The following is a 71,500-nucleotide window of genomic DNA, read 5'->3' as shown; positions in this document are numbered from 1 at the left end:
AAACCTATACAACTAAAGCCACAGTTCCGACGTGGGACTACTGCGGCAAGAAAAACTACAATCTATGCGTTTTATACAAGATACTTGGCGATCAAAAAGGGTAGGAGGGCCGAGAGGGGGTCATAAATACAGGATATCGGAAACTCTTCTCTTCATATCTTTACAAACCGGATGTCATTTTGACCAAACGGAGTTCCACAGGCAGGACACTTTCGATGTCGTATCTCTAGATTTTTTTGAACGCAGTAATTGCAAAATAGATGATAACACTTAACGATTACCACCTGCCAATCAAATAATTAGAGCCAACATCATCAGTTCACCGGAAGATTTAGGAGATGGTAACAAATTTGTATCTGAAACACTGGTTAGACAATGGTATATGCGGCAAATATCTTCCTTACCTCCTTCGGCCTATCAGTACAAACGCTGCACTGCAAAATATTTTTGCAGAATTTTATTTCAGTTTGGAGTTTCTGTATTGCAGCCTCTCCGGTTTCAGAACTCATCTCAGCAACTATGCCGTTCAATTCCCCGAGTTGTTCCTCAAGGTTCTTCCTTGAGCTTCTGCACAACAAGAATCCAACTTCTCAGAGCTACATTTATGACCAAGTATTACAACGAATAGCTGCACAAACACATCCTGCATAAAGAATTTCCATACTTGCAAAATCTGATCAAGCAGGGAATATTATAAAGGCTCATGAATTCCTGAGCCTTTCTATCATAAAATTACCCGAGGCATGTAATTCTAGTGTACATATAAAGTATGCAAAACCAGGATGGCACCTTACATGCCAAAACTGTATCAGCATACAGTTGAACTAGCCTTCTGGCTTGCATAAGATTGTAGCCATAGAATAAGAAATGCCATGAAATCCATTGTAATTAAAACGAACAAACATTACCTTTCATTGTCTAATTCCAATCGGATGTCATCAATATCCTTTTCAGTATGCACATGTTCCTTCTCAGAAGATGCAAAGGCAGATTTCAACCACTGCAACTCCTTCTCAGAATCAGCCAATTCCCACTTGACAGTTTCCACGTTGACTGCGAGTTGCCTATCTTCCTCAGCAGTTTTTATGGCATCTATCGGGAGAGCCATCATCTGCAAGATTAAAGTACACGCTTGATAAAGGTTAACAGATGGAAAAAGATTCTGCATAGGAGTCACCATACCTGCTCTTCACCATGGGAAACTCTAATTTTTAGAGATTCTAATGATGTGTTTACTTGTTGAAGTTGCTTCGCCAATGCCTGCTTATCGGAGACTACAAAGCTCTGTGCTTGCTTTGCCTTCACACTCTCAGAAACGAGCTGCACCACCAAAGAAACCATTTAAAAACCAAGGACAATGAGCCACCATTCCACTGCACCAATAAACAATGTGGTGGGAAAGAAGGCAACAAAAATCTTAACAGAGACCTTGATATTGTAGTCATCCCTCTCAGTCACCTGCTGCAACAGATGCTGATTTTGCATCTGCATATCTTCATATGCCTGACCAATGGTCTATGGGGAAACAATAAATTTATCAGAAAGATAGAGTAGGTGAAGCAGGAAAGTGAGCCAACATCATCGTATAAATTATCAAGGAAGAAAAACTCCAGACATGAATAGGATATAAGCATAAATACGCACCTCAATTTCAGATATATAAGCCTCTGCCTCCTTGTCTTTAATTCCAATAGCCTCAGTAAGCTCCATAACATCCCTGCAGATAAAGGTGACGCATAGCATTACAGGTTTTATTTTAGTGAAAGAAAACGAACTGATTATCTAACAGAATAGTAATGTACTTTAATCAAAAGAAACAAATATTACAAAGCGAAATTGAATGCGATCCGTGTGCTACCAAAGAGAGGAAACATGTCCATAATGTTTGTTGGTAACAGGGGGCAAGAAGGACACTGAATATAAATATAGAATAACATAATCCTACCTCTATTGTGTCATCTACTACAGGCCTGTTTGCTTTTTTGATAAAAATTTCGACATGCTTCTAATAAAAGCTCTTCTTGCAAAAGCACTTATGAGCAAAAGTCCTTCCTACAAAAACAGTCCCATATGGACCCTAAATTTCAAAACCAAAAGCACCCAAGTTTGCCTTGATTAACCAATTTCATCTTCAGTGGTAGTTAAATACATACACTGTTCAACTGAGCTCAGTGTGTCATCTCAACATTCCTACGCTACATATATCGGCTAACAAAAGCCCATCTAATTTACACATGGCAAGAAATTACTGGTCGTTTAGATTAATTAACCTACAGACAAATTTTTAGTAATGTTTTCCAAATTATGCCAAATGTCCGGTGAAAACACTGCATCTAGAAATAGAATAACATACTACTACCCTTCTTTTTGTAAGGGAGACGATAGCGTTGAAGAGCAAAGAAAAGACACAGAGGTTGCCCGAGCCAACAAGACACAAGAAAGCTCAAAAAAATAAAATAATAATAATAATAAACCACCAGTATGCTACTATATTCCAAACTAAAATGGAACCAAGAAAACTAACCGCTCTGATGCATCAAGTTTGGCACTTAATTCAGTTATTTCAGCTTCGGTAGCAGAAAGCCTTTGCTGACAAGCAGCTTCTGCTTCATTGGCTGCTTTCACCCTCAACTCTAGACTATGTTCATCCAATGCATTCTTGAGCATTTCAGCTTGAGAGTAAGCTCTGCGTTCTGATTCTTTGATTTCCATCAAGTCTCTGAAATTTAAATTTCAAATCTTAAATGTACTGATAGAAAATAACCTAGATCCATTTACGTGGAATAGAGAATGTGAGAAGCACATAAGGAAACGTAAAGATGTTTATAATAGATAACCGAAAGCCAAAATAGTTCCAAATAAAACTGTGAAACGAATTAGTCGAATCCACGAATCATATAATGAAGAAATTACTGCATTCTATGTCTACCCCAAAAGAAAGCAATACAAACCCTCCAAAATGTATGAGAACAAGAAAAACAAATAAATGTACATATACAAGCTTATGCTTTTATACAAAATCCCTACATTGCCCCCACGTAGCATGCAGGAAAAAATGTTTACCTGTTTTCATAGCTTTCCTGTGCATACATGTCTAAGAAGATCTGCAGTTCCAGTTTTTCTTTCTGAAACTTCTCAATCTGCAATAAGTACATCTTCATCAATTACTGACATGAGCTCGGTTATAGTACAGCCCATGTGTCTTCGAAGTTAAATGTTATTAAATGGTTAACGATATCTACATATTTTCTCTGCTAACTATTTTCTCGTTAGGTCATAAGTACATACATTTTTGTTTATAACATTTATGACCTTTAAAATAAGTAATCCATTGATAGAACTGAAAAAAAAACAGTAATTCCAAAAACAAATTGGACAACACTACCACAAGGATATAAACAAATAATTCCACCACAGCATTATTGCCTTAAAGATCAAACTGAAGAATTAAATTGAAAGTTTCAAAAACATTCATGAGGCAAAAAATAAATAAAAATTCTTAACCGCCAAAAATTAATAAACAAACTTTATTTGACTGAGAAACACAGTTTAGAGGGTAATTTATCAGGTTCATACAGTCAAAGTGAATCTTAAATTCTCAAATTGGATAGAATTAAAAACAAACATCAGGCACAGATATACAAAGGACCTACATGTAGAGGAGTTGATATAAACTGAAACACAGAAAGGTATATATCAAAAACATTGATGAAGCTGAAAAAAGAAAATCCTATATTTAAAATGGTCAAAAAATCAAATAACATGGATCCAATAGAAGTGAAGGCAACGGTAATCAAGACTAATGGAGAATCTCACCAATGCCTTAAGGGACTTTATCTCTATCACCTGTTCACCACACTTGTCCACAAGGATCTTTTGCTCATTTGTCTTCCAAAAAACAAAGAATTCGAGAAATTCAGAGAATATTCCACAATTAAATACTAATCAACATTAACAACTAAAAAGTAAAAGTTGTAAAACTATTAGAAACCCATTCAGATAGCATTAATAAGAAATCTTTTACTTTAAGATCAGAAAGGAGTTCTCCCAAAAAACCAACTTGCAGAAAGAAAAAAAAAATGATTACATTGTTTGTGTATATATACATGTGTGTGCAATTTGATTCAAGCAACATAATCATGAAGATCATTATATCCCTTTCTTTCTGGATTGCACGAGTACACTTGATCTTTATTCATCACCTCCAAGAAAATAAATAGAAAAAAGAGCAGTGCAACTGATATGAGTATGAGAGAGTTAACTGGGAATGGAAGTAGACCTTTGTACTTAATGAAGCTTTCAATGATTGGGCTTTGTCACGTAAAGAAACAGTTTCATGAGCTGTTTCCTTCCACCGCTTCAACTGAGTTTCCACCATTCCCATTTCTTTACACAAAGATGAGGCCATCACACGAAACTCTGCTATAATGTCCTTTCTTCCTGCAGCAAAGCGCATTTTCAGTGCCACAAGCGGGTAAATTAACAGTTAATATCAACAATATCAAACTTATAACACTTTTACCTGAATCCTGGACAGCTTCTTCCATGTTTATCTCAAAGTCATTTTTTGCAATTATACACTTCTGCAGCTGAAGTTCTAGTTCTTCAATCCTAGAATCAGAATTGTCAATGGCATTCCTAACTGCATCTGCTGACTCTAATTTGACATTTAGGTCCTTCTCCCTTCTCACAACAAGGGTCCTGTCAGCCTGAAATTAAACTTTTAAAACATAAAAAAATATAGGGCAAGCATTCCAAACATCTGCACATAAGCCAAGCATTTTAACCTGCAAAGAATCAGTCAATGTTTTGTATCGGTCCAATTCTGCATTCCAATGTTGGAGTTGATCGTTTAGCATAGAGTACAGTCTTGATGAAAGTACGTATTTGTCATCCTTCATTTCGTCCTGGGACAACATATAGCTTTTTTCATCAAAGAAGTAGACAATGAAATCTTTGAAAATATGAAATAACAACCATCAAAACTTGAATTTAAAATTAGAAACCTGAAATTCTTGCAATTGTTTTGACAGTGCTAAATTTTCTTCATTTGCCTCTTGATACTCAGAAAGGCGGTCGGCTTCTAGTATCTGCAACAAATGCTCAAACACATCAAGATGAATGAGAGAGAGAGAGAGAGAGAGAGAGAGGAGAAAGGAAGACAGTGCAATAGAGGTTTGGAAGCACGTCTATACCCTTGTTTCCTCAATTGAATTTCTAAGTTCTTGCAAGCTGATTGTCCTTTCTGTTGATTTTTCAGGGGACAGGGTTCCATTAAGTGCACTAGAAGTATGGTTCTGCACCCCAGGTCCAACATCCTTTTGCATTTTCAGATTAATTAGTTTCCTTCTCTTCAACTCTAGGTCAGCCATTTTGTCATCCAGCTCACCTGTCACCCATAACAAAAAATTTACGCATTCAACAGACACTCAAAAGGCAGCATACCAAAATTTGGTAAAATTTGATACTTGCTCTGTCACAAATTGAACATAGATCCTAAAATATATAGGTGTCAAATATTATGAAGTTTTGCCCAAAAAATAAAAAATAAAAAAATAAATATATATATATGATGATGATGATGATGATGATGATGATGCAGCTCTACATGTGCTGCCATGAGCCTTACTTCAAGTGACATGTGCATAAAAAACAGAGGCTTGTCGTAATAACAATCTCAGAAACCTGTGATGCGCCTAATTTCAGACTGATCTCTTGAATGGCTGCTGAGGTAAGTCCGAATTACGTCAGCATACTCTTTATGCTTCAGATGAAGAAAATCAATCCCTTCGTGTAGATTTTTAACCTCCCTTTCCATCATATCATCAATTTTAGAAAACTGGATGATAGCATCTGAGAATAGCATGAAAGAAAAGACAATCTATATTCAATACATATTCCCTGGTGCACTTACTCCCTCAAAACATGTTAGAAAATGCAAATGTGATCTTACGAAATTAGTTTGTACAACTATGAATATAAAATTGAACCTCTGACCTTCTGAAGATATCTTTCCATCCAAAGTATGAGATATGTTCATTGTTTTTTCCCTATGAGCATGAATGGCATGTTCTAAGAGTTCTAACAAGTTCATAGTAGACGTATGCCGCAAAGCGAGAGTTTCTTCAACATATTTAACAATTTCATCATTGCCATTAGCTTCTAGAGAATCTTGTTGTAGGAGTCTAAAAAGAAACATCTCTTCCGCAGAACATGATGGAATTGAACCTACAAATAACTTCAGGTTAATCCAATTATACGATAAAGGTCGTACCCAGTGCACAAGGCTCCCGCTTTACGCAGTGTCTGGGAGAGGTGAATGTCGGCTAGCCTTACCCCCATTTATGGAGAGACTGCTCCCAAGTCTCGAACCCGAGACCTACCGCTCATGGGCGAAGGCACTTGCCATCGCACCAAGTGCGACCTCTAATCCAATTATACGATGAGACAAAAAAATTAAAACTTGGGTCTAGTAACAGAAATTTGGACATGCTTGAAAATACCACGAGAATAATCAGCACCATCTAAAATTTCTAAAGCATTTTGGTCTCCTCCAGCACATAGTCCAAGAAGAATTAGATCATCAACCAACTAAAGAGCAAAATAATGAAACCGCCGTCAGCAAAAAGTGCATGTCATCCTGGTATACCTAATAGAGACTATGAAAAGGAAGGAAACCAATCAAACATACGAGATAACCTGATTCCATAGTTGATTCATTGTGATTAAGAAATCATCATAAGAACCTTGCTTATCCTTTAATTCCTGCATTTTTGCTTCAAGATCTTGCAAGTCAAGCTTCTGTTTGTCTACCTGCTGATTAAGTTGCTGGTTCTGGAGCTGGAGAGCTGCTGCATCGACCTGGACGGACATACATACACAAACCGCATACAAATATCTTCAATCTGCTTCCTATTTCAAATCAAAACTAATGTGTACTTGAGGCACATTGAACCATAAACGTACACTCATCTAACTGTGGGCATATTCATGGATTATCATACTATATCCAGAAAGGGCTGCATCAAAATTAGAAATTAACCGCGTAACTGTGCTCGTGCTGTTGTTACCCCAAATTACAACATTATTAAACAGAAACCCTTTTCTCTTAATCCAGAATTTCAATTGGATTCCCCTTTTCTTACACTTTCTCCACAACCAAACAGAGAATAGTAGAAATGACAATATTCTCAAACGCAAATCCAAAGCAGAAATTAAACACACCCAATGACTCTCATCAGTATCACCCTTCAATCACACTCCTTTGATCTCAAACCCAAAAATTTATTAGAAAAGCAACAAGCAGACAGTAGAGGGAGAGAGAGAGAGAGAGGGATTACGCTGTGGTTCTTGGGCGGAGAGGTGGAGGAGCTACGGGCCATGGTGGGGGAAAGAGAGTTCAAATGAGGCCTCTTCTTCTCTGGCTCGTCAGAGTCTGAGTTTTCCATTTACTGTAAATTATAGGAGCTCCTTACGGAATCCACCACACCATTACAAAACTCTCTCAGCTTCAGTTCAGAGCTTTTCTGTCTCAAAACCCTGGAAAAAAAAAAAGATTTCCGCTGATCCGCAGAGAGTACTTGGAGCTGGAGAGGGAGGGAGAGACCTCGATTACAGTCGGACGAGTAACGACGTTGCAGGAATATTTATCAAATATAACCAAAAATTAGCCTTAATTTCAAAAACCTCAGTTTTTATATAAAGGTTTATTATACAAAATAATCCATGATATTTACATGATCAATAGAAATTGTCACTGATTGTCACAATCTATGATTTTGGTCATTCCGTTAAAAACTCTTTAGGCAATTTTTAAAACTTCGTAAATCAATCGATAAGAAAGTGTAGAACAAGATTATACCTATTTGGAAGCTCAATGATTGCCCGATGGCCGGAAAATAGCTTGAAAGGTAACTGGAAAACTGGAAAACTCGCCGGAAACTGGGTAAACTTTAAACGTTCATAACTTCTTCAATACTTAATGAAATCGAGTGATTTAAAAACGAAAATCATACTTCTCGACGAGACAAAGAGAATGGCATCTTTCTTGACTGTTAACTCGCCGTAGTTTGGACAGAAAACTGCTCAAAAGTGACTAACTCGAAAATTGTTAGCCACTTTCGAGCTGTTATCCGACCAAACCATGGTAAGTTAGCCTTCGCAAAAGGTATAATTCTCTTCGTCCCGTCAAGAAGTATGAGTTTCGTTTTTTAGTCACTCAATTTCATTGAGTATTGAAGAAGTTACGAACGTTTAAAGTTTACCTAGTTTCCGGTGAGTTTTCCAGTTTTTCCGCCGACCAGTCCCTTTTCAGGCTATTTTCCGGCCATCTCCGACACTCATTGGGCTTCCAAATAGGTATAATTTTATTCTACACTTTTCTATTTTCATTTTGATATATTATGGGTCGAATTTGGTTAAGAAACAATTGGGTTACAAAGCTTTGAAAATTGCCCAAAGAGTTTTTAACGGAATTACCAAAATCATGGATGGTGGACAATCTCAGGGACTATTTTGTATAATAACCCTATATAAACATTCAAATATATCTAAAACCTTACTTTTTGGGAAGATATCCAAAACCTCACTTATATTGACACAAACACCCTAAAATTTCATGCAAAACCTCACTTTTTTTCCTTAAAATGTAACGACCGGTCCTCAAATATTTTGGTTTTTATAATTTTAAAGTGTGAATTTACTAAAATGCCTTTCAAGGCAAAAACGTTGATTTTTGTTGACCGCCTTGTCGTGTCATATGAGATTCGTTTCCTTGGCGTATTCTGGTATACTCGTCGTTACGAACGCGTGGGCGCAAACGGAATATAATTTGGAGTTATAAATGAACAAAGTTGAGGGCAAATGGTCATTTGACCATAAATCTAGAAGGCTCATCAAATCTAATGTGCCACGTGCATGGCTGTGAATGGAGAAGGAAGAGAGAAAGGAAAGAAAGAAGGGGATGTTGCCCAATTAGAAAAGAAAGAAATGAAGGGAAGGGAGAGAGAGGAGAAGCACAGGATTCCTAGACCTATTTCCCCTTGAGACCCGACCCGGCAAGAACCATGGAATCCGATGCTTTCTCCGGCCAAATTTCGGTGAATTACGCCTAGACACCACCTGAGAAATACTCCACGACCCTCACTCCACCAATTCCACCCCAAAATCGATGAAATGGGGCTCGGATTCAGGAAGAACCGCACCGGTGGGTGCGGTGGTTCCTCGATGACGATCCGTCAATCCTTAAGTTAACTTCGTCAATTACCACCATCAATCTTCTCCTCCTAACCTCATGAACAAAGCCGAAGCAGTGGTTGAGGCGTCGGAGTTCGTTTTGAGGTCGAATCGAGAATACCCATTTCTTGGGTTTCCAACGAATCGAAGTGGTTTTCAGGTGTTTCTCGGTCGAATTGGACTTTGGCCCAGGTAAGTCTGTTGGAAGTGACCCCGTCTTCCTTAGTTTGAACAGCTCTCTGACAACAAAATATATGTGAGTGGACCCCTTCTTTAATTGCATGTTTTTTTATTATAAAATATTAGGCTTGCATGCATTTCATATTTCATGAATTGAGTATGTTTTATATTATGTTTTACGGATTTCTATATTTTTGGCTTACAGAGAATTTATGATTTATTTAAATTGCTTTTACGAAATATTTATGATTGATCGAATTTATGTTTTACTAAAGGTTATGAATTATTGGATTTTCATATATGAAATTCTATGGATTTACGAATATGATTTATCATGGATTTATGAGATGAGGCTTTGAGATTTTGAGATCCGGTTTTGATATAAGATTTTTGAGATACATTTTTGGTGCTTATCTAGTGGGTTATCATACAACACATACACATAACCGAGTATGTAGACGTTTATGGCCATAGGACACAATTGATGATATTTATGATATACTCCCAACTTCACTACCCCGGGGCTAGTGTCGGTGTGTTATGTTATATGTATATGTTTCTTCTCTAGCGTAACCTAAAGTCGTACAGCTCCACCTTCGGGTGATAGACCATATATTTCTTCTCCTGTGTAACCCAGAGTCGTACAGCTCCACCTTCAGGTGATGGACCCACTACATATATATATATATATATATATATGTGTGTGTGTTTCTTCTCTGGCGTAACCCAGAGTTGTACAGCTTCACCTTCGGGTGATGGACCCTTATATTTCTTCACTGGCATAACCCATTGTCGTACAACTTCACCTTAGGGTGATTGTTATGCCTTCAGGGCCACTATGATACCCCTAGTTGAGTACGTCATTGATGAGATTTACGGATTTGCCTTCGGGCAACTGTATTATCATTACTGACCACTGGTTTACATGTACATAATTTTATGAACGTCTTCATGGCATGTTGGAGTTTTCAGAAAGCCTACTATGTAGTACTATATGAGTTTTCAAAATAAGGGGTTTGTCTGTTCATAAAGGAAATGGTTTTCTTATTATTAGTATTATTATTATAAACTTTGGTCCACTAACCCTTTGTTTTGCGCCCTTTTTAGGAGTTAGAATCGAGGCATCTGATCCCAGCGTCAGGGCACTTACGCATAGGTATCTTCGAGTCTTCTTTGTGTAGGACCCATTGATGCGAAAATAACTTAAGACACAAATTAAACCCTCTTGTTGTCAATTGTAGTAAAGAATGTAAGTAGGGATCGTTCTAGGCCGGAGATTAGGAGAGATTGCTAAAACACTTGAAACTGACTTAAAAATGTGCAAACAAACTTAAAAGTATGAAATTAAACTTACAAGACTCAAAACAAAGTCACAAGACTCAAAACAGATTATAGAGACTCAAAACTGCCTAAAAACAACTCTAAGGCAGTTTCTGCCACTAACATAAAGTTTGGACGAAAATTGATTTTATCTTGACTTAAAACACTTACAAACACAATCTAAAACAAGTACTAACTAATATGACTTAATAAAATAAAGGGGATTTTGGTTTTGGACGAAAATAAGGAAAACAAAGCAAGAACAATTTAAACAGATTCGTAGACAAATTTAGGTGAATTGATGGGTGATAGGTTAAACTATGGATGATGGGCTAGCTAGAAGGTTCTTTTCCACACATGACATACTTGCACATAAACCAATTTTCAGTTGTTCTTTCGATCAATCATGAAACTCAACACCCCAGGTTAATTAAGTCCGCTTAAATTAACCTTCAAGTTCTCCTTAAGTTATTGAATTGGATGGGAAATCGCATACAACATTTCAAGCATTCTTCAAAAGTCCTTTACGTGAACAGCACAATAAAGATACAATCAAAGATCATTAAGCATCATGAAAACTATAAGTATTGACGAGGCATTCGTTACTATGATGAGCATGAAACTCCTACCAAGAATTCATTTAACGCAATCGTTTATAAGCGACCTCCACTACTTGTGAATATAAATTTGTAACCATTAGGTGAAACTCCTTTAAACTCTAGCATCATATTCATGCATGCAAACTAAGTGTGCACTCTTAATAAACATACACGAATAAGTTATCAATCAAGCAATTAAACAAATTGAATTCACAACTTATGAAATCACAACTGAAGGTAATAAAATCATATTGCAAGTATGAACATGGTTTTGAATTCCCCCTAGCTAAGCGGGGTTTAGTTCCTCATACTTACAAAGCAAAGATAAACAAATTTAGACATTGAAAACAAAAGAAAGAAAATACCTAAACGCTCCAACGATCCAAGTTGGACAGCATGCAAGTCCAAACATTTTCCTTCCCTTCTTTTGCTACGGCACAAGGTGTTGGTGGATGTTTAAAGGTTTGGTTGTATGGAGGAATGGATGTGTAGATGAATGGATGTATTTGGATGATAGTTGTCTTGAATTGGGGATGAATTCTCAAGCAAAAACTCAATGTAATGGCTGCCACACACACTTCCTTTTATAGAGGAAGTGCACGGCATGGAGGGATGGATGGTGGTGTAAGCAATGATTCAAAGGTGAAAGTGAAGTAATGATGCAAAGCATGGGGGGTGAAATGGAGTGGTATTGTAGCTATGAATGCAAGTGGGGAACATGAATGATTGTGCACATGGTAGATAAAGGAATTGGAGGTGGAATGGTGCATAAATGAGTCATAGGTGCAGGTGGATTCATGATGCACGACATGGGCAAGGAAAGTGGAGGAGTGGTGCATCAATGAGTGCATGTAGTGGAGGTGAAAGTGAATGAAATCTGATAGGTGAAGGGGACAAGGGATGTGCACCACTTGAGTGCAATGATTAAATGTAATGGTGCATGAAAACAGAAATAATGAAGGGGACAAGGGTGAGTGTTGTGATAATGAGTGAATGTAGTGGTGTATTTTCTGCCCATGCCGTGCCTTTCCTTTGCCCATGTGTGTGTGTTTCCTTTGCCCATTTGTGAAGGAAATTTTGTGAAAAACATGTTCATTTGAGCAACATCTATTGCATGCAATTAACATTTAAAGGCGAAATCATGCTTGTATGCACTCAAAAACAAAACATTACCCATGAAATTCAAAGCCTAGTAGAAAGGTGAACCAAGACTCAACTCAAGAACATAGTGAGTTGAGATATTTTATACCTTTGTTGATTCCTCTTTGCATAAGCAAAGGCTAATCACCCAAGAAGAGGGCCTTCATTCCTTGCTTCTTAGTTCCATCGATTTCTTGGAGGAGGATGGTAGAAAGGATTCTCCAAGTTCCCAAAATTGAGAACCTCTAATTTTTCCACACCAAGGAGGGACTTGGAGAACAAATGAGTGACCTTGGAAGATGAAAGATTGCTAGCTAATCTCCTCCAAGGGGGTCGGCCTCTTTGAGAGAAAGGGAGAGACATGTTCTCTCCAATTTTCTCCAAAAGAAACCCTAGGGATGAAATGGCTATAAAGTTGCCTTTATACCACCTCACAATGGAATGGCAAACTTGCAATTAAGCCAAGTTCACTACCCCTCTCTATATGGCCGGTTTTCCCAAGCCTTTGGGCTGTTTTGGGCTTATTGAATTTTATTTGTTAAGTTGTCATACAACTTAAGCTAATGGGCTTGACGATTCGAAGCCCAATTTGGGCTTTAAGGCCCAAAACTAACTCAAGGTTTAAAACGAACTTATTCGTTTGATTAATTAACATATTAATTAATTATTGCCATAAACAATTAAACTATTTAATTGTCCTTACTCATCTCCGTTGTTTCTTCAATCTCTACCTTACACGGTGTACGATCCATTAGGTTCCTTTTAGCGAGGCAGTGGGCGACTATAACTCTTTCAAATCGATTGTGAATTGAAACTTACTTCCAATTCTCCCTTTAGTGATTATACACGTTTAGGGTTTCCACAAACCATGAGTGACACCTAGCAGTATGTCATGGTTACCCAAGCTAATCAGAAGAGGTGGAGAACCTATTCAGTTTAGGATTACAATGCAATACGGTCTTTCTCTAATACAATACTCTTGACCACATTGTTTGGTTTGATAGTTTATTCATGTCTTATATCCAATGTGATTTTCTTACTTATATGATTACCTTGAATGTGATTTGGAACGACTTCTTAAATCTTATTCATACTCTAGCCAGAGATTCTTAATCATATCATAGAGTATTCTCCCTCAAACAGTTTGAAGGTTAGAGATCCCTTGTTGCGCATTCACTTGCCTTCATGGCTAAGTGGCTTAACCCCAACTTTGCCGTGGACACCCTCTGACGGAGTGACTTTGACATAGTTAAAGAACAAGGACCTAACCACAAGACAACTATGATGCCTCAGGTCAAATGACTACTTTGCATTATCCCAACCATGAGTTCTCATGTGACATGAGTATGAGAACTCCTTGTTGATCGTGTTCAGTGGACTCATTCTCTATTGAGCACCTACATGCTTGTCTTGGTGTCAGTCACACCAATGACTCAAGACCAATCACTCTCCCTGAGATAAGACACAACACGTACTGATCTTAACAGACTGTCAATGCCCAATTGGCAATCCTATGATTAGGAACGTTTAAGATATGTATACGAAAGAGAATGGTCTCATGAATCTAACTTGTTTCGATTACATTCTCCTACTTACATATTCTTTGGACTTATCATTTAAGCATATAACATTTATATGAGACGCTTAAAACAATAATCTTTGCCCTTGATATTAAACTAGATTAGTTTAACATATGAAATGTCCGTAAAGTATCATCATATGATTGGTTTTAGGGCACATTTCCAACAATCTCCCACTTGCACTAGAGCCAATCAGCTTGGTCACCAGTGATGATACCTCTTCTATAGTCATTTCAAAAATGGCTGAGTAGTAGGCCTAGACAATGGATATCTATATGTTATCCATAGAAGCAACCTTGAGAATAACGACGTCACCATTATACATGATTCTTAATCATGTGGTTTAGTCTCTCATTTGAGTTCGGATCTTGATGAGACCTTGATTCCCTGGCTTGAGCTATCGCCTCATTAGTGTCGTAGTGTCAGTACACTAGAGACACTTTCTAGTTGGAACCGAATAGAGAGTTCATAAATGAACTTTCTCATCCAAACAACATTGTTGTAAGCTTCTTTATGGAAATATATTTTGCATGCATAATAGAACACACTAAAGTCATTATTTTTAATGTTTCCATCGAAATATCTCTTTAGTCATAATAAAGAGATATCTAATTATCTCTTCATTCATAATGAAGAAACATCCAATGATGGATTAGATTCATAATCTAATACATTTACGTTTCCATTACGTTACTCTAATTCTTCCTCATTCTTGAGGAATCCATCCTTTATTATTTCTCAAATACTTAAGGATTCACTTGACAGTTGCCATGGTTCTGATCCTGGGTTTGCATTGATATCGTCTTGTACCGATCTTGGTACAACTCATATCAACGTTTTTCATACAATATGAAATACATAAATTACCTTTCTGCGTATGCATAAAGGATTCTATTTACGCATTATTTCTTTGGGAGTCAAAGGGTACGTTCCCTTTGAGAAGAGCTATCTCCTAGTCTCACTTGAGTTGTTCTTCTGATTGAAGTTTATCATCATATGGGAAACTTCCTAGCATCTTTTGTCTATTATTAGGGATTGATATAATCCAATTATATCTTGAAATCTATCATTGTAGATTCCTATCCCATGTATATAGACTATGTCTCCCATATCCATTCTATCGTTATAGAATGTTTAAAGTCATAACTTTAACGAAGAAGTATTCTTTTCATTTCCAAAATTAATATATCATATATATGTTAAATTTTTAGGAACATGATTAACTCCCACTAATCTTTTGTAAACCTAATAAACAAAAGAGTCATTTACATCAATGAGAAATCAATTGATTTGATCTTTCTCTCATAAGACGCTTATAGCTCCCACTAGCTTGTTAAGATCTCTACAACTTACATGTCTTGTGATTCATAGTTTTAAACATATATTATCAAGACTATCTTAATAATGGTTTCGGAAACCCATATTATGTCCAAACATTGAATTACCATTTAGTTGTAACTAGCAATCTTCGAATTAATTGAAACCAAGACTACGTCAAAGATGGTTTCTTCCAAGTCAACCATTCTCTTTGATTGTAGTCACCTTAAGCTAACAATTAGCTATGAAGGTTTCATTATTTCGGGTCAAATTGTACTTTACCATTTCCTTGAGTATATGTCGTATATACACTCAATGTAGTCATAAGGATTTTCATTCTTATTTCTTTCGAATTAAGAGGTGCAACTCTATGACATAGTCATAAAATTCAAACCATTCAACTGAGACAGTTTATAAATCATTCTCGACTACCTTGGAGCTTGTGGTGTAGGAATTAGGTTGTTATATTTGTTGATTATCATCTTGTCTCTCACCCATTCTTTGAGTTCTATCTCTCGTTCATTTGCGCTTAGGCAAATCATATTGTAGGATTACAATGAACTACCCAACAAAACAACATTTGTTAGTTGGTTTATAGAAGTGATACCCAAAGGTTAATTTAAGGATATCCACAAGATAATTCTCAAACAAATATTGCTTATTAGCATACAACCCCAAATCTTAACATGATTAAGATTTGTCTTTTTTTCCAACTACATCATATGGAGTCATGAAAATTTTGGAAGATCTTCTAATTGACAATCATATTGTCTTAGAAGTATATATCCTATATATATGGGTAATTGATAACATTTAACGAACTAAATCTTATTCGATTTCGTTCTTCTCTTAATGGAGAAATCCATTATCATATGATGCTTCTTTCCTTGATATCTTTCAAGGAAACTATTCTAAAGTGTTACCTTTCCTTGGATCAAATCTAAGGAGGTAAATACTTTAGACATCTTACTCATCAACTTACATTTCTTGAATTCTTTGAAACCTTTTGCAAAGTATTCGGACTTGTGTTTATTCAAAATAAATGATAGTCCAACCAAGAGCGATCTTCGGTGAATGTCATACAACATGAGTAGTATTATGTTGTGGACAAGTGCCACTAACATCTAAGTGAATTAACCTCAACAACTTTGTGATTCTTTCTTCTTTTCCAAAAGAATAAAGATTCAAACATTTTGCCTCTATACAATTTTAACAAGAAGGCATTGGATCCGGATCTAACGATCCAAAGCATCCATCTATGACCAACTCGTAATTTATGTTTTAGAGGTATCACAACTCAGTTGGGATTAGTCACTACCTTGCAACCTTTTGGGTTTCAAGCATCGTTATATTCTAAACAGTTAACACTACCATATCATCTCTACTATAGAGATAATCAATTAGATTACAATAATCTAATAATTCATTAATAAAGAACAATGTTTTGTCAAACAAAACATTCATCCATCTCTCATAGTGACAGAATTAAGTTCCTTAAAATTGGAATGTAAAGACAATCTTTGGTTTTTCCAATTTCTTTGGTAGTTCATATGAGGAAGTAAGTACGATCTGCTTTCACAGAGATCTACATTTGATTCACGTTCCGAATGTGAAGTACTTTCTCTTCTCTCATTAATCTTCTACTTCTTATTAGCCACACTTTTACAACGATTGTAAAACATAGTTACTAATACGGAATCAAGCATTTAAGTAGAAGAACCAACTGTTTTGAACTTTTCAAGAACAATTTACAACACTTTCGAAATGTGTGTTCTTGACACTTGCAAGACATTTCTTGCAAATACCCCTTCCAATGTCCATCCTTTCATAAAGAAAGTTTGTTCCCTTGGAGTTATTTCCCCTTCTTCATTTGACTTCTCCTTTGACTACAATAGTCATGGTCCTTAAACTCCCACTATCTCTCTTGAAACTTATTTCAATTGTGTTATATACATCAAACTATTTGGAGAGCGTGTGGTTATTGTTCACTATATAGTTTACAATAAACTTAGTGAACCATTTGGATAGGGATACAAAGGTGAAGTCCTTGCCTAGTTTCCATCTCTAGAAGTGGTTTAACACTTCAACACTCAATGATTCAAAATCATCATAAGTCCATGTTGATGGACTATTTTTGTCAACCAACCATTATGTTCTAAACATAATTACAAACTTTCAAGAGTTGTTCAAGGCAACTCTCATTTCTTCATACAACAATTTGTAAGTGAAGAATCATGGCACATAAAGTGTCCATGCCCTTGTGCTTACTTCTCAAGTTCCTTGTTCATGTAACAAAGAAACAAGCACTAATGTTTGCGTTAGCTAAGGGTTGTTCAAAGCAACTCTTATTTCTTCATACAACAATTTGTAATTGAAGAATTATGACATTAAAAGTGTTGTCCTCTTTATGATAGACTTTTCTAACATTTTCTTCCAATGATACATTATCAATAGGAAGATTGTGAGGATGAGACTACTTAGGTACATATACAAGCCATTATAGACAATCTATGGGATTGTAGTACCAAGTCCGGAAACTAAAGCTTTCGGCTTTTTCTTTATCAAGTTTTGGATAGCGTTTGCAAATATATTGGTAAATAAATACATAACGAATATAAATTGATTGATTTTAAGCCATTTGATCCGGGTCTTTAAATCAAATAGCACCACCCACTATTTTTGGTAAATTCCATATCCCTCATCGGAATTCGAGAGTTTTGGAGGAAACTCTTAGTAGGGTATGGGAGACTCATCATTACCAAGCCCACCTCACAATGATATGATGTTGGCTAGCATCAATAATAATGAGAGAGTACGTTTACTCATTTGCATCTCTTGCAAGTACCCATCTTATTTGGCCTCTAGAGAATGAAGCCTCACAATGATATGATGTTGGCTCCATTGCACTTAGTTAAGTCATTCCCACCATGCAAGTTCGAGTAAGGGTTCAAGAACAACCTTACAATGATATGATGTTAATCATTCTCGTTGCCTACCTTCACAACATCATGTATGCATATAGAACTTTTCCTGAGTGTAAGCACACACTTTGTACTCCCCCATGATAGGGTGAAGTCGATGTACGAGTCACAAACGATCGGAGCCTACCACGGTGGAAGGCCACGAAAGAGTGTTCAAAGTACTTTCACGCTTATCAACTTAATAATGGTTTGGTTGAGGGTTTTAGGTCTCAGCACATATAAGCATGCATTTTAATCTTATTAAAACAATTTGGTCCTATTACAACTATTGGTCCATGTGATTGATTTAGTTGTATATAATACTCCTACTATGCTTGTAAAACGGTTTTTAAAGCAAAAGTATATGGTACTACTAACATAAGGTTTGCATTCATTGATGGACTATATAGTTGCCTTAGGGCCTTAGGATGACTATGAACCTTTGATTCGATCCAACACGAGCCTAGTGTTGAATCTTGGTCTAGGGATGGTGATTGATTTTAGTTACGCGTTTAATCATATTAAGACGTGTTTTTCCTATTGGGCGTTGGACCTAACTACTCCAATTTCATGCATATCAAATAAAACAAGAAATGAGTACTTCAAAGTAAAGAAGAGCTTATGCTCTTTTACAACATGTGATCAAAACAAATTACTTTAAAGTAAAGAAGAGCTTATGCTCTTTTACAACGTAAAGAAGAGCTTATGCTCTTTTACAACATTTGATCAAAACAAATTACTTTAAAGTAAAGAAGAGCTTATGCTCTTTTACAACATTTGATCATTTCAAATTACAACCAAAATCTAATCTACACATTCCCATGGTTCAAACAAATTTGAGACAGCCTTTCACATAGCTCAATTATCAGAGGCTTAGGTTCATAATCACCATTTCTTTAATTAATTAACGCTTTAACTAATTAAACTTGGATGCAACATTTTCATTTGGTTTTTATTTCCATAGAATTGATTTAAATAGAGCTAAATGAAATGAAAATCCAATTCTCATTTAAAGATACGAAACTATTTTGTTCTCAACTAATTTGGGCCAAATGCAATAACCTCAACTTTTTGGGCTATGTTGCAAAACACAAACTTTTAAGGTCACTTTGTAAGAACATAAAAGTCCACTATTTCATGTAATTACAACTAGAACCCAAAAATTTCAACAAATATAAAAACTTCATTAAAGGAGCAAAACAATTTGTCCTTTAGTGATTTTGGGCCTTTACGTAAAACCGTAAACTTTCAGGTCAAAGTACAAATACACAAAAGTATCAAAACTTTATGTAATTGCATAAAAGCCCCAAAAGTACCCTACTTGTAGGGTTGGCCGGTTTTGGTAGGTGAGAGGTGTCATAAAACTTTTGAATTTTTCAACAAAAGTTAAAGGTGATGGGTTGAAAAGGTGATGGGTTGGTTTGAAAAATTAGGTTTCCATAAAACATGGTTCCTTGAAACAAGGAAAAGGTGTAAGTGTTTGGTATGGGTATTTATTGAAAATTCAAACAATCCATCACAAACAAAAACTTTATGTAAACAACCAAAAATTTGAATCAAAATACCCAACCTTTTTGTTCTTGCCAAAAACATAACAAGAACAATGAAGAACATCCATGAAAACCCATAAGAGCTCCATGTACATTTTTCACCCAAAGACACCCCAAAAACTCTCAAACTTAAAGGAAAAAACATATTACCACATTAGGGTACTTAGGGGTTCCTAATGTCACTTTAAAACACTTTTAACAAGACAAACATGAACCCAAAGATCCACCCTTTGGATTTGGCCGAATTTCCCCTAAAACATGGCACCAAATTTTAGCTCCAAAATTCATGCTCATATGAACTATATCTACAACATTTGAGATGGCAAATTTTCTAACAAAATTTACATTCAAAGAAGCAAGAATAAAGCTTGTAACAATTACAACATTCAAATCATAAACTATGAAAATACAAAACCCAAAAGGATTCACCAACTACTAGACCTAGGCTCTTGATACCACTTGAAGGAAATTTTGTGAAAAACATGTTCATTTGAGCAACATCTATTGCATGCAAATAACATTTAAAGGCGGAATCATGCTTGTATGCACTCAAAAACAAAACATTACCCATGAAATTCAAAGCCTAGTAGAAAAGTGAACCAAGACTCAACTCAAGAACATAGTGGGTTGAGATATTTTATACCTTTGTTGATTCCTCTTTGCATAAGCAAAGGCTAATCACCCAAGGAGAGGGCCTTCATTCCTTGCTTCTTAGTTCCATCGATTTCTTGGAGGAGGATGGTAGAAAGGATTCTCCAAGTTCCCAAAATTGAGAACCTCTAATTTTTCCACACCAAGGAGGGACTTGAAGAAGAAATGAGTGACCTTGGAGGATGAAAGATTGCTAGCTAATCCCCTCCAAGGGGGCCGGCCTCTTTGAGAGAAAGGGAGAGACATGTTCTCTCCAATTTTCTCCAAAAGAAACCCTAGGGATGAAATGACTATAAAGTTGCCTTTATACCACCTCACAATGGAGTGGCAAACTTGCAATTAAGCCAAGTTCACTACCCCTCTCTATATGGCCGGTTTTCCCAAGCCTTTGGGCTGTTTTGGGCTTCTTGAATTTTGTTTGTTAAGTTGTCATACAACATAAGCTAATGGGCTTGACGATTCGAAGCCCAATTTGGGCTTTAAGGCCCAAAACTAACTCAAGGTTTAAAACAAACTTATTCGTTTGATTAATTAACATATTAATTAATTCTTGCCATAAACAATTAAACTATTTAATTGTCCTTACTCATCTCTGTTGTTTCTTCAATCTCTACCTTACACGGTATACGATCCATTAGGTTCCTTTTAGCGAGGCAGTGGGCGACTATAACTCTTTCAAATCGATTGTGAATTGAAACTTACTTTCAATTCTCCCTTTAGTGATTATACACGTTTAGGGCTTCCACAAACCATGAGTGACACCTAGCAATATGTCATGGTTACCCAAGCTAATCAGAAGAGGTGGAGAACCTATTCAGTTTAGGATTACAATGCAATACGGTCTTTCTCTAATACAATACTCTTGACCACATTGTTTGGTTTGATAGTTTATTCATGTCTTCTATCCAATTTGATTCTCTTACTTATATGATTACCTTGAATGTGATTTGGAACGACTTCCTAAATCTTATTCATACTCTGGCCAGAGATTCTTAATCATATCATAGAGTATTATCCCTCAAACAGTTTGAAGGTTAGAGATCCCTTGTTGCGCATTCACTTGCCTCCATGGCTAAGTGGCTTAACCCCAACTATGCCGTGGATACCCTCTGACGGAGTGACTTTGACATAGTCAAAGATCAAAGACCTAATCACAAGACAACTATGATGCCTCAGGTTAAAGGACTACTTTGCATTATCCCAACCATGAGTTCTCATGTGACATGAGTATGAGAACTCCTTGTTGATCGTGTTCAGTGGACTCATTCTCTATTGAGCACCTACATGCTTGTCTTGGTGTTAGTCACACTAATGACTCGAGACTAGTCACTCTCCCTGAGAGAAGACACAACACGTACTGATCTTAACGGACTGTCAAGCCCAATTGGCAATCCTATGATCAGGAATGTTTAGGATATGTATACGAAAGAGAATTGTCTCATGAATCTAACTTGTTTAAATTACATTCTCCTAATTACATATTCCTTGGACTTATCGTTTAAGCATATAACATTTATATGAGACGGCTTAAAACAATAATCTTTGCCCTTGATATTAAACTAGATTAGTTTAACATGTGAAATGTCCGTAAAGTATCATCATATGATTGGTTTTAGAGCACATTTCCAACAATTTGCACACACATGTTCCTCATCATTTCAACCATAAAACAAACACATTTTCTGCCCTACAACCTGTCCATGCCAAGCTGTTCATGTTTAGATCCCTTTTACATTTGCACCCACTTGCTTCAACAATTCAGCTACAAACCACTACACTTTCTCTCCATGCCGTGTGTGTTTCTTTGCACGTGCCTTGTATGATGTTGTCTCCATCACATGGCAGCTATGATGTTTGTTAGTTGCAGGTCACACACTTGCACACACATATGCTGAATTCTAATCTTCCCAAAACGTCCATCCTCATGTCTCCAAGTGCATGTAATCCATTTCAGCCCAAAATTGCTCCAAAATGCACCAAAATGCACTTTTCTTGCCAACTTTGTTATTAGGACCTACAAACATACGAAAATGATTTAAAACACTCTTATAAGCTATAACTAACTAAGTAAGTGCAAGAAAACATGTTAACTAAGTCGCAAAAATATGCTCTTATCAAATTCCCCCACACTTAACTTTTGCTAGTCCTCGAGCAAAATAAAGAAAACAAAACACAACCTAAACCTTCCAATGTTTGCCTCAGGGATTTCCAATGCACCTGACATGTTAAAAATCATTATTCCCACAGATTTTAGTTATCTTCACACTTGAGCACATACTTAATCACAGTCACTACTTACTAATTCACAATTAACCAATTAAAACAATATTTTGAATGTAGTAACATGCCTTAGAGAATTTGCTCAATTCCTTGCAAGATACTCTATATTTTCACACACATTTTCTGACTACACACCCTACACTAGTTATATGTGAGAAGATTGATGTAAACATGAAAGACTAGTACTCACATATGTTACAACAAGAAAGCAATTTTCTGGAGTTAATAAGCATGTTTAAATATGATCTCATGAATGGGATGCTACTACTTAGATACGAGAACCAGTGACACCATATGCTCATACAAATTTCAAACTCCACAAATTGAAACGCACAACACTCAAGATTGAAGTCAAGGGTTGTAACAGGGTTTATGGGTAATGGCTAACAAAGAAAGGATAGGGTAACAAACGTTCTTAAGGTGATAGTAAGCAAAGCAATGAAATCGACACTTGGAATTCACTTTAGAATGCAGAGTCAACTTTTAAATACAAAGGGAAGATTCATGCAACACTTAGGGCCGAATTCTATGTTTTTGGACCCTTTCTTCAACAAACACCACTTTAAAGCTCTTTTTCACAACTTTTCTTCTTTTCATTCTATTTTCCACGAATTTTTCTTTTTCTTTTTCTTTCCTACCCGTGCCTTATTAAGGATTTTGGCACACACACACAACAAGAATCACTTCCCCCACACTTGTTTTTTGCAATACATTAATAAAAAGAAATTCATTTTGAGTCATGCTTTACTATGCTTCAAGAACAAGGGTATGAATGGTTCAAATCTAGGCTAGGTGAGGACAGTGTGGGTTAACAAAGAACATAGGCTACACAAGGCTCAACGGGGTTAAACTTAAACATATAATGAAGTAGGATGCACATCAATTTGGCTTCGGTGGTGGTCACTACACAACTTCATCTTGAATATGTGTTATGCAAATCAATAGCATGCTTTGAATGAAATGGGCATGAGTTCTAGCATTTGGAACTAAATGATGAAACGCCTTCTAAGTAGTAACCAAGTAAAGAATAATGAGATCATGCAACGACTTTAGAAAACAAGAATGCACAGATTATTAACTCTCCAAATAAACGTTTTAGGCTCAAGTCTCACAAGGTTGTAGCGTTCATTTGAGTTCATTCCTTCAAGCATGTTACAAAACTAATTTTTCTTTTATGATTGCATGTGAATTCATAAATTTAAACCACAACCAAGCATACACCAAGGAGTAAATCAAATTTTCATCCATGTTTATAACTCTCTTTAACAGTCATGTAATTAAAAACCAAATCCTCATCATTGTGTTGGAAGGTACCCTAAGACAAAAACAAACACATAAAAACAACTCTTTTTGGGTTTTTCAAAACAATTTTTATTTTCAAATTTTTATGAGATTTTCAGATTTTTATGTCAAAACACTCCAAAACAGCTTAAAAACACTTAAAACAGCAAGGAACAACACTAGAAGTAATGGGTGATAAACTCCTACGAATTTCATGCAAAACAATGGTTACCCCCCATACTTAGATGAAACATTGTCCTCAATGTGTCAAGCATAAACGCACACAAAAACAAGCAACCAAACAAATAATGAATAAACATGACAAGTATAGCAAAGTAAAAACCAGACAGAGTAGTGTTTAAGAACGCAAATTTGGTTTTGGAGATAGGTGATCATGTTGTCTTTCCACAGCTTTGATCTCGAACTAGTTCGGAATTCTGAGCGAGAGTTCCTTGGTTTCAAATCAAACTCCTTCTGCTGGGTTGATTTGATTGTGCAGTCTGCATTATTCTCTGCTTGTTTCTTCTGCACGGCGGGCAGGCACGAGGTAGAGGTGTTGGTCTGTTTCTTTCTTCAATCTTTCCAAGTGCCCACCTCTTGCTTTCTTTCTCCTTGTCCCTAGCTGAGGATGAATTGGCAAATTGTCTCCACATGCTTCGAGGTATCATTTTCACTTCCCTTATCTGTTCCCCAGGCATATGTGGTAGACGAAGAAGAAGCATAAAATGATGAAGATGAGTACTCGAAAGCAAGGCTAGGTAAGCAATCAGGAAGGGGTTCTAGGCAGTCGGTTCCAGATCGGAAGATTGATACCAAGTGCTGGCTGATTGCTCTCTTTCTCATTGTCCCAAAAAAACGACAAGAAGAAGGACAGGGAGAAAGCATGATATGAGATACTCTTGCTTTCAACCTTCATGATATGAAATACTTTTGCTTTGGATGAGTTGTTTGCAGAGGTACCCCAAGGAATAAGGAACACTGAGTGACTCGAGAGGGTTTGTTGGAAAGGCATTCTCGGAGAAGAAGATGGGTTATGTGTGTCTGCCTTACAATGGAGGGTGAGGGGTGACATTTATAGGAATTAATAACCGGTACTATTCTTTCACTCTTGTTAGCAATCGTTGGATGATTTAATAGTAAACTTCACGTGCTTTCTACTTCACAAGAGATCTTCGACAGATTGCCCGTAATTTTCGCAAGGCTGAGTGTGCATGTGACATGCGCTGACACGTTTGGAAAAACAAGTGGCTATTCGATATCTGGAATCGGCGCTTCGAAAAACTGCCTGTGATTTCTGCAAAGCTGACTCTGCATGTGACAGATGCTAACACGTCTGGAAAAGCGCTTCGACAAACTGCCCGTGATTTCCGTAAAGCTGACTCTGCATGTGACAGATGCTGACACGTCTGGAAAAGCAGATGCCTCTCCGATATCTGAGCGTGCCTCTTCGAGTTCTGAGTTTGCCTCTTCGAGTTCTGAGCTCCGTCGAGTGTAGAGGTTGCATGTGACAAGTGCGGACAAATCTGGAAAAGAGGATGGCCCGTGGTTTCTGAGCAAGCACTTTTGAGAAAGTTAGCGTTTCTTCGATTTTTGAATTGGCCTCGTTGAATTCTGAGCTCACCTCTTCGATATCTGAAATCTCGTCGAGTGTTGATTTTTATAGAGGCACGCAGTTCATTTCAAAGCACACTTGAATTTACGCTTGTAGAAACCCCCTTCTTGTACTTCTAAGATCTTGACTTGTCCGACCTCTTCTTTCTTCAACACCTTTGAAAATGTCTGGCCCTTCCGACCGTCGTTTTGACTTGAACCTTGGTGAAGAGGCTGCCGTGCCTTCTCTAAACAACTTATGGCGCCCATCCTTCATATCCCCTACTGGTCCTCTTACCATTGGGGATTCGGTGATGAAGAATGACCTGACTGCTGCAGTGGTAGCCGGAAATCTTGTCATTCCTAAAGATAACAGAATGCTTTGCAAACGGTCTGATGAGTTGGCTGTTAAGGAGTCTCTGGCTCTTAGTGTGCAGTGTGCGGGTTCTGTGTCCAACATGGCCCAACGCTTATTTGCTCGAACCCGTCAAGTTGAATCATTAGCGGCTGAAGTGATGAGTCTCAAACAGGAGATTAGAGGGCTCAAGCATAAGAATAAACAGTTGCACAAGCTCGCACACAACTATGCCACAAACATGAAGAGGAAAATTAACCAGATGCAGGAATCTGATGGTCAGATTTTACTTGATCATCAGAGGTTTGTGGGTTTGTTCCAACAGCATTTGCCTTCGTCTTCTGGGGCTGTACCACGTAGTGAAGCTCCAAATGATCAACCTCCGATACCTCCTCCTTTGTAGCCCCGCCGACTGCTGAGGCTCCACCGACTACTGAGACTTTTCCTAAACAGCCTTTGTGAAGGCTCCCTCTTTTATTTTTCTGTCTCCTGTTTCTTTTCTACGAATTTTAATGTGAAAATACCTTGCATATCTGTCAATGTCTTAAAAATAAACCCAAACCCAAAAATAATTAAATAAGCAACAAACAAATAAATTAAAAAAAATGACAATTAGGCAAAATAAAAATGCAGAAAAGGAAAGGTTTTTAGAAACGCAAAACTTCTTCTGGAGCGATTCAAAAATCTTCCTCATTTGAATACATGGGTTGCCTCCCAAGAAGCGCTTGCTTTAACGTCTTCTAGCAGGACGATACCTCCATTTAAGCTTGAACAGGGCCCACGGTATGGAGGGGTACATTCTCCACGACTTGCTCCTCAAAGGCCTCATAATAGGGCTTCAAACGATGCCCATTTACCTTGAATTCTTGTTACGTCTTCAAACTTTGTATTTGGACTGCACCATGAGGAAAAACATTAGTAACGACAAAAGGACCAATCCACTTGGAATGCAACTTACCAAGGAACAAGCGAATGCGAGAATTAAATAGTAATACTTTCTGCCCAATGGAGAATGATTTGCCTCGAATCATCTTGTCATGGAAAGCCTTCGTCTTCTCCTTGTAAATTCGGGCGTTTTCATAAGCCTCATGCCTAATCTCTTCAAGTTCATTTAATTGGAGCTTTCTATGAATTCCAGCGGCGTCAAGGTCCATGTTGAATGTTTTGACAGCCCAATGCGCCTTGTGCTCCAATTCTACGGGAATATGGCATGGTTTGCCATAGATGAGCCGAAATGGGGACATGCCAATGGGTGTTTTATATGCCGTGCGATATGCCCACAACGTATACTTCAAACGCAAGCTCCAATCCTTTCTTGTTGGCCCAATGGTCTTCTCTGGAATCTGCTTGATCTCCTTATTAGACACCTCGGCTTGCCCATTGGTTTGAGGATGGTAAGGTGTAGAAACCTTATGGTTGATATTGTACTTCCTCAACAACGTCGCAATGGTTTGATTGCAAAAGTGAGACCCTCCATCACTGATGATTACTCGTGGCATTCCAAACCTTGCAAATAGGTTAGTTCTAATGAAATCTGCAACCACTCGAGAATCATTAGTTCGGGTGGCTTTTTCTTCCACCCATTTCGATACATAATCCACAGCAAGTAAAATATAAAGGAAACCATGTGAGGAAGGGAAAAGACCCATAAAATCAATACCCCAAACTTCAAAAACTTCAACATTAAGGATGGAAACCTGCAACATTTGATCCCTTGCACTTATATTTCCTGTTCTTTGGCATTTATCACATGTTAAGCAAAAAATTCTAGCATCCTTAAAGATACTAGGCCAATAGAACCCACATTGTAACATCTTAAGTGCTGTTCTTTGTGTGCTAAAGTGACCACCACATGCATATGTATGACAAAAGCTTAAAATGGAATGAAACTCAGAATCATGCACACATCGACGAATAATCTGATCCAGGTAATATTTCCACAAATATGGATCATCCCACACATAAAACCGTGCGTCATTTCTAAGCTTATCACGTTGGTGTCTAGTGAGAGTGCTCGGAATTTGTTTAGACACCAAAAAGTTTACCAAATTAGCATACCAAGGTTCACTTACTTTAATGGACATCAATTGTTCATCAGGAAACGTTTCAGCAATGGGTAGGGACTCCTCATTATGCATCATACGGCTTAGATGGTCAGCCACCACGTTTTCACTTCCCTTTTTGTCTCGAATCTCAATGTCGAACTCTTGGAGAAGCAATATCCATCGAATTAGCCTTGGCTTGGCCTTCTTCTTGCTGAGCAAATATTTTAAAGCTGCATGATCAGTGAAAACAATTACTTTAGTACCAATTAAATATGATCGAAATTTATCTAAAGCAAAGACAATGGCAAAAAGTTCTTTTTCCGTTGTGGAATAGTTTAATTGGGCATCATTCAACGTCCGTGAAGCATAGTAGATGACATGCGGCCTCTTATCCTTCCTTTGTCCTAAAACAGCCCCTAAAGCATAATCGGATGCGTCACACATGAGCTCAAAATGAGGGCTCCAATCTGGTTGAACAATAATGGGAGCCGTGGTCAGCAACTCCTTGAGTTGTTTGAAGGATGCCATGCATTCCTTATTGAAGTCAAACGCCACATCTTTTTTAAGGAGACGGCAAAGAGGTTGGGAAACCTTTGAGAAATCTTTGATAAATCTTTGATAGAAACCTGCTTGTCCAAGAAAAGAACGAACCTCTCTAACCGAAGTAGGAAAGGGTAAGTGACGTACAAGATCGATCTTTGATTTATCAACCTCCATTCCTTTTTCAGAGATGATATGTCCTAAAACTATGCCTTGTTTAACCATGAAATGACATTTTTCCCAATTGAGAACAAGGTTAGTTTCAACATATCGTTTTAAGATCAAACTGAGATTATGCAAACAACCATTAAATGAATCACCAAAAACGTTGAAATCATCCATTAAAACTTCAATAATTTTCTCAACATAATCAGAAAATATGCTCATCATGCATCTTTGAAATGTGGCAGGTGCATTACATAAACCAAATGGCATGCGGCGATAAGCAAATGTACCAATAGGGCATGTGAAAGTGGTTTTTTCTTAGTCCTCGGGTGTTATGACAATTTGATTATTACCAGAATAACCATCAAGAAAACAATAGAAAGCATAACCCGCTAACCTCTCAAGCATTTGATCAATGAATGGCAAAGGGAAGTGGTCCTTCCTAGTGGTGGCGTTTAGCTTCCTGTAATCGATGCACACCCTCCAACCTGTTTGGATTTGAGTAGGCACAAGCTCATTTTCGGCATTTGTCACCACAGTTACTCCGGATTTCTTTGGGACACATTGAACAGGCGAAACCCAACGACTATCGGAAATAGGATAGATCACTCCACAATCTAAAAGCTTGATTATTTCCTTCTTCACAACTTCCATCATCGGAGGGTTGAGTCGGCGTTGAGCTTCTCGAGATGTTTTAGACCCCTCATCCAAAAGTATGTGATGCATGCAAGTGGTGGGACTGATTCCTTTTATGTCGGCCAATGTCCACCCAATTGCTGTTTTGTACTCCCTTAGCACCCTTACCAACTTGTCCTCCTCTTGTGCCGTGAGTGTGCTTGAGATGATGACGGGCAACGTCTCATCATCGCCCAAGAAAATGTACTTTAAATGGCTTGGCAATGGCTTAAGTTCAAGTGTAGGTGGTTGCATAACTGAAGAAAGTAACTTATTAGTCAAAACTGAAATGGATATCGGGTCCAATAACTTACCAGATTGTAGTGGCAATGATTCGAGGGAAGCCACCATCTCAATCATGTTTCATTAGGGGGTACGGCAAGGGAACAATCATTCATGCCATGGGGAAGTATGGTTACTGCTTCATTGTTTTGAATGTCCATTCTTCGTGCAATGACCAATTCAAGTGCATCGTCATTCAATTGTTCAAAATGGTCCTGCGCCAAAGAAACAAATACATCAATAGAAAAACATAAGTGATCTTCACTAGGATACTTGATAGAATCAGAAAGATTGAAATTGATAACTTCCCCATCAAATTCCATCGTCAAAGTTCCATTAAACACATCAATCTTAGTACGGGCAATTTTCATGAATGGCAGTCCAAAGAAGATGGGTAATGTAGGGAAGTGGTCTGACTCGTCCATTTCAAGCATGTAGAAATCCGCCGGAAAGTTTAAGTGATTGACATGCACTAAAACATCTTCCAAAACTCCCTTTGGATAGGCATTAGATCTATCGGCCAATTGTATAATCACACCATCCTTTTTCAATTTGCTTAAGCGTATAGATGCATAGATTGAATAAGGCATAACATTTATAGATGCACCTAAGTCTAACATGGCAGATTCAAAACGAGTATTCCCAATTACACAAGGAATGGTAAAACTTCCCGGGTCCTTGCATTTAGTGGGCAGTTTACGCTGTAAAACAGCTGAGACATTTTCACTTACCTTGACAACCTCTTTGCTCGAAATTCTCTTCCTAGTTGTGCAAAGTTCTTTCAAAAACTTGGCATACCTTGGAACTTGCTTAATTGCATCCAAAAGTGGTATTGACTTGAACTTTTCTAAACGTTTCCAAAATATCCTTTTCAGCCTCCTCCTTCTTTGATTGCATAAACCTACGAGGAAAGGGTACATTTGGAGGAATAATGTTACAATTAATCAAAATTGGAACTTCCTTACCTTTGGTGGCCGACTTGGATGGTTTAGGGGCTTTTGTAGCCTGCGGCAAAGATGTTTCCACCCTTGCCATGGGGGTGCTTTGCTCCTCCTCTTCAATTATCAACTCTTCAACTTCGTTGGAATGTGAATTGGGCGGTTGGGGATCAGATCCAACTTGTTTTCCACTTCGCAAACTCATGGCTTTTGCAGATTCAAATCCTCCCTTCGGGTTGACAACGGTTGAACTAGGCAACTTACCTTGCTCTCTGAATTGTCCTACAAACTCCGCAATTTGCCCAATTTGCTTCTCCATTTGGTCCACCCTTTTGTCTTGGTTTATTTTCATGCATGCAAACTCTAGCATATATTCATGCATCATATTCATGATTTGATGCGAACTAAGTGTGCACTCTTAAACTCTAGCATCATATTCATGCATGCAAACTAAGTGTGCACTCTTAATAAACATACACGAATAAGTTATCAATCAAGCAATTAAACAAATTGAATTCACAACTTATGAAATCACAACTGAAGGTAATCAAATCATATTGCAAGTATGAACATGGTTTCGAATTCCCCCCTAGCTAAGGGGGGTTTAGTTCCTCATACTTACAAAGCAAAGATAAACAAATTTAGACATTGAAAACAAAAGAAAGAAAACACCTAAACGCTCCAACGATCCAAGTTGGACAGCATGCACGTCCAAACAATTTCCTTCCCTTCCTTTGCTATGGCATAAGGTGTTGGTGAGTGTTTGAAGGTTTGGTTGTATGGAGGAATGGATGTGTAGATGAATGGATGTGTTTGGATGATAGTTGTCTTGAATTGGGGATGAATTCTCAAGCAAAAACTCAATGTAATGGCTGCCACACACACTTCCTTTTATAAAGGAAGTGCACGGCATGGAGGGATGAATAGTGGTGTGAGCAATGATTCAAAGGTGAAAGTGAAGTAATGATGCAAAGCATGGGGGTGAGATGGAGTGGTATTGCAGCTATGAATGCAAGTGGGGAACATGAATGATTGTGCACATGGTAGATAAAGGAAATGGAGGTGGAATGGTGCAGAAATGAGTCATAGGTGCAGGTGGATTCATGAAGCACGGCATGGGAAAGGAAAGTGGAGGAGTGGTGCATCAATAAGTGCATTTAGTGGAGGTGAAAGTGAATGAAATCTGATGGGTGAAGGGGACAAGGGATGTGCACCACTTGAGTGCAATGATTAAATGTAATGGTGCATGAAAACAGAAATAATGAAGGGGACAAGGGTGAGTGTTGTGGTAATGAGTGAATGTAGTGGTGTATTTTCTGCCCATGCCGTGCCTTTCCTTTGCCCATGTGTGTGTGTTTCCTTTGCCCATTTGCACACACATGTTCCTCATCATTTCAACCACAAAACAAACACATTCTCTGCCCTCCAACCTGTCCATGCAAAGCTGTCCATGTTTAGATCCCCTTTACATTTACACCCACTTGATTCAACAATTCAGCTACAAACCACTACACTTTCTCTCCATGCCGTGTGTGTTTATTTGCATGTGCCTTGTATGATGTTGTCTCCATCACATGGCAGCTATGATGTTTGTTAGTTGCAGGTCACACACTTGCACACATATATGCTGAATTCTAATCTTCCCATAACGTCCATCCTCATGTCTCCAAGTGCATGCAATCCATTTCAGCCCAAAATTGCTCCAAATTGCACCAACATGCACTTTTCTTGCCAACTTTGTTATTAGGACCTACAAACATACGAAAATGATTTAAAACACTCTTATAAGCAATAACATGTTAACTAAGTCTCAAAAATATGCTCTTATCACCCATTCCTTTGTTTGTATCTTTTTAAAATAATTCTTTCACATTATTCTTGATTAGTTGTATGCTCTTAACACGTTTCCGCAATGGCTTATTTCTTTCTAATTATGTATTTTATTTGTATGCATGTTTAAAATGGCTTCGTCACCCTCGGGTGTCGGCCAGCACGTGCCTTCCCTAATATTTGAAGATATCGGGGTTGGGGCATGTCATAAAATTTAATAAAAAAAAAAAAAACAGGGTCGGGGCGTGTCATAAAATTTCATCAAAAAAAAAAAAAAAACCCTAAAATTTTAAAACCAAATAAACTAAAAACCTAAAAAATGGTGGAGACATAGTAAAGGAATCGGCTGGTGGTGGAAACTTGTGCAACCTTAAACAACAATGAGTGTAGATGGTTAAGTTTTTGCATTTTTCCTCATCTACCTTTTTTCTTTCTTTTTTAATTTCTTTCCATGTTTCAGTCAGTATCTTTTTTCTTTTCTTTTGTCTCACTGATTTTTGGGAAGGCTGGAGAAATAGATAATACTTAAATGTGGTTTCGTTGAGTTTTGGTTCTTTGCTATCAGTTTGGAGATCCATATGTATCTATCTCTGTAATTGTGTCAATTTGTCTAGGTACAAAAAGAAAAAGACAAAATGATGGAGAAAAAATTGTGTGTGATAAAATTGTCACCGTTGATTTCTTATTTATTTAAAATTTAAATATAATCACCTGTGGACACATGTATTATCTGGAAAATATTATATATGGTCCTATATTCAGTTGAAATATCAGTGATTGCAACTGTTTGAAACGCCAATTTTTCTTTGTTTGTATTTTTATTCTTCTTATCTTAGTTTGGGAATTGTCAATTAATTCTATTAATAATCTGGCCAATATTAAATCAAATATTTTGCTTATGTAGCTTAACATAATCGCTTTTGTATTTTCTAATCAAACTGCCCTTGTAGGTATTGACACACCCCGATCCCGATGTTCGGAGGACAGCTAGATGGCCACGTGCTGGCCTACACCCGAGGGTGACGCAAGCCATTTAATGAATGTATATGCTGAGAACATGTGAAACATACATATAAATTTTGCTCGAATTATAAAGTAATATTCATAAACAAACCTTTCCAAAATAATATAATAAGTTTGACTGTCAATAAAATAAAAGTGATAATGCATGACATGTTCAGAGCATACTACTAATTCAAAATACAAGCCGAGATGGGTCGCCGGAAAGTTTGCCTGGCGTTTTGGGTTTGGCCTAGGGTCTTGGGTCGGGGCTTAAAGGGTATTGGGCTTAAGGCTACTGGTCCGGAGGCCTAAGTTCGAACGGCCCAAAGGCCTTGGTCCAAAAGGTTTTTGGGTTGGGCTGCTAGGCTTTGAACTGGGTTCAAAGGATTTGGGGCAGGTTGACCTGTTTTCAAGCCAAGATTTTGGCCAGTTTATGGGCAGCACTTCCAACGCCCATAACTTCTCCGATATTCATCCAAATCAAGTGAAACAAAAACAAAGTTGTAGTACTCAACGAGATGAAGAGATTGATACCTTGTACACTAGCTAAATCACTGTGGTTTGGCAAAAAATTACCTCGAAAGGGGCGGTGCTCACGGAAAATTTGGAAAAGCTACTCCAAGCTATTTTCTGCCATTAACACGTATGTACAACTTAAAACAAGTTTCAATCTAACCATAAAACATATCCCAAGGGTTTCTAGAAGCTTACCAACGTCGAAAAACCATGAAAACGCATCAGGGAAGATGATGAATAGTGATAACGTCGATAGAGGGTTCCTCGACTTGGCATGGGGTTTCCAAAGCTTCTCCGTCCACATGGTGGTGGTTTGGGGTTGGTGTGTGTGTGCGTTTCAAAGAGGAGAGGGGAAATTATAGAAGGAAAGAGCTCGAGGCAAAGGGTCCGAGGTGAAAAGAGGGAGAATGATGAGAGAGTTGTGAGAGAAAGAGAATGAAAGGGGTTTTAAAATAATGAAAGGGGTTTTAAAATAATAAAAAGGGGATAAGAAAATCCCGAAAGGGAAAGGGAATCCGGGTAGGGTGAAAGGGTGAGGGGACAAAAATCCCAAGTGTGTCCCCTTGGTTCGCTATTTGATAACCTAAGGATGAAACACAAAAATATTCGAAAACATTCGGCGTTTGAACGTAGAATCTTCTTTATAAATCCGAAATTTGAATCCGCTCGTGCCTATGCGTTTGTGGCAATGAGCATGATATGAATAACTTATTTAAATTAAAACTTCGCGTTTTGACGAGACAGGCAAACAAAGTCAACTCAAGGGCATAACGGTAATTTCATAAATCCGTTAATATGAAAATGCAGGTATATGTATATATAATTTTTGGTCAGGAATATATACATATATATATATGTGTGTGTGTGTGTGTGTGTGTGTGTGTATGCGAATATGCAGGTATTGTCCATCATAGCTTATGGTACAAAGAATCTTTTTATCAACAACTGATTATTCGTATAAGTTGAAGGTATTTTTGTGTATTTAAGTGGAATTTTGGAGAATTGAATTTTTTTATAAAAAAATGACATTTTTGAAATTAGGAGCTAATTTTTTGCTATTATTGAGAAATTCCCATGTTGCAGATCAAAGGAATTTACAACTATCACATTTTTATTTTTATTTCTCCTTTTTTATATAAGAAATGTACAATTTTCAATTTATTAAAAAGTAATTTTGACACATGGGGCATATAATAAAAGCCGTTGTTATGAGAAGTACTTTCATGGCATGGACACACCTCTACAATAGTTTTTTTGTAGTAAGTTATTATGAGAAAGACTTCAATGATATTGACACTTATATTGTTATTACAACAAAAACTTCCATCGATGTACCACTACGATAACATCCCAAACCAGTTAAGAAAAAAAATAAGCAAAAAACTAAATAAAATGAGGATGTAATTAATTTTTGTTTTTATTACAGGCGGTACTACTCTTTTATATAAGAGAATACATTAGCAATTTTATTACTTAATAAGTAGTATCTTTAAAATGTACATCTAGATGATATAAGGTCATCGAATCAAGGATATTCAAATTCATAAAACAAGGCCAACTTGGCCAAACGATGTGCCACAACATTGGTAAAATGATGGGACACTGTGAATCATCGAAGGAGCAAAGCTAATGGTTAATGTTATAAACAACTAGACCTAAAGAAGAAGAATCCTCTTGAGGGCTTCCAATTGCATGAACTAGCTGAAAAGAGTCACTCACGAGTTGGATTCGGTTTTGATGATGCTTTAAAGTGAGATGCACACCCTCCCTTGATGACATGAACTTCGTAGCCTTTGGACTAGTGATATGGAGAGACCATTCAGACAAACAGCCCTATGACTACGGCTTTGTCTCAAAACACCACACCAACACCACCAAATTTCAACGATCCATTGAAAGCCCCATCAACTTAGAGCTCTTGAAATGGTTTTAAGCCATTTGTTGGAAGTGTATTTTAAAGGTTAATCATAGGATGATATTTTATAGACATTTCATATATTAAATTGATTTAGTGACTCATAAGAAATAAGTGGGGTTTCTCAACAATTGCAAAATCATAAAAAAGCGGTGCAGTCTTTCCCTCGTGGGCGTCAATTGTGTGGCTTTGATTAGGCTTGTTTTCTTATCGTTCTCATTTCAAGGTCTTCAGGTGGATGGTATGATGTTTACCTTGTGTATTTGATGGTGTTGGGTCCCACTACTACAAAAGGGGATATCACTGGCAGTGGCAAAACCGACAAGAAACCCCAATTACTGTTGGATTTTTGGTAAAAAACCGACATTAAATCGTGCAATGTCAAATAGAGGAACCGACACCAATGCTACTGTCATGAAAAAGGTATTGACGTCGCTTAGCCCCCTTACTCTGCCACCAAGAAGCAAAGTAATATAAAATAAAAAAGAACAACAGCGTCGCTTAAAAGTGACATCGAAGCTTGCGTCGGATACAAGCGACATTAAGTACTGACAACAGTGTTGCTTAAAAGTGAGACATCCTGATAATTGAATAAATAAAATAACCACTATAATGTTGCCCACAAGCGACACCACCTAATAATTAGTTTTTGTTTTCTTTCCAGAACTCTTCTTTCTTTTTCATCATCTTCTTCACCCTCTCTTAATCCTCACCTTCTTCTCTTCACCATTTCCAATAAATCGACGTTGCTTGCGTCCTATTTTTCTTCTCTGTGTCACCTTCCCCTCGCCTCTTGCATCTCAGATTTTAAAACAAGTATATTTGTTTGTCTTAAGCAAAAAATCAATCAAGCTAACTCATTAAACAGCTCAAAACCCGATCTTTACCCCCATCCTACCCATCCCTAATCCCTATTTTTCTTCACCCAAAAAAAAAAAAAACGCCCATAAACCCAGAATTTTTTTTGTTAGTAAACGATTTTTTTTCGTATTTTCCAAACACCCTTATAACCCATGAATTAAATTTTCCGAAGAGCCACGCAATTGATTGCAGGGAGGAAGAAAAAATTATTTGTCAGATTTCGTGTTTGATGTGAAACCATGAAACCAAGGGAGGGAGGAAGATGAGAAGAATAGTTTGGATTGATCGCCACTTGAGCCGTCTCGCGAACTAGAATTGATTTAAGTCATTGTTTAGTGCAACCTTGCAACCTCATGCACGGTTTTTACAACAAATATATTAATAATACAAAAAAAAAAATTAGCTTCAATTTTTAGTTATTAATAATTAAAATATATATATATATATATATATATATATATATATATATATAATTCCCACCATATTTCATATATAGGCCAAAGCAATCATTAATAAAACTATTAACAATAACAATAGTACCAAACACTAACAATTATCCACCATAACTACAATTAACTACAATTCTTAAAAATGTACAACCTATACATATTCTTCCTGAACTCTTGCAAAAGATTTTGAATCAATTGTGTGGTTCATTGTTTTAAACTGCCGATTATGCTCTTTTTTTTAAAAATTTTTTTTTACAGCAATCTCCTGAAAAATAAGAGAATTTATTAGACAAATTTCAAGGTATAATAAAATAAATCATAAATGGAAGATTTATGTGATCTCTAATCTCTACCGCTCCATGTTTTGAAAAAGCATTAGAGTTATCACTAATGCATTTTCTAGACGAATCAAATGAACAAGGCTATTCTTTCCAATTGGGAATTGAGGATCCGCATCTCCGTTAATCTGATCCTTATAAATATAGAAAAAAAAACAATTAAGAACCAAGAAACAAAAATCAATTTTCAATTTAAGCATAATACTAGTTAGAATACAAAACAGAAATTGAAATTAATAATCATAATATTTTAAAAATGAACCACCTTCGAACTCTTCATCTTCGAAATGGAGTTCCTCAGAATGTTGATCTTCAAAATGTTGATCCATAGCAAAAGTTACTGGAAGGAGAAGGAGAAAAACTGAAATAGGGGAAGAAAGGAGGAGAATGAGAAGGAGAAGGAGAAGGAGAAAGACTAAAATTGGGGAAGAAATGAAAGCACAGATGAAATGGGGAAGAAATGGGTTTAAATATGGATATTGAGTTGGCGTCGGTTAAAACCGACATTGATTGCACTGACATTAATCACTATGCAGTTTTTCCTTGTGCAAGCAACAATATATATATATATATATATATATATATATATATATATATATATATATATGAATAAGAAAGTTTAATCAATCCACATCAACTTCAGATTTTAAAGGCATCAAGAATATTTGGTGAGGTATGCAAAACATCACATTGAAATCATTAAACTACATCCATACGCCCAAAGTTAACCTTATGATCTCTTTTAATCGTAAACTAAAGAAGGAACAGATATGCACACATATGTTCATGACTGATGGGTTTGGTGCGGCTTTTTGCTTTTTGTACATGATGAATAATGCACTTTTCAAATCGCACGCAAGAGAGAAGTAAAAGAAAGAACGCTTAATTTTCAAGTTAAAGAAAACCCAGCACCAGCAGAAAGATAAGAGCATCTTTATATATAAGCAATTCATGAAGAAGCCTCAAATATTGTCATTGAGATTTTTGTTCTGCCAAAGAAGCAGCAGGCTTGTAAGATCGATATAGCTAGCGATCGATCCGTCGAAGCCTCACTATGTCATCTCAAAGGGTTCGACTGATTATTCAGGACCGTTATGTAAGTTTCATCATGCTATATATATAGAACCCTAATGAATATATATGCATGTATTTCAAGATTAGCTTGATCGTTAAGCGAAGTGAAAGGATTCTATCTTTGGTCTTAGGATGTTTAACAGGATGCAAATTATGATAGAGCGCTACTTAATTTGATGTTAATTTTGTTTTGATGATCTCGTCACTTCCTCATATGGGTTTTGTTTTATGGCCCTTTTCTACGTAAACTTCATGAAAGTTACAATATGCATGGTAAACCAAGTGTGTGGGTGTACTTCGAAATTGTTGGAATTTCAGACAAAATAATACTGGCTAGCCAATCAGACAATCATGATTACCATATGGTTGTGGTCATCATAGTGAAACCTAACTTCCAGATTATATTTTGACAGAGGTGGCAATGAGTTCAAACTCATGATTGATAAAAATAAAAAGGTGACAGAATTAACCTTACATGTTGAGTGGACTAGCCAAATGTTAGATTAAAACAGAAGCACTCAAATTTTTACCCTAATAGAGCATTCACAAAAGTTCGCTCCAGCTCTCGAATTCGATTCTCCTCTCCCAGTATCACTAGAAACATCGCAAGTACAGCCACACGTAGGTTAGAGGCTTAATTAGAGAAATCTCCTTTATCTTTTTACTCCAATGAGCATTTTCTGGCATTACCAATTGTGGTTTTATGTCCAAATTAACCTAAACAAAGTTTCTGATGACCACAAAAAAAATTGTCATTTGCGTATCTTATTGAAGCTTTTTCGCAAACAGGTGGTCATGGATAATGGCATACTCCAAGTTACGTTATCAAATCCAGATGGAATTGTTACCAGAATACAATACAGTGGCATCGACAATTTGCTCGAAGTTCTAAATGAAGAAGTAAATAGAGGGTATATATACTTCTTCACCATGTAACTGCTTACAATTCTTCTTTTCTTCGTTTATCAATGTTGAAACAGTACCAAAATTAGGTATGAAAAGTTTTACTTATACTAAAACTTGGAACTTTGAAGGTATTGGGACCTTGTTTGGAGTGAAGCAGGAAGTGTGGGCACAACCGGGACATTTGATGTGTACGTAAATCCAGTTTTGCAAGCCAATTGGATTAAATCCTAATGTGGCAGAAAATAAGTCCATTGGACCTAAATCGATAAGAAAATGAATTTGTACTAAATCCAATAGCAGCTTAAGCTTTTGGACTTAATCTAAGAGTCTTTAAATAAGGGGTGTGCTATCCACACACCTCAAATTACTTTTTACACATCCCTTGTTAATTTTTATCCGTTGATCTTTATATCTCTTGTATCAAATCGTTTAGTCAACACTACAAGAAAAGTTAGCAATAGCTGCTAACATATTAGTGGTACAAAATGAGGTGGATAAAACCTTATCAGTGGCTAAAGGGTGAACATTGCCTTTACCCACCTCATTCTGTACAATAGTGCTAGTGGCGATCTTGTCAACTTTTCTTGTAGTGTTCGTGGCTTCTCTTCTAAGCAATAATTATGGCTCCTGTGCAGGATTAAAGGGACAAAATTCAAGGTTAGAGTGGAAAACGAGGAACAAGTAGAGATCTCCTTCACAAGAAAGTGGAATCCGTCTCAAGAGGGAAAACTTGTCCCTCTCAATATAGATAAAAGGTTTGAATAATTCATGTAGTTCTTAAGAAATGAAAAACTTGAACTAATAATCGAGTGTCACAATCTTGATAACATGATATTACATTTTGCAGATTTATAATGCTTCGTAATTCTTCAGGCTTCTACTCATATGCCATCTATGAGCACTTGAAAGAATGGCCTCCTTTCAACCTTCCACAGACCAGGATTACCTTCAAGCTCAGAAAAGAAAAGTAGCGAAAACTTTCTTCATTGTTTTCTATCTATAATCAAGTTAGCTATATAATTTATAGTCGTCGTTATCGACACTTAAAAATAGTAATCGAATAGTAATCGTTGTTCCTCCATAATGCAGTATGAACGCAAAATGATTATTCTGTTGTTAAAAATTGTGATTCCTTGCAAGAGATCATATTTCAGCTTCACAGCACTAAGAAATCTTGAGTTCAAATAATGTAACGTTAACAACTTTTGTATATAAGCTAGTATGTTATTTACTGGGAATGCTAATTAACTATAATATTTTTGGTGGGTGATTTGTCAGGTTTCACTATATGGCCATAGCAGATAACAGGCAAAGATACATGCCCCTTCCGGACGATCGATCACCTGAGAGAAGTCAAGCCCTAGCTTACCCTGAAGCAGTCCTTCTTGTCGATCCTATAGAGCCAGAATTCAAGGGAGAGGTAAATCTTTCCTCCTCTATAAAAGAGGTCTAGCTACTAGCTAGGGTTAATTACGAAAATATTCTTGAACTTAATTGTATCAGAGTTCAAGACTAGGGTTTAAGGTTGGTTTAGTAAGGTTAGGCTTTACCAAATTTGTATACTTTCAAAATTTCATAGAAGTTTTTTCGAAGAAAAGTACGATATTCATTAATAATAAAAAGAATACAATTGCAAATTGTAGGTGGATGATAAGTATGAATACTCCTGTGAGAACCAAAACCTGCATGTTCATGGTTGGGTATGTATGGACCCGCCCATTGGCTTTTGGCAAATAACGCCCAGTGATGAATTTCGATCTGGTGGACCTCTCAAACAGAATCTCACCTCCCATGTTGGCCCCACTTGCCTTGCGGTAAATTATATAAACTGTTTCAACTTTCATGCAACGGAGCTAGGAATTTAAATAGGGGTGAACTAATTCAATTTTCTTAAAATATGAATATGTAGTGAAATTTAAACATTGAGGGTAGGCTAAATTCTTGTTTTGTACAATATTAGACCATAGCATGCTTATCTTAATAGCAAAAAAATCATCTTTTAAAACTTGGGGTGTGCTAAAGGTCAGGGCAGTCACTAGTTGGCTCCGCCCTAGTTGCATCCATTGACAATAAGTAGTGTTACAAAATACATGATGCATATCTCATGTTGAAAACTTAACATAATAGAATATTTGAAAAAATCTACTAAATTAACTATATTATACTTTTTTTCTTCTTAGAAATACGTTGATTTATATTGTTGAAAATACAACAAAGCAGATGTTTCTTAGCGCTCATTATTCAGGAGAAGACCTAGTGCTGAAGTTGAAACCAGATGAGCCATGGAAGAAAATTTTTGGTCCTGTATTCATTTATCTTAATTCTGCGTCCGATGCAACTGATCCATCACCACTTTGGGATGATGCAAAAAAACAGGTCGACCTTTTCTACTAATTTAAACAAACCAACTCTAAAAGTATTTAATTTCATTAATTCAAAAAATTTAGAGTAATAACTAATAAGTGGCTAGATTATATACTTTGGACGTTCAGATGATGACAGAAGTGCAAAGCTGGCCTTACAAGTTTCCTGCTTCCGAGGATTATCCGCCGTCAGATCAACGGGGCAATGTTAAGGGTAGAATACAGATTCTGGATAGGTACTATTACTTAACCCAAATATTACTTAAGCTAACTAATTAGTAGATTACTGGAAGTAAATAATGATCATGAGAATTGCATACCGTCTTTTACTCCCAGTTTTTGTGAAATTCGTCCAAAATTTTACTTAAATCTATACATGTCTAGGTATGTTAGTAAAGATCGCGTACCTGGAAACGGTGCGTATGTAGGCTTGGCACCACCAGGAGACGTTGGATCATGGCAAAGAGATTGTAAGGTGATTTGTTTTCTCAACTTCATAACCGAGCAAGTACTGTTTTCCAAGAACTCGAAAAACAGGGAACTAGTAGGAAAGAGTATTGCAACTCAATTGGTTGACAATGTTTGCATTTTATACATCAGGGCTACCAGTTCTGGACTAGGGCAGATGAGAAAGGATATTACTCCATACAGAATATACGCGAGGGTGACTATAATCTCTATGCATGGTGTCCTGGTTTTATCGGAGATTATCGATATGACGCAACTATTAGCATAACCGCAGGTCTCTCTCGTATTTTTCTTTTCCAGAAGACTTGATGAATTACCGTTATGATCAATACTTTAATATATGTCTATATTAATAAGCAGGTTGTGATATTGATGTGGATGATATTGTATATGAGCCTCCAAGAGATGGACCAACTTTGTGGGAAATTGGCATCCCTGATCGTTCTGCTGCTGAATTCTATGTTCCTGATCCTAATCCAATGTATATCAATAAACTTTATGTCAACCATCCTGATAGGTTAGTTTTCGAGCTTGGTTAACTGACCACTCCATCTCTATGGAATTTAAATTTAGTCACAGATAAATGTTCTCTTGCCAGACATCTTTGGCAAAGACGAGAACATTTTGTTGGAAAAGTTAGCAAGTTAGCAATTGGGTTTATTTTTATGTTAGGGTATTCTTTTGTGGTATTTTATGTATTAGGGCTTTCTAGTTAGTAGGGTATAGATTATGTTTGCTTTCCTATTAATCGTGAACCCTTTTGTTTCAAGATCAGGTCTCTTTATAAACACACCTTTTGTGATTTTATAGAAGTTTGCCTTCTTCTTTGTTTTAGTCAATAGAATAAGAACAATTTTGCAATGAGTTTTTTTTTTCTTTTGTCATCCTTTCATTTGCTAACACATTTTCCTATATGTGTGTGTATGTTCGATTCCCACATCGGTGAAAGAATGGACCTTGCATGTGTTTATAAGTAGTTGGTTACTTCTCATATTGTCAGTTAGTTTTATGGTGGAACCTCAACTTTTTTTATGTTCCACTACATAAAAGATCTTGATCATTTTCTTAACTACACTTTCAGGTTTAGGCAGTACGGATTATGGGAAAGATATCAAGAGTTATATCCTGATGAAGATTTAATTTACAGCATCGGCACCAGTGACTATACTAAAGACTGGTTCTTCGCCCAGGTTCCTAGGTGGAGTTCTTCCTAACCTACATTGGCTTTGCTTTCTCAATGTGTCATTCTTTGTGAGTAGTTAAGTTAACAAATAAATTTCGAAATTAAATCCGTAGCCTTAACTTCGAGCCTTTTGTTTCACAATATATAGGAAGAAAGATGAATACACATATCAAGGCACTACATGGCAAATCAAGTTTCAACTTAAGCATTTCAGTGAAAGTGATACCCTCAAACTTCGAATAGCCCTTGCCACTGCAAACATTGCAGAATTACAGGTACATGTTACGTGTAGAATTGCATGTAAGTGTAACCAAAGCTCTAACTAATCTGGTTGCTTTTGTTGTTCTTTTCCTATTGAAGATTCGAATAAATGATTCGAAAGCCGACCCTCCGCTGTTTACGACCGGAGTGATTGGAAACGACAATACAATTGCTAGGCATGGAATCCATGGTCTGTACTGGCTGTATAACATAGATATACCAGGCACATTGCTGGTGGAAGGAGCCAATACCCTATTTCTAACGCAACCAATGAGCAGTAGCCCTTTGGCACCTTTCCACGGACTCATGTATGACTATATTCGTTTAGAAGGTCCATCATCTTCTTCTTCTTCTTCCAGTACCACCTAAATTATATCTGTGCTTCTTTAATTAACACAAATTAATGAGGATAATATTAAAATATAATGTATAAATACCTTAAAGTTATCATACTGTCTGGCGATTTCTTATTTCTTATTTGTTGTGTGTATTTTAAGCACATTATTTACGCCTTATAAATAAGTTAAAGTAAAGATAGTGCTATCCACACACATATTTTGACTTCTCACACATCTCTCTTAATTTTCTACCATCGAATCGAATGGGCTGAAAAAAAAAATTAATTTCTTGTATTTCTCGAAAAAGCGATTCGATTGATGAAATTGGAAAAGGATTGTCTGCCCTCCACTTCCGGTGTCCTCTCCGTGCCTTCCTGTTTGTGTGGTCACGGTTAAGCCACGTCAACATTTTATATTACTATTCATTTTCGTCTTATTATATCCATAAAAAAAAACAATATAAGATGTTGACGTGGCTTAACTGTGACCACACAAAATAAGAGGACACGGGTAGGGCATCGGAAGTGAAGGCCAAGACAATCCTTGTCCGATGAAATTTGGTATGATACTATTTATGATATCAATCTAAATCGATGATATTTATGAGATTGATGTTCAAATATTTTTGGCAAAAATTAACATGGGAAGTAAAAAGGAAACTTTAATGCAAAGCTCCCGTACTGTTTATTTTAACAAAAAATCATATTTTAACACTAAAAAATCAATCATGCTACTATTCATTTTACTCTTTATTTTATCATTTTCGTTAAAATTCAAAATTTTCAAGAGCTTTTTATTAGTTTTTCTAAGTAAAAATGGGTGAATACTATACTATCCCAAATTAATTGGTAGGATGTGAAGCAACAATTTTTCTTGTTATATTCTAAGAAGGATAATGCATCTAATTTGGAGGCAAAAGTATTTAGTTGAAAGAGAAATTCAGAAATCAAACAATATAAATCAATTCAAAATTTTATATTGCAAAATATTCTGCTTAATTATAACAAAAGAAAGAAAGGTGGAACTGTTAGAGCAATTACATTACATTAGGGAGAATTGTGGAGTCTGTTTTTGGTATCCTCAGCGGCATCAGCTGCTTCAACTTGCATTTTGGCTGTCTGAAGCTCTGCTTCTGTTGCTTCCTGCTCATTCCTTGCAGTCAACTTCTTAGCCTGCTCCAACATCAATCAACCGTCAAAAATCCGTTCCAGCCGGTGGGACGGCTCAAATCCGCTTTAGCCAATGTGGTTACACTCACGTATGTAAATAGCTAAGCCATTAAGGCAAGAAACAAACTAACCTGACCAACGAAGCATGCCTTAACATAACGAAGACCCTCTTGCAATGAAACAGTGAAAGACAAGCAGTCGTTCTTCAGGCGAGACATGATCGGGTACGAGTTTGAGATTAATTTCTTTGCGTTGAGCAGTCGGGAGGATTAGCACTCACCCAAAATCCACAGAGAGAGGGAGAGAGAGTGAAGAGAGAGAGAGAAGATGAGTAGACGTTTTGTTTTGTAGGGTGTGTGCGCAGAGTCACGAGAGTCGTGGCAGCTAAACAACACATCCACGTCTTAGACTCTTAGCTTCCTTCTTTATTATATGATGAAGTCTAGAAAACCAGTACTGCGTGGTCGGTCGAGTGAGAACCGATGTTGCTTTTTTTGTCATCCACGTCTTAGGCCTTTCTTTATTTTTAACTTCTCTTTCTATATTTAACTCTCTTTTTTTAATCAAACTATTTTTTTGTCCATTAAAACGTGGCTTTCACGTCAACGAAAAATGGATCTTACGTCTAATGTGTTACATCGTGCCGACATCAGGCGTGGTCTCATATCTAACATCAAATTTTGGTCATATCGGTAGACAATAAGATTGATATATAATTTTTGATGTCGTTTACTTAAATTATGACACAAATTAAAAAAACTTACATGAATAGGCACATTGATATCAAACATTTTAATCTAATAATTCAATAACATGTGATTCTCCGTATAATATTATATTATTCATTTAATATACCAAGTACGTATTGATGAATTTATTCTACACAAGCTATCCTCGTAACAAAATATTTACTATCAGTGTCACATTACCACATGTAGCAATGTCCAGGTGTAAGTGATTGACTTTGAATCTTTTTTGTTCAACTGGTATATTATATATGTGCAATTTCCAAACGAAAATACTAATTTGATAAAATTTGAACTTTGAGTTAAAAAAAAAGGACTCCAGCACGAAGCTAGCCCACGAGATCATTCCGAATAATAAAACCTCCGCTACGAGGTCCTAAGTAAAGTGTGACGAAGAAAGCAGTGAAGTTTGGAAGAGCTAACTTAATCGGAGATTCATATCAAGATAAATAAGTTATGCATCTATATCTATATAAGAGCAACATTTACTCAATTTCTTATGAAACAAATTTTCTTATTTCTGTCTCTTGTTTTTTTTTTTTTTTAATTTTTTCAATTCGAATGTCATAAAAAATTAAGGTGTGCAACAACGGATGTGCAACTCAATTTTTGCTATAATATTCATAAGTATACATAAGTAATAAGAGGTGATAAATTTAAACACACATAGAAAACACATGTTTTAACAAGCAGCAACTTCACAGGCTTGCTGTAAGATCCCACATTGCCTAGGGGTGAGGATCATGCAAGCCTTATATGTATATTTCAATTTCTACCTAGCATGAGGCCTTTTGAGAGCTCATTGACTTCGGATTCCATAGGAACTTCGAAGTTAAGCGAGTTCGCGCGAGAGCAATCCCAGGATGGGTGACCCATTGGGAAATTCTCGTGTGAGTTCCCATAAACAAAACCGTGAGGGTGTGGTCGGAACCAAAAACGGACAATATCATGCTATGATAGAGTCGAGCCTGGGATGTGGTGGGGGCCCGGGCATGGATGTGACACTTGCCTTGCCATACAAGTTACAACTAATAAGTAGAAGCAACAAGAAGATCACAGGTTACAAAGGCTAGCTCAATCATTTGGTATAATATTCATAAGCATACAAAATTAATAAGACGTGATAAATTTAAACACACATAGGAAACACATGTTTGAACAAACATCAACTTCACAGGCTTGCCTTGCCATACAAGTTACAACTAATAAGTTGAAGCAACAAGAAGATCACATGATACAAAAGCTAGCTTACTCAATAAAATTCCGTCCACGACTGAAATTTGCGTAGAGGTAAGTCAGTCGTCGATTTCACGACTGTACTTACACATAAATGATCTCCATGCTTCATCCTTGCTTGAAACATGTATGTACTAAGCATTGTCGTCGTTTTGTCAAAACACAAATAGCTAATCAAAGTTTATAGTAAAGCTCTAGATGATTTCGTGCTAGCAGAATTTGAATAGTTGAATCAATCAGAAAAATCTTTCGTACAAGTCATTTCTAATGTATGTACATTTGATTGACATATTTTCATGTATGAGAGAAAAACAAGCGAGTTGTGAAAGAATGCAAAACATATAACAAATCTGACCAGTATGAACTAAAGAGGATTTGTTAGCTGTGTTTAGATCAAAACTTGAACTTTGAGCTCAGGAAAGGGGCTGGCCCAAAGGGATGCCTAAAGGAAGAGTCGGCCTAAGCCTAGCCAAAACCCAGAAAGCAGAAAAGGGCTTTTCTGACTTGGTGCAGCTCATGAAGACCACTTGCTCACCTATCCAAAGGCCAAGTGGTATAGACTGACCAGTTATACAGCCCATAAAGTACTTTATAATGGCAGAACAAGTAAAATAGCTGATGAGTCACTGCATCTCAAGTTGCATTCGGGCAAGGCTGCTACCACAAGAGGTTAAGCTGAGTTGTCTATAAAAGAAGAAAGAGAAATTAGGAATAGGGACACTCAATCAAACAAACAAATGCAAGCACAAACTCTACTCAAAGCCAGATTTACCTTCAAAACGAAGCTGTAGTCAGCCCAAGCCTTCATCCCTCTCGGGACAAGCCTTCACTCAAACCTTTGTAATAGCTCTGCTACCCTGTTCAACCTTGCTGTAGTATCGATTTCTCTTTGTAAACTCCTCTCCTTACCTCTCTCTAAAGCTCTCAGACCCTTGATAAGCCACAAAGATAGGGACCTGCAAGACGACCAGGCTTGCCCGACAAGGTTAAACCTTGCCCGACCTTCTTTGTTTTTGTCTTTTCATTCATTAGCCTAGCAATATGTTGTATACTTCCAGCTGTATTCAAGTTATTTCTAGTAAGATGACTATTAAAAGAATCTCTCAGTACTTGGATCCGATTTGAATATATCTTCATTGTTCAAACCAGATCTAAGTTCTAAGCCCTCGGGCATGTAAATTTGATCAGTTGAAAGTCCTTGGCCTCAAGGCATAAAAAAGAACCTTATGTGGACTTAACCCATCCACGATAGTCCTTGATAAACAAGAAGTCCGAAGTTACTTGGGGCGCAAGTAATCGACCTACCCCTTAGTTTTATTTCTATTATATTGTGATTATCATAGAACGCTTAAGCATAGAATGGATTCTGATAGGAAGCCTCAAGGCCTACACCTAAGGCCCTACAAATGCACCTATTTGGATTCATTCCATTTCGCGGTCTAGAACGTTTGAGTATAAATAACGAATTTTGATGGGAAGCCTTAAGGCCTACACCTAAGGCCCCACAAAGGCACCTATTTGGGTTCGTTCTATCTCTCAGATTCGAGTAATCAGAAGTATAATAGTTGTCAGACTCCTGCAATCAATGGAACAAATATTATGTGTTCGAGCACTGGTTTAGTTATTGATGGGAAGCCTCAAGGCCTACAACTAAGGCCCCACAAAGGCACCTCTCAAAGTTAACGTTGTCCTTCTCTTCCAGCCTTGCCTGACGAGTCTTGCCCGATAAGTCTTGCCCGACGAGCCTTGCCCGACAAAGCCCGACAGTGAAGCAGAAGCCCGACAGCAGCCCTCAACCGGCGCCAACCTCACGGGGAGCTGTGTGCTCATCGACCAGGAAACGTCCCCGACGAAAATTCCTGACGCGAACAAGCTGCAAATGAGAAAACACGTATCAATGGCTCCGGTTGAGAAAAACCAGAAGATGCCAATGGAACTACAACAGCTGCCATATTATCCATGCTTCCCCTTTCAAATGCAGTACTTACAATGCGGTCAGCTAATGAGTTTGAACCTGCCGAAGAGAGCTCCAATTTCGTAGGATGATGACTTCGTGCTTCCCACAAAAGATCGCAAACATCCTGCAAGCTCTGCTTCTCAAAAACTCCGTCACATATAGCCACGAGATATGTATCATTTACAGTCAGGGGTTGCCAATCTGTCAACTTTGGTTCTGATACAACACCAAAATTGATGACAGTAAAGAGCAACTTAAATTAGTTTTACATGTCATAAAAGACAAGATATTTAAACCAGAACATCTTTTAATTTCATTGTTCGATCAATAGAAAGAAAAGAAGGAATGGAAACTTTAAAAATAATCCTATTATTCTTTAACTTCGCCAATAGATCGGGTAACAGCCAGCTGACCATTTACTCGAGGCACACCAGCCCATTCAAAAACATTTCCACCAGCACTTTCCACCCTAAGTTTTTCATCGTCTCTGTCTGGATGATGATCTCTTGTCAATTCCTTAACAGATAAATGCACCAACTCATCCGCAGAAGCCAATTCAAAGTTTTTATTGCGCCTTCAACATGAGATAACACCATTATGCCCTTCCTCCATGTATAATCTTAAATAAGCAGCTCCAATAACCACAAACATCAGAAGGTAAATAAGCTCTGTCAGGCTTTTAATCTTTCCACATACAAACTAAATAGTCACACGCTCAATGATCCATGCATGCAGAAAACTATATGATCTTAAGAGAGCAAGAGAGGAGAAACATCACTTAAAGTTCCCAATAAACCATGTTAACTAAAACAGATGCACCTTTACACCGAAAAAAGAAAGAAAAATACCTTTAGCCTCTGCAGGAATTTGAAAATTTTCCGAGCAGAAAAAGGCCTTTGAGTCTCCAATATTGGTAACTAAGATTTGACCATCCAAAAGTAATATAATCGTGGTGGTAGAACCGGAATTTAGATTCTCCACAAACGCAACCTTAAAAAATGAATAGCAGGAACCTCAGTACGGTAGTAAGTAGATAGAACACTATATATGCAGAACAATTTCAAAGAAAACAGAGAAAAAACAATTAGAAGAGATATAAATCCAATAACTTGTTATCATGAAACGGAGACAAATTAAACCAGCAATTAGATATTCTATCAAGAATTAGTAAATAACTAAAGAGTAGCTCTATACAGAGTAATTATTAATATGATAACTTAGAAACAGCACCTTGCAATATCCAACTGGTGCAGATAGAGTAACAGGTTATCAAAACCTTCTTCACAGAAACCTCTACCGACTCTACATATCTTGCAATATGTTTCAAACCTTCTTCACAAAAACCTCTATGCATTCCTATTCCATATGCCATTGAGTCAGTTGATTAGAGTAACGGGTTATCGAAATTCAATTGAGAATTATTAAAGACAAAGCTTAGTGCTCCAACTGATACCGAACCTTCAACACAAGAAGAGGCTTTTAGGAAGAATTCTCCAAAATGCTTTTCCCTTAAACCTATTAAGTAAACAGAAGCCCCTCTCTCCACCTATGAGATAATTAACAAATTCCCAGTCAGACCGCTATTAAGAATTTAGAATAATACCCACTGTAAAAATTCACCGAAAGATATTCCATGAAATATCAGAACTCATCTCTAAAAATATTCAATATGTTGATGCACAAAACCGGAAGTTTTGGAACAACATAAATCTGCAAGAAATGTAAAGAACACAAGATGTATCGTGGTTCACCCCAATGGTTGGGCTACGTCCACATTGATATTGTATTTCTAAGGGAGAAAGAGCTCTGAATATGAGAGTGAGAGCTTTGAGAGGATGAGAGGGCTTTAGGCCTAAGAATTGGCCTCTCCTAATTGTGAGGGTGAAGAGTCCTTTTATAGAATAATGGCTCCTCACTTATTACATATTTGCCCATTCCTTTATTACATAATTACATTTAAGTCCTCCGAGTATTTGTACGAGATCTAAACACGGAGGGCCTAAGTATGGTATAAACAATAGTCCCCCAAGTCTTCAGTCAAGAGAGTCTTTTGGCTGAAGACTTGAAATTCAGTCCATGTGTGGGTCGAAGTAACTAGATGTCGTCTAGAACTGATACTGGATATGATGCGGTGCCCAATCTGTAATGATGCTTAACTAGAAGTAGCACATGTTGCGAGGCTGTTCTGCTTGTGGCTTATGTTACCTTGGTTGGCTCGGCTTGTGGCGTTGAAGGTGAGAGAGTTCCTTTTATAGAATAAGGGCTCACTCCTCAATACATAAGTGATGGGTTATGAATGATGCTCGCGGCGAGGCGGTTGCTCAGCTAGCAGCGATGCTCTCTAATGAAAGTGAGGGAGTCCCTTTTATAGAATAAGGGCTTGCTCCTCAGTACATGAATAATGAGTGCTCTCTAATGAAAGTGAGGGAATCCCTTTTATAGAATAAGGGCTCGCTCCTTTGTACATAAATAATGGGCTAAGTCCCCCATGTATTTTTCATGAGGCCCAGTTAAGGTCCAATATATGGTGTATATTGTAGTCCCCCAAGTCTTCAATCACTAAGGTCTATTGGCTGAAAACTTCAAATTGAATCCATGTATGGGCTGAAGTGATGGTTGTTCGGAGGCGGTATTTGTATACCCTGCACTGAAGCTTTGTAGGTGAAGCTTTTGCAAGTGAAGCTTTGAAGTTGAAGCTCTGTAAATGAAGCTTTTGAAGCTAGAGCTTTTGTAAATGAAGCCTTTGAAGCTAGAGCTTTTGTAAATGAAGCTTTTGAAGCTAGAGCTCTGTAAATGAAGCTTTTGAAGCTAGAGCTTTTATAAATGAAGCTTTTGAAGCTAGAGCTATGTAAATGAAGCTTTTGAAGCTGATTAACATGAGTGATGCTTATGAATGTTTATGTTGATTGATATGAGTGATGCTCATTGATGTTGACATGAGTGATGCTCATGAATGTTTATGTATGATTGACATGAGTAATGCTCATGAATGTTTATGTATGATTGACATGAGTAATGCTCATGTATAATTTGAAGTACTGGACGTACTTTTGATCACCTAGTTGGTGGTAATAGCGGTAAGTTGCCGAATAATTTTGGAGTACTGGGCGTACTTTTGATCACCTGGTTGGTGGTAATAGTGGCAGGTTGCCGAATAATTGTGGAGTACTGGGCATACTTTTGATCGCCTGGTTAGAGCTATTTTGGGCTTATGGGCCTTCGCCCTCTACACAACATTCCAGCCTATTTATTTTGGGCTTTGCAATTTTTTTTTAACCTTCTGATGGGGTTTATACAGATATCTCTGAAAGATACGAAAAATAAATTAAATCATTCAAAAATAAGGAAAGTAAACCACATCATTATGGTGGGGTATTTATTCCTTGCTTTTTCTTTCTGCTTTTCTTGATCTCCGCGCTCCTTCTCTGTTCACCTTGTTTTGTAAGGTATCTTTTGCTTGCAAACCCACTTGCTTTGGTCGTGCCCATCCATTCTCACTTCTCTTTTTCCCTTTTTTTTTCGTTTTTTTTTGTTCCCACTGCTTTTCTTTTCTCATTTTTTCTTTTTCTGCTTTACTTTTGCTTTTACTTTGCAGAGTGCAGATGGCACTCAAGTTCTCTGTTTCCCCATGGCTTTCTTGGCTGTCGGTGTCCCAAATCTGGGCCTTCTCCTTAGTAATGTGAGACGGGGGGACACGTCTGACCAAGATAGTGACAAGTCTGATCAAACTGACGTGTCCATCATGAGATTTCCATCTTGACGGACCCTTGTATTTTTCAATCAGGTTAAAAAAAATGGTCTAGTAACCTACCGATAAATCTGGCCATCACAAGTTCAACCAGTTCTTCCTCTCCGCTGCTCAGCCTGAGAATGATAAACCAAACCAGGATATTTGTAAAGATCGGCATGAATCGATAACATAGGCCACTTTGGGTATTGTTACTGATGATTTTGAGAATACGTTGAGGTGGCGGTTGCTGGGGAGATAACGGCCGTTGATGGATATTCAAATAACCGTTACTCGTCTGATTAACGATGGTGGAAAGCTGATTCGCTGGGTCCTTATCGGGTCGAACAACCCGATGACTGGCGGGACTGTGGTTCGAGTGACCGGAGGGCGCTAGAGTTGTCATTCTCCTTCACTTGGATCTTCATACACCAGAGGCGCTTGCGGTTCCCCACCACCACCAACAAGATCGTGGCCAGTCACGGCAGCGGCCACAGCCACGACGAGGAATATGATAGATTATTGCCAAGATCAAAGCTTCTCGAGGAATTGGCCGATGAGGAGTGTTTGTATGGATTTGAATTTCTCGATCATGGTCACCATCACGAGCATTTTGATGCTCTACAGCTCTCCGTTGCTGGTTTCTGGATTCATTCCTTGGGGTGCTTGCTTTTGGTGAGCATGGCCTCCCTTATTTGCCTGATTATCTTGCCAGTGATGTTTGTACAGGGGAAACCAACCAAGGCAGTTGTTGATTCGTTGGCTATATTTGGGGTTGGAGCAATGTTAGGGGTCTATGACTGACTGAGAGAAGAGAAAGAGAAGAGAGAGAGGAAAGAAAGAAGAGAGAATTTTCTGGAAAAGCCTAAAAAGTGAGGTTTTTTGGGTTCTTGGGTTTCTGCAGATTCACGGTGGTGAGATGAAAAATTGAGAGAGAACCGACATGATTTTTTGTGTCGTTTCCCACAGACGGCGCCAAATATTGATGCACAAAACCGGAGGTCTTGGAACAACGTAAATCCGACTGTGAATCTGCAAGAAATGTAAAGAACACAAGATGTATCATGGTTCACCCCAATGTTTGGGCTTCGTCCACATTGATATTGTATTTCTGAGGGAGAAAGAGCTCTGAATATGAGAGTGAGAGCTTTGAGAGGATGAGAGGGCTTTAGGCCTAAGAATTGGCCTCTCCTAATTGTGAGGGTGAAGAGTCCTTTTATAGAATAAGGGCTCCTCACTTATTACATATTTGCCCCTTCCTTTATTACATAATTACATTTAAGTCCTCCGAGTATTTGTACGAGATCTAAATACGGAGGCCCTAAGTATGGTATAAACACAATAAACAAGAACTAAGCAAACATGGAACTCCATATAACCATTTATGTTTTAGTCAACAGAGGAAGCATGACTGTGAGACAGTAAATAACTCTTTACAGAACCAATGGATGAAACATCAAGAACTAGTAAGAGCTTATAGTCTCAGCACGCTTTTAAAAGCACAAGCCTGATACAAGATTTAAATTGAATATTCTGATGTATTTGTTGAATGATCTTAATAATCCAACTTCATTGGAAATACAAAAAAATGAGAAACAGACCAACAACTTAAGAAATAGCTAGGCAACAGTTCTTAAGATGAGCAAAAGTATATATTAGGATGTTTGTTTGTACCATACTTAGGGCCTTCGTATTTAGATCTCGTATAAATACTCGGGGGACTTAAGTGTAATTATGTAATAAAGGAATGGGCAAATATATAATAAGTGAGGAACCCTTATTCTATAAAAGGACTTCTTACCCTCACAATTAGGGGAGGCCATTTTCTGAGGCCACACCCTCACCCTCTTAAAGCTCTCACTCTCATAGAGAAGCTTCATCTCTCCCTCAAAAATACAATAATCAGTATGGACGTAGCCCAAACATTGGGGTGAACCACGATACATCTTGTGTTATTTACATTTCTTGCAGATTCACGATCGGATTTACGTTGTTCCAAGACCTCCGGTTTTGTGCATCAACATTTGGCACCGTCCGTGAGAAACGACACGAAAAGTTATGTCAGTTTCTTTCTCAATTTCTCACCTCCGCCGTGAATCTGCAAAAAAAACCATCCAAAAACCCATTTTTCTCTCCATTAATTTCCCGTCACCATTACCCACCTTGGAGTTATCTATTGGAAACCCAACTAAAGTACCGTTCTTTTGCTCTACACCACCAGCCAGAGATTCAGATATTCAGAGATTCAGAGACCAACTATCTCTTCTGCTTCCAAGGGCGTTTCAAATGTGCAGAACAATATTGGAACCAGGCCGGAAGACGATAGTTATGGAAGAACGGCTAAGTCGTGATGTAGAGCCAGAACCAATGGTATTCTCGGAGACTCCCCCAAAGAACAAGCCGTTTGAATTCCCCAACAAGACAAAGATCTGATCCGAAAATCCCAAGTGCCAATGGATACTCCCAATAACTACCAGAAGTACGGCGTCTATTTTTACGCCGCCGCTTGGCTTCCGGACCTCGGCAAATCTAAATGACCGGACCAGGAAGACGACGCCGGCGACGACAAAAAGGAAACCAAGACTCAGATGCAGAAGACCGAGACCCAGACTGAACTAGCCCAATTAGATTCTAGCCAAAACCATGTTGTTTTCTCCAGCGGTGGCGAGGAAGGCCGCAGTGGCGTCCCAAACGCCATCCTTATTATCCAATTCGATTCCGCCTCTGTTTCTCTCTCCAATCAACCGCTGGCTAAGCTTAACACTGGCTCTGCTTTGCCGTATAGAATGACGGTTCACCCTGCCGGTAGCGACCTCGTTTGCTCTTTCCTTCATAGTTGCAAATGGTTTGAATTGGAGGAAGAAAGCGATGAAGTACCTAAACTGGCATTGAGGCAGTCTGAGAGAGTGTTGGAGCAATTGCAAGATATTGGACAACAGTTAGCTTTGGCGTTTGACAGAGAAAGTTCCATGCTTGCTGCTGGAGACGAGCATAGGATGGCAAGTTAAGGGTTTTCAAGTGGCCTAGCATGGAAATTATTCTCGATGAAGCTAAAGCTCATACTACAATGAAGCAATTAGATTTCAGCCCTGATGGGAAATTTCTCATCTTCTTAGGAGATAGAGGCCCTGGTAGGGTGTGGGATGTAACTTCATCTACCGTTGTAGCTTTTCTACCAGCGGAAAAGTTGAACCTGCAAGTATTACTGCCCCCACTCTTCCACTCCTTTTGTCAGCAAAAGTAGAAAGGGAAATAGAGAACTTGAGTGCCATCTGCACCCTGCAAAGTAAAAGCAAAAGTAAAACAGAAAAAAAAGGAAGTAATGATGGTGCCAGTCAGGTGCACCGAAAGCACTTACAGTTATGAATGTCAATACCAAGAATGACAGCTGGGTCCGGACAGTGATGAAAGTGCAAATACATCCTCCTAGTGCTAGTCAGGTACTACTTCCAGATGGAAAATGATTGGCCTATCAAGAACAATGAGTCCCATCAAAGAGCACTAGATTTTTACTGATTGCGGTGGTGATGGCATTATGGGTGTGACCCATTGAGCAGAGGGTCGGATTTATTTTTTGAATGATGTAAATTATTTTTCTTATCTTTCGGAGACATCTATATAAACCCCATCAGAGGGTAATAAAAAAAAAGGAAAAGCCCAAAATAAATGGGCTGGAATGTTGTGTGGAGGGCAAAGGCCCATAAACCCAAAATAGCACCAACCAAGTGACCAAAAGTACGCCTAGTACTACAAAAAATTATTCGGCAGCCTGCCGCTATTACCACCAACCAGGTCATCAAAAGTACGCCTAGTACTCCAAATTATTCGGCAGTCTGCCGCTCCAAATTATTCGGCAGCTTGCCGCTATTATCACCAACCAGGTCATCAAAAGTACGCCCAGTACTTCAAATTATACATGAGCATTACTCATGTCAATCATACATAAACATTCATGAGCATTACTCATGTCAATCATACATAAACATCCATGAGCATCACTCATACATAAACATTCATGAGCATCACTCATATCAACATTCATGAGCATCACTCATGTCAACATCCATGAGCATCACTCTTGTCAATTAACATCAACATTCATGACCATCACTCATGTCAATCAACATAAACATTCATGAATATCACTCATGTTAATCAACTTCAAAAGCTTTATTTATAGAGCTACAGCTTCAAAAGCTTCATTTACAAAAGCTATAGCTTCAAAAGCTTCATTTACAGAGCTACAGCTTCAAAAGCTTCATTTACAAAAGCTCTAGCTTCAAAAGCTTCATTTATAGAGCTCTAGCTTCAAAAGCTTCATTTACAAGAGCTCTAGTTTCAAAAGCTTCATTTACAGAGCTCTAGCTTCAAAGCTTCAACTTGCAAAGATTCACCTACAAAGCTTCAGTGCATGGTCTATAAAGACTGCCTCGGAACAACCGCCATTTCGGCCCATACATGGATTCAATTTGAAGTCTCCAGCTAACAGACTCTATTGACCGAAGACTTGGGGGACTACATTATGTACCATATATTGGGCCTCAACTGGGCCTCATGAAAAATACTCGGGGGACTTAACCCATTATTCATGTATTGAGGAACGAGCCCTTATTTTATAAAAAGGACTTCATCACTTTCATTAGAGAGCACCCATCACTTATGTATTGAGGAGCGATCCCTTATTTTATAAAAGGGACTCCTTCATTTTCATTAGAAAGCACCCATCACTTATGTATTGAGGAGTGAGCCCTTATTTTATAAAAGGGACTCCCTCACCTTCATTAGAGAGCATCACCGCCAGCTGAGTAACCGCATCGCCGCGAGCATCACTCCTAACCCATCATTTATGTATTGAGGAACGAGCCCTTATTCTATAAAAGGGACTCCCTCACCATTATTAGAGAGTATCAACTCTAGCCCATCATTCATGTATTGAGGAGCGAGCCCTTATTCTATAAAAGGGACTCCCTCACTTTCAACGCCACAAGCCGAGCTAACTAAGGCAACATAAGCCACGAGCCGAGCAGCTTCGCAGCATGTGGTACTTCTAGTTGAGCATCATTTCAGATTGAGCACCGCCTCATATTGAGCATCAGTTCAAGACAACATCTAGTTACTTCGGCCCACACATGGATTGAATTTCAAGTCTCCAGTCAAAAGACTCTCTTGACTGAAGATCTAGGGGACTACTGTTTGTACCATACTTAGGGCCTCCGTATTTAGATCTCGTATAAATACTCGGGGGATTTAAGTGTAATTATGTAATAAAGGAAGAGGCAAATATGTAATAAGTGAGGAGTCCTTATTCTATAAAAGGACTCTTCACCCTCACAATTAGGGAAGGCCATTTTCTGAGGCCACACCCTCACCCTCTCAAAGCTCTCACTCTCGTAGAGAAGCTCTTTCTTTCCCTCAGAAATACAATAATCAGTGTGGATGTAGCCCAAACATTGGGGTGAATCACGACACATCTTGTGTTATTTACATTTTTTGCAGATTCACGGTCGGATTTACGTTGTTCCAAGACCTCCGGTTTTGTGCATCAACAATGTTAATTCTGACAAACCCAATTTTGGTCTAATGTTGTGTGAAGCACGTCTTAGTTTTCAGTGTTACTTGTCAATGTCTTCATAGTGTTTACTGGTCAATGTCTTCATTTTAGTACAAATCAAGCTACTATACATACAAAGAAAACAAAACGAAATCAGGTTTTATAGAACCATAAAAAACATCAACAATTCCAACTCTAACCTCCTCATTCCACCACCATTACCTGCGTGAAAGAAAATCAGACTAAGCCCCAATTTATTGTCAAATCAGCGAGAAAGAAAGAGAGAGGTTGTGGAACACACCAGGAAAAGGAATGTGGAAGTCGAGAGCGCAAGGAATGCGATCCTCCAGCGACCTTGTACGATCTCTGAGCACAGTCGTTTCACAGCTGGACATGCTTCAAGAGTGGGAAGCGTACCCGTCAGAGTGCCTCCATTGAAGGAATTCTTGGGACTCAAAAACCACCGGGGCAACGCCATGTTCGTACAGTGTCAAACGCGTCGACGATTTGCCTCCGTACGTGCACATCACGAAGGCGGCGAGTAGTAATGCGATGACGGTTAGGCGAACTCCGGAGGACTCCATCGTCTCTCAGTACTACTCTCTCTCCCTCTACTTCTCTGCCACTAAAATCAAAGTATCAAAGATTATTCAGACAAAGAGGATATCCTGGATTAAATCCAGAGGTTCCTCAAACCAATGAGAACTAGAAGGAAAATCTAAGGCCAACTTGGCCAGTCTATGAGCCGCACCATTGACGGAACGACGAATATGACAAATTTTAGAGGACCCAAATCCTTGCAGACTCTCCCAGACATCATCCACCAACAAATCCAGATTCTCAATTGTAGAGGTCGGGGTTGAGCTACAGGTTGGCCATTGGTAAAGGCCTTCAGTTGAAGATTCGCGGCGTAGCTAACCAAGGCCGGATTCTTAAGCTTGTCATCCCATAACAAGGCGTTCCTAGCATACCATATGGAATGAATATACATCAGTAATAAATTACAACGAGTGAGAGTAAGAGATTCAATAACCGCAAAACAGTCCCAAAATGATGAGTCTGCCGAGTGTCTCTGATCCAAATTCAAATTAGAGGAGAAAAAAAGGGCTCGGGCAAATGGACAAGCACTAAACACATGTAGCGCCGACTCCAAAGAGGAACTACAAAAAACACATATATTGTCCACCACCACCTCTTTTCTTTTCCAAGTTTGAGCGAGTAGGCAAGATATTGCAACAAGCCTTCCAAGCACAGATTTTAACTTTACCTGGGACCGAGGCTCTCCATAAGTTGTTCCATGTAGAGGTTGCCAGAGAACTTTGATCGGATGAGGATGCAGGATCACGCAACGAGATAGCAACCTTGTAGGCACTTTTAACAGAGAACAAACCCTTAGAATCATAATGCCACATTAGATGGTCTGGAGGCAATCTGCCACTCAGCGGAATTGAAAGTATCAAGGTTGCCTCACAGTAATGAAATAATGAGCTAATAAGGTCAGTGTTCCATGAAGCCGACTATTGGATAATCAAAGATGACACCCACTACACATCACAGTTTGCAGGAGGCAGAGAAAAAGGCCTAAATAGGTGAGGTCGATCAAGCCATCTATCCTACCAAACAAGAATTGAACTCTTGTCCCCCACCCTCCATCGAGAACCACGTTCCAAAATAAACCAAGCTTCCAAGATACCTTTCCAGCAAGTTGAAGAAGCCACTCCCAAAGGCGCATCCCAGAATGTGTTATGCGGGAAATACTTAGATTTGAGCAAGCGGGACGCCAAAGAGCTAGGATTTTGGAGAAGCCGCCAACCCTGCTTAGCTAGGAAAGCTAGGATTTTTAAGTTCATGTACTATCATGGATAACCAGTTTAAAACTAATTTATTCCGGTTAGACTCTTACCTCTAAGTATAAATACTTCATTGCAGTAAACAAAAACATGTCATTAATTGGAGGTGTGTCAAATTGTCCAGTTTGAAGATTTTGGGAAATGACCTGGAGATCTTAAATTTGTGGTAAAAAGTGAATAAAATGCCATGTACCCCCGTTTGTTAGACAATATTAGCAAGGAGTGGCTTAATTAGGACCACCATTTTGTGTCATTGTGTAACTTTTAGAAAAATAATGCGTCAATTCAAAGGAAAACTAATGAAAAGGGTTTCAAAACTTTGAGTTTTAATCAAAATGACAAAAAGGTGTTATAAGTGAATAGTAACAGAGTAATTTTTTAGAGTAAAAATGTTCTTAACGTTAAAAGTGAACAATACCAGAAGTGTTTCGTTAAGACTCTTTATTCAAGACATTTTCTTCTACATAAAAGGAACAATGAAAAAAAAGAGAAAAACTTAAAAACATGATAAAACTTTGCAAGAAGTTATTTCAGTTAGAAACAAATTTCAGCACAAATTTTGGCGGTCGAAACATTTTACAAAATATAGTTTAAATAGATGGTCTCCCTGTATTACCCGTGTTCAAAAGTGATAAGAGGTAATAAATTTAAACAAACATAGGAAACGCAATTTTTTTGGCTTTATAATTTCAGTAAGTTATTATATCTTTATCATAATATTTTTGGAGTAATAAATAATAATAATAATAATAATTTATTATTTTTTAACATTTTTACTTATCATTTCAATGCTACTTATTAGTGAATTTTTTTTTAGTTATAAGTAAGGGATTTTAAGTTTAGATACTATCTAGATAAATTTAAACACACAGAAACACACATGTTTTAACAAGCATCAACTTCACAGGCTTGCCCTGCCATACAAGTGACAACTAAGGCTTTTTAGTCAAAATGGTCATTGAGATTTGTATAACACATAACTTTGGTCCTTGAGATTGAAAATCAATAGGAGTGGTCGTTGAGATTGTCCACCATCCATTATTTTGGTTATTCTGTAAAAAAACTCCGTTAAGTTGAGGGTATTTTTACTCAAAATAGTCCATGAGATTTGCATAACACATAACTTTGGTCCCTGAGATTGTCCATCATCCATTATTTTGGTCATTCCGTTAAAAAGATCAGGGACCACTTAACAGAGTTTTTTTATGGAACGACCAAAATAATGGATGGTGAACAATCTCAGGGACCACTTCTATTGATTTCCAATCTTAGGGACTAAAGTTATGTGTTATACAAATCTCCGGGACCATTTTGGCTAAAATGCCCACAACTAATAAGTAGAAGCAACAAAAAGAACACAAGTTACAAAAAAATGATAAAAACAATAACCATAAGCGAATCTTCTAGGCTTGTAAATGTAGCATTCACACACAGGTTTATGGTTAAGTACCAAACCCAAAAGTAGATCCTAATTATAGTGGATCTTGATTCCTAGTTTGACTCTAATGATTTTTCGGTGTGTAGGAAACACAACCAGATATATCAATTGTCATAATACAATTGATTGGAAACTTGAAAAAGTAACAACATTTCTATTAGAATCCCACCAAGGGGCATTACTATTCTAACTTGAACTTGTCCGGTAAGCCGACAAGATATTTTCTCTACGAGTCAGATTTCATTACGCAGAGTGCACAATGTGAAATTTTGGAAGGTGCTGATTCACCGATTCTCATTAAATAATTCTCTGTACAATACTACTATATGGAGCCATATGTTTACAATCAATTCCTACTAACTAGCTACTATTTGACAGCTTATAATACAAGATATGAATGTAATCAATTACAATATATTAATAATATTGGCAAGTATCTTGATGATGATCCTTGACTTTCTCAGCACTCCCCCTCAAGTTGGTGAGTGAATGTTGCGAACTCCCAACTTGCATAGCAAAGAATGAAATCTTTCCTTCCCAAGAGCTTTAGTGAACAAATCAGCAAGTTGTGATATGAAAGGAACAAATCCCGTCACAATTTTTCCTTTCATAATCTTATCTCGAACAAAGTGACAATCAATCTCAATGCGCCTTGTTCGCTCATGAAACATCGGATTTCCCGCACTATGAAGAGCGACTTGATTGTCGCATAACAAGGTAGCAGACCATTGGTCTTGAATTTGAAGATCTTGAAAAAGGCTTTGGAGCCATGCAAGCTCATAACATGCTGCTGCCATGGATCTATATTCGGCTTCAGCAGAAGATAAGGATACAATTTTATGTCGTTTGCTTTTCCATGAAATAAGGCTATTTCCAAGGAAAACACAATAACCAGCAGTTGAACGCCAAGTGGTAGGACATCCTGCCCAATCGGAATCACAATATGCCTTTAACTTCAATGAATTTTGAGGGGGAAACCTCATGCCTTGCCCTGGTGTGCCTTTCAAATACTTAAGATGCGTAGGGCAGCTTCATAATGAGACTTTTGAGGTGATTGCATGAATCTACTCAATAAATGAACTGAATATGTAATATCCGGTCAAGTTATAGTGAGATATATCAATCGACCAACCAATCTTCTGTACTTGGTTGGATCATCTAATGCATTCCCATCATCAAGGAGTAATTTTAGATTTTGTTCCATAGGAAAACTTGCAAGTCGTGATCCTAGAAAACCAACATCATTTAGGATATCCAACAAATACTTTCTTTGTGAAATGAAAATACCTTGTTTCGATCGTGCCACCTCAATCCCCAAAAAATATTTCAAATTACCAAGATCTTTGATATGAAACTTGGTATTCAAAAAGGATAGGTTTGAGAAATTTGGTTCATATCTCCATCGGGCTCGGTCTGGATATGATTGGGACTGCATTATGGCCTTGCAAGTGGAAGACATCGTCAGAGATGGTGGTGAGTACACCGAACACAAGTATGTGAAGGCGGCTCACAACACACGCACAGATGCTTAGCCTCATATCTCCATTCCTATATATTTTCTCCCATCCAAATTATGTACACTTTCTAGGGACTTTTGTAACTATATCGTAATTTCAAGCTTAAGTAAGTCTTGCAAGTAACAGTTTCATAGACGTTCGTATCTATTCATAAATGTTCATAAGATCTCATAACATGTCACCTGTAGTTGATCACACATTCCATCACTGTTGTGACCCACATAAACTTTGAAAAACCTACTGTGGCCATGGGTAAATAATAGTTCATCCCCCTGCAAAATTAACACATCTTGCATACAAAATGAATAGCCATAATTTAATTTTCACACCTTCTTTAATGGTCATTCATTATATATTCGTAAAAATAATCTAGCACTCACGAATTACTACCCGTAAGTTCAGTATGCCTGGTGGGTTGGCATTGGATTAGGCTCAAGGTCAGCTGTGGAGCAAAAAATAATCCCAAAAATCGTGGAGCTGACACGCGGATTATTTCCCAAGAAGGACAAGACCGTCCTTACTAAATGAGCAGGGAGTAGCCTCATTCACCACGCGCAGCCGAGGTAGATCAGGTAGAGATCAACCACTACTTAAGGCACCGCTGCCCATAGGAAAAGTCAAAGGTATCTATGATAGAATGATCATTTATTCTTATCATAAATACATTCCTAATAAGAGAAAACCTCTTTCAAGTAAGTAATCATAGTCCAATTTATTTAGGATATTTACCTAATTAATCCAAAATATTTATTTACACAAATATCTTAGAATATTCCATCAATAATACCACCTAGGGCCGGCCACCCCTAAACCCTAGAGGGCCGGCCCACTTCCTCATCCTCTCCTATAAATACACTCTTCCACTTATCCATTTAGCTTGTATGTTATGATTGAAGTCTCCATCCAATTCTTCGTTTTTTCGCGAAAATTGGATTGTTTACAAGAATTTAAGAGACAATTAGCGAAAAAAATTACTATTGAACTGAATTTACTAACGAATTATATCACGAGGTTTAAATTCCTAATATTTTTACCACGGGGACCGTTTGTATTCGATTAGACCAAGAAGTAATAGAAGCTTCTAATCTACTGGGCCTATCTTCAACGACCTAAGCCCGTTCATTACTAACCCAGACCATAACACAAATACAAAATAGGTCCCTTGAAAAATAATGCAAACAGGTCCTCCGCCACTCTCGCTCTCTCGCCAAACCTGCCGCAATGTCGTATTTTTGTCAATAAAATGGTCACTTGTCTCACACACGTTTTGAAATTCAATCTCTCTCTGTCGCTTTCTATCTCTTTCTCTCTCGTATGATTAGGGTTTGAAGAGAATCGAATAGAATCGATGGCTCCATCGTTGATCTGCAGCTTCGTGATGCGCAGGACGGTTATACTCGCAGAGTGCTCAAATCATCAGGATCAGGAGGATGTGGCTCGCCTGGCTCTGAATTTGCTCGAAACGCTCGACCGTTCGATGAGAAGGATCACCTACGAACGTGATGGTTACACCTTCAACTACCTGATTGATTGTGGCTACAGTAATATCTCTTTCTCTTCCGGTGTCTTTGTGTTTGATTTCCCTTAGCAGTTCCACCGTAATCACATTTTACATCTTTACCGTTGTACTTTAATAACCATGACACAATAAAATATTAACATTTTTTTATTTATAATTAATATTATATTATTTACTTTGTACAAATTAATATTATATTATTAATTATATTAATATTATATCTTTCTTCTTCTTCATTCTTCTCTGCATATTTCCTTCTTCCTTCTTCTTTACAGATTTGGTTCTGCTTCCTCTTTCTGCCTTCTTCCTTATTTGTTTGTTTATTGGAAAACTTCTTCTTCAATTATACATCTTCTGCATCTTCTCCGATAACCATCTCCGAGGAGGTCACGATGCTGGTTTCGGGAAAGCACGACGCCGACTCCGGGAAAGCCCAGGATGCCGACTTGGCCTTTAAAGACGACGGAGCTTCCAAGGACGACCGAGGTCGAGTAGCTGTAAGGTTGAGACGTAGAAATGCAGAAGAGAAGATGGCTGACGTCGCCCTGCGTAACATAGCCTTCGGGCTCTCGGGCTGGCAACTCCTGCCTGGCCTCTCCCTCGGGCCCGCTCGGGCTCCATCGCCAGCACACGCTGGACCTCCCCACTCGGGCTCTCTGGCCCTGTTTGAGAGCCAGTCCATCGGGCAATAACCCACGGTGGAACTACTCTTACGGTTCTGGTTTAGACGATAGTAAGACTTGTCTAAATTTCGCCGATTGAAATTCGTTATTCATGTTTTTGTTGGTTTTCGAATAAAAAGAAAAATTGTGAACCGTTTTTTTGGGGGTTCGGAATAAATTAGTTATTTGTTTTACTGAATGTTGGCTTCGGAATAGACTATGTCATTTTAATTTGCTTTGTAGCGCTATGTATATAGCTGAACTAACTTCACTATTTCAATGGTGCAGCATACAGTGTAGTTGCAGATGAGGATATTGGTCGAGAAAGTCCTCATGCCTTCCTCAATCAAGTCAGGAAGGATTTTCTTGGCAAATATAGTGCACAATTTGTTAAAGCACTAATTGCAAATAGTCTGAGCAATGAATTAGGGTAGCTGTTTCTTTATCCCTTCACTTGTTAAATAGATTGCACCTTTCCTTTTCTATGAGGTGTTCTAATGCCTTAACTTTGTAGCTCCAAACTGAAGGAGCATATGGAATATGTAGCTGCTAAAGTCTCAAAAGACGAACAAGTTGCGATGGAATATATTGACAAGGTAAAGGGCATTCTCTCAGCTCTTTTGATTTTCATTTTATCTTTACTCTGCCAATCTATTTCATATGTTTAATATTGTTCTTGTCGCTTGAGAATAGAATCGAGGGTGGCACATGAGAAGAAAATCCAAAGCTCCATCATTGAGCTATAGCTTCGTGGCACACGGGACAGTGGTTCTTGCAGATTGGTTGCAATTTGACCATACGGTCAGTGGCTTGGCTGTGGATTATCTCTCTGAGCTCCCCTGTTCGATAAATAAGATCACCTACGACCGTGGTGGCTGCACGATCAACTACCTGCTTGATAGCAACTTCAGTAATATCTCTCTCTCATGTATTTGTTTCTACTTTTCAGTCGATAAGGTCGTGCTCATGTATTTGATTTCCGTTTTACTTCATTTAAATTGTTTCAATGTATGGTTGTTGAATCATTTGGTTATTGCAGTCAACAGGCTTAAGAGTATTGTTCCTTTTTTTATGACCATCGTATAAGATCGGTCTGCGCTTCTATTAATTTGATTTTGTTTCTCTCGTCTCCTTCCTTTGTGGCCCTCTTTTGGTTTATCAACATGTATGATCAGAATCTCATTGGTTATTGCTAGTAGCTTTCTTGATAGCCAAGCTTGTCTAGTCGCACATGTCTTTTTACTTTACCATGCATGTATGCATATAGCTGAACTAACTACACCAATTGGGTGCTGCAGCATACTGTGTAGTTGCAGCTAAGGCTATGGGTCGAAAAATTCCTCTTGCCTTGCTCGATCAAATCAAGAAGGATTTTACTGCCAGATTTGGTGGAGGATTAGCTGTAGCAACAGTTGAAAATAGTCTGAACAAAGATTTCAGGTAGCTGTTGCGTTTTCTTTTCTTTCATTAGATGGATCGTGCCTTCCTTTTCTATGAAGCGTTGTAATTCCTCGACTTTGGTTGCGATATTATAGGTCCAAACTGAAGGAGCGTATGAGACATGCTGAGGTGAAAGCTGCTCAAGCCTCAAAAGATGAAGGAGTAACGATGGAAAATATTGAAAAGGTATAGGGCATGGTGTGGCCTCTATTGATTTTATCTTTATATTTACTCCATTTGGCATCTATTTCATGCGGTCAATATTGGCCTTGTCTTTGGTTTGTGTTTCAGTGAATAATTGTCAACATGTCTATGTGATGCCTTTTGTAGCTTGTTTGTAAATGGTAATCACATTTGGAGATCTTGCATTTCTTATTGATCATTGTAGGACGAGGAGGAGGACGATGACGATGACGATGACAAGGAGGAAGATGACGATGACTCTGATGAGGAGGACGAGTATTAATGAGAAGCAAATATGGGATACAAGAAATGAGACCTGCACTGTACTTTTATGACATTTTGTATACGGTCTTATTTGACTTGCCTAGGTAGTCAAGTGGATTTGGGAATATTGAAATGCTGCATGTGTTTATAGTTTCAATGATTTGATTTCAAATTACTATTAAGTAAAATTCAGTGGCGTTCTCGGATGGATACTGACTTCACTTTGTGGGATAAGGCTTGGTGGTGGTTGTTGATGTTGTAAATTATTAACAAGTAAAAACTCCAAAGAGTGAGAAGCGATAATCACCAACAAAGAGGCTAAAAAAGAACAATGACACGTAGGAAAAAGAACCCCCGGCATGTAGGCCCTAAACAAAGGGGCTCAAGAAGCATGAGTACGAAGGGGTGAGTGTTTGAGTGGGTATATCGACCAACCAAACTGAATTTGGTTGGGCTGGATTGGGTTGTAAATTTTATCCATTTATTTTTGGGTTAAAATCTAGGGAATTTTAACGAAAAGCACCCGGTACTGTTCACTTTAACGAAAAACCACATTTTTACACTAAAAAGTCAATCTTGGTACTATTCACTTTACCCTTTATTTTATCCTTATCATTAAAACTCAAAGTTTTCAAGCCATTTTCATTAGTTTTCCTTAAAATCTAACGATCCGTTCACTCGGTGAGTTGGGTTGAGTTGAAGTATTATTAACCAGATTGAAACCGATACACTTACATATACATGAATAGGATTTTTCTGATATTTTCTTAATCTTGAGACCGAAATATGATTTTTCCGACAAGCACATACCATACACACTACATGCCCAAAAATACGACAGAAATAAATTTTTTCTAAAACTTGAAATGACCAAATTTGCCCTCTCATGCAAATGGGTTATTGCGAACGGCCCAGTCAACATTTTCTCCTCCCTTGTCCGAAAACCTCTCTCGCGACCCTTACTCGACGAACTCAAACCCCCAACGACGTTGTATATCAATTGGGGGTTTGTTGGTGGGCGATGAGAAGTCGGCGTCTTCGATCGTAATGGCGAGTAGAGACAGAGAACCGCGAGATCGTGAGCTTCTCATTCCGGTGGCGGACTCCGGCGGCGAAGATGCATCGTCCAAGCCCTCCTCGTCTTCCTCCTTCTCCCACCACACTAGCCTCTTTCTGTTTCAAATTTCATTGCTTTGTGTGTTGTGTTTGGTTGCTGGGAAATTGGAGGATTCGAGGGAAAAGGTAAAATTTTGCAGGAGAAGATGGCATCCAATTGCTGCCATGACTTCAAACAGATTGGAACTTGATGCTCTGCCTATACAGATTCCGTAAGATTTGTGGTTGAATTTTATGATTGGTATTATATTTGCACAATATGTTTCATATCGTGTCATTAAGGAAGAATACAGTGACCTAACATATGGTTATGAAAATATTCGATAGTTTTCAGAACTTAATCCATGTAAACTTTGTTTGAAATACTTCTAGCCGGGTACAATAAAAATGAAGTAAATAAAAATGAAGTAGAAGAGCCCAGATTCCAAATGAATGAAAACGTGACTAAATTGGTCCTAGTTACTCTTCGAAACAGAGTGGAAGAAGGGAAGAAAAGGATCCAATGAAACATGATATGAAATGGGTTCAATGAAACAAGCAAAACATAAATAAAATTTCTAAAATAGTAAAACTAAAACAAGCGGTGCAATATGTGACTCGCCCAAGACAATATTTTAGGATGTGCATCTCGTTGGACAACTACTATGTTGTTTCCCAATGTGTATCCACGTAATGGAATAAATGAATTGTTTTCTCTTTGATCTTTGAACATTAAAGAGGGTAGAGTATGAAGCCCTTCTAGCAGGTCTTCAATTGGCGAAAGACCTAGCAGTGAAAAAGCTCGCGATCTATTCTGATTCCCAACTAATCACCAACTAAACCTCAGGGGAGTACACAGCAAAGCATCCTAGGATGGCTCAAAATCTAGAGAAGGTACGAGAGCAGCTAGCGACGTTCCAGGCATACACACTCACTTAGGTTCCACGAGCAAAAAATGCATACGCTAACGCACTAGCAAGCTTAGGCTCCGCACTGAACCATCAACTCAGGCACTCAATTCCAGTCGAGTACTTGGAAAGGCCAAGCATAGATGAGAAACCAGCAGTCAAAATGGCACAGATCAACATAACCCCGAGTTGGTAAGATCCCATCATCGACTACATAGTCAATGGAATGCTCCCCGCAGACAGACTGGAGTCCAGGAAGTTCCAGATGAAGGCAACACGCTACTACATGTGGAACGGCATACTCGTTTGAAGATCCTTCTCAAAACCACATCTCCGCTGCTTATCACCTCTTGATGACTTGGAAATTCTTAGCTTAATCCACAAAGACGTCTGTGGAAACCACTTTGAAGGCCGCTCCCTGGAGCAAAAAGCTCTCAATGCAGGCTATTACTAGCCAACCATGCATCAAGATGACAAGGAGTATGTATAAATGTGTAACAGCTGCTGGCGCTTCAAGCCCGTGCCCAAATTATCTGCCAATGAACTCCACCCCCAGACGGACATATAACACTTCATATGGAAGAACATCATCTGCCGCTTTGGCATTCCACACTTCATCATCACCGACAATGGTCAGTATTTCATGGGCAAAGACTTGGCGAAGTTCTTCAAAAAATAGGGCATCAAGCAGCACATGTTCACGTCCCGGTATCCGCAGGGCAACGGGTAGGCCGAGGCGTCTAACAAGACCATCCTCAACTACCTTAAAATGACCCTCTCCGACAAGAAGGGCAAGTGGCCAGGCGAGCTTTCCGGTGTTCTATGGGCATATCGCACCACCAAAAGACGAACAACCGGTGAAACTCCATTCTCCCTGGCGTATGGTTCTAAGGCGATCATTCATCCCAACGTTATAGTGCCAAGCTTCAGCACTGTCCTGCCGAACCTCGAGCAGAATGAAAAGGAGATGGCTACCAACTTAGACTTGGCAGAGGAAGAGTGCAAGAAAGTTATCACCCGTATTGCGGCCTATCAGCAGCAGTTCCTCTCCAACTACAACAAGAGGGTAAAAATTCGGAAGTTCCAACCAAGAGACTTAGTCCTCAGAAAAGCCTAAAAAAGATGGCTCACATCTGGGAAGGTCCGTACAAAATTAGCTGAGTAGGCGGAAGGGGCAGCTACACCCTCACCACTATGAGTGACAAAGAAATCGATCATTATAAGTGACAAAGAAATCAACAAACAGCGGAATGCCTACAACCTGATGAAGTACTACGTGTGACCTCCCACCGTTTCTTGAACCCCGTTCAAGACAAAAAGTTTGAAAACTCAAGCAGCTCGACGAACAAGACCTCTTATGCCGAGAATTATCAGTTGTTATGTCATTACTGCCTACAAGCAAAGTTAATAAAAGTCTCTATTTTCAATGAAGATTGAAGGAATCATTCACGAGTCTGGGCCAAATGTATAGACAAACTGACTAACCCTATAACAAGCAGAAGACGCCCGCTGCCAAGCAGACATGGCGTAAGCTCTCCAGCGTGAAAGGGTAAACTAATTCCCCAACACCCACATGGGTAAAGCTCTCCAGCACGAGAGGGTAAACTAATTCCTCGACACCCATCTAGGGTATGCTCTCCAGTGCGAGAGGGTACACTACTCCGAAATATCTAGACGTGGATAGGTTGTACGACTGCTCAGTTCCCCTTAAATGCAGCAACTACCTGGGCCGCATGACTTTCATAATTGGCCACGATAGTCATTCCCATGGATAGACTTAGCCAACTGAATAATTCAATTCTACGGGATCCCATGTCTCAAACCGGAAGAGATACCAATTGTAAAACCCTGCCCATGAAAGAATTCACGTGACAAGATGGTCCGTCCTCGACGTGCAAATCTTCATGAAGTGGCTTGATTTTAAAGTGTTGTAATACTAGTTAAGCAACCTGTGGAATCAAAGCTATGACTCGGAATGATATATCTGAAGTGGTTACGCAGGTCATCTGCTTCTGTAAGTAAGACGCTTGTTCGACGACCCAACAGTTAAAA

At 38.1% G+C, this 71,500-nt stretch overlaps 4 protein-coding genes, 1 non-coding gene and 1 pseudogene across 9 annotated transcripts in view; 3 read left to right on the top strand and 3 right to left on the bottom strand.

Moving 5' to 3' along the window:
* Nucleotides 1-7,668, bottom strand: part of LOC103441691 (E3 ubiquitin-protein ligase BRE1-like 2) — a 7,804-nt gene extending 136 nt beyond the window's left edge. Inside the window, exons 1-19 of one of the 3 annotated variants that reach the window (XM_029107250.2) lie at nt 7,341-7,668; nt 6,700-6,861; nt 6,504-6,591; nt 5,998-6,228; nt 5,686-5,853; nt 5,196-5,389; nt 5,007-5,090; nt 4,788-4,907; nt 4,523-4,709; nt 4,280-4,440; nt 3,817-3,888; nt 3,064-3,140; nt 2,525-2,719; nt 1,645-1,717; nt 1,429-1,515; nt 1,183-1,320; nt 909-1,111; nt 405-567; nt 1-284 (exon numbers count right to left, since the gene is read on the bottom strand). The exon at nt 1-284 is cut by the window's left edge and continues 136 nt beyond it. In XM_029107250.2, the coding sequence (XP_028963083.2) occupies nt 153-284; nt 405-567; nt 909-1,111; nt 1,183-1,320; nt 1,429-1,515; nt 1,645-1,717; nt 2,525-2,719; nt 3,064-3,140; nt 3,817-3,888; nt 4,280-4,440; nt 4,523-4,709; nt 4,788-4,907; nt 5,007-5,090; nt 5,196-5,389; nt 5,686-5,853; nt 5,998-6,228; nt 6,504-6,591; nt 6,700-6,861; nt 7,341-7,448 (2,643 nt within the window). In that variant the 5' untranslated portion in view covers nt 7,449-7,668 and the 3' untranslated portion in view covers nt 1-152. Of the gene's footprint in view, nt 285-404; nt 568-908; nt 1,112-1,182; nt 1,321-1,428; nt 1,516-1,644; nt 1,718-2,524; nt 2,720-3,063; nt 3,141-3,816; nt 3,889-4,279; nt 4,441-4,522; nt 4,710-4,787; nt 4,924-5,006; nt 5,091-5,195; nt 5,390-5,629; nt 5,854-5,997; nt 6,229-6,503; nt 6,592-6,699; nt 6,862-7,340 lie in introns of those variants that run through there. The other 2 variants (XM_029107252.2, XM_029107253.2) reach the window with 2 other exon arrangements.
* Nucleotides 7,669-38,367: 30,699 nt separating this feature from the next.
* LOC103421312 (uncharacterized) lies at nt 38,368-44,318 on the top strand. 2 transcript variants are annotated; one of them, XM_029107248.2, is made up of 15 exons: nt 38,368-38,689; nt 39,457-39,578; nt 39,702-39,761; nt 40,209-40,328; nt 40,421-40,540; nt 40,852-40,993; nt 41,217-41,387; nt 41,794-41,949; nt 42,066-42,172; nt 42,321-42,411; nt 42,537-42,678; nt 42,765-42,921; nt 43,486-43,602; nt 43,736-43,862; nt 43,948-44,318. In XM_029107248.2, the coding sequence occupies exons 1-15, from the start codon at nt 38,648-38,650 to the stop codon at nt 44,215-44,217; spliced, it is 1,944 nt and encodes a 647-aa protein (XP_028963081.2). In that variant the 5' UTR covers nt 38,368-38,647; the 3' UTR covers nt 44,218-44,318. The 2 variants fall into 2 exon arrangements, with proteins under 2 accessions (XP_028963081.2, XP_028963082.2); XM_029107249.2 differs by lacking the exon at nt 39,702-39,761.
* Nucleotides 44,319-45,142: 824 nt separating this feature from the next.
* On the bottom strand, nt 45,143-45,671 carry LOC103421311 (uncharacterized). Its single transcript, XR_011583494.1, has 2 exons — nt 45,487-45,671; nt 45,143-45,358 (listed from the first exon to the last, which is right to left on the bottom strand). It is a non-coding gene; the product is annotated as an uncharacterized protein (transcript).
* Nucleotides 45,672-49,163: 3,492 nt separating this feature from the next.
* Nucleotides 49,164-50,666, bottom strand: LOC139198136 (putative protein phosphatase 2C 50). The gene is made up of 4 exons (XM_070826397.1): nt 50,571-50,666; nt 50,114-50,284; nt 49,676-49,810; nt 49,164-49,547 (listed from the first exon to the last, which is right to left on the bottom strand). The coding sequence occupies exons 1-4, from the start codon at nt 50,664-50,666 to the stop codon at nt 49,164-49,166; spliced, it is 786 nt and encodes a 261-aa protein (XP_070682498.1).
* A 4,676-nt stretch (nt 50,667-55,342) lies between these two features.
* On the top strand, nt 55,343-56,265 carry LOC139198134 (SEC12-like protein 2; annotated as a pseudogene).
* Nucleotides 56,266-64,557: 8,292 nt separating this feature from the next.
* Nucleotides 64,558-67,651, top strand: LOC103441689 (uncharacterized). 2 transcript variants are annotated; one of them, XM_008380387.4, is made up of 7 exons: nt 64,558-64,918; nt 65,847-65,988; nt 66,073-66,154; nt 66,252-66,468; nt 66,857-66,998; nt 67,094-67,184; nt 67,387-67,651. In XM_008380387.4, the coding sequence occupies exons 1-7, from the start codon at nt 64,726-64,728 to the stop codon at nt 67,462-67,464; spliced, it is 945 nt and encodes a 314-aa protein (XP_008378609.3). In that variant the 5' UTR covers nt 64,558-64,725; the 3' UTR covers nt 67,465-67,651. The 2 variants fall into 2 exon arrangements, with proteins under 2 accessions (XP_008378609.3, XP_008378610.3); XM_008380388.4 differs by lacking the exon at nt 67,094-67,184 and having other exon boundaries at nt 64,579-64,918.
* Nucleotides 67,652-71,500: the final 3,849 nt, after the last annotated feature.

This window comes from Malus domestica, chromosome 08 (assembly GCF_042453785.1).
Source record: "Malus domestica chromosome 08, GDT2T_hap1".
Lineage (NCBI taxonomy): Eukaryota > Viridiplantae > Streptophyta > Magnoliopsida > Rosales > Rosaceae > Malus > Malus domestica.
This window is presented reverse-complemented; position numbering and strand designations above follow the sequence as displayed.

Bases quoted from the DNA above. Each gene is read 5' to 3' on its own strand.
- LOC103441689 (XM_008380387.4), top strand. From the start codon at position 64,726: ATGGCTCCATCGTTGATCTGCAGCTTCGTGATGCGCAGGACGGTTATA. The intron at 66,155-66,251 runs GTAAAGGGCATT...GCTTGAGAATAG, and splicing joins CGATGGAATATATTGACAAG to AATCGAGGGTGGCACATGAG. The intron at 66,469-66,856 runs GTAATATCTCTC...TGGGTGCTGCAG, and splicing joins CCTGCTTGATAGCAACTTCA to CATACTGTGTAGTTGCAGCT.
- LOC139198136 (XM_070826397.1), bottom strand. From the start codon at position 50,666: ATGGCATATGGAATAGGAATGCATAGAGGTTTTTGTGAAGAAGGTTTG. The intron at 50,285-50,570 runs GTTTTGATAACC...TCATTTTTTAAG, and splicing joins TAGAGGTTTCTGTGAAGAAG to GTTGCGTTTGTGGAGAATCT. The intron at 49,811-50,113 runs GTGCATCTGTTT...TTATCTGTTAAG, and splicing joins TTTCTTTTTTCGGTGTAAAG to GAATTGACAAGAGATCATCA.
- LOC103421312 (XM_029107248.2), top strand. From the start codon at position 38,648: ATGTCATCTCAAAGGGTTCGACTGATTATTCAGGACCGTTAT. The intron at 38,690-39,456 runs GTAAGTTTCATC...TTTCGCAAACAG, and splicing joins TGATTATTCAGGACCGTTAT to GTGGTCATGGATAATGGCAT. The intron at 40,994-41,216 runs GTAAATCTTTCC...TGCAAATTGTAG, and splicing joins AGCCAGAATTCAAGGGAGAG to GTGGATGATAAGTATGAATA.